Source organism: Arvicola amphibius, chromosome 1 (assembly GCF_903992535.2).
Source record: "Arvicola amphibius chromosome 1, mArvAmp1.2, whole genome shotgun sequence".
NCBI classification, from domain to species: Eukaryota; Metazoa; Chordata; class Mammalia; order Rodentia; family Cricetidae; genus Arvicola; species Arvicola amphibius.
In genome coordinates, this window is record NC_052047.1 from 7,082,057 (window position 1) to 7,154,145 (window position 72,089).

Here is a 72,089-nt window from a genome sequence, read left to right on the forward strand (position 1 = left end):
GACACCTCCATTATTAAAGGCAGATTTACTTTTCTCATTTAATATGTCTGAAATCAGAGGTGTCCTATAATTAATCAAGGGTGTGTCTTAGTTTAACTGGCAGCGTTTTTATTTCTTAATGGAGCATAAAATATCATCGTGACTTGTAATTGATGAAAGTTTTAGATTTGATGGAATGTGGTAAGTGGCAAGAATAGACGTTGCCCGTGAATTCTCAGGTGTTCCATTAGGTGACCTCTGGGTGCCATTTGAGGGTACTGCTGCCACCTCCACAAGACACAGAAGCCACAGAGTTACTCGAGCCACCTGGCATGTGTTTAGTCAACATCCTAGGTCTAAAAGTTGGTGTGGTCTTGGCGATGACAAACAACCGATTAGACACCTGCTCATCAGGAAGAGGGTTATGCGGGACAGCAGCATTGTAAAACAGGAGAGATAATTTCCATGAGAACCACCAGGGATATGTGTTATTAAGTATAAAATAAGAGCCCCGATCTTTTGATATCAGTCTAGTAAACTTAATAGGAATTAATAGACTGCTTAGGTGTCTCTTGACAACTTCCATTACCAAACTCGCCATAAAACTAAATTACACATCTCTAAGAGAATTCAATCAATACCATATCCAGGTCTCACTGTTTTTATGTGACTTCAAGACAGCAATAAATATACTTTGATTTTTTTTGATTTTCTTTAAGTGTTTGAATCCAAGTGAAATATTACAAGCTTAAAAACTAGTGACAGTCTCGTATTTTATTCTTCGAATTTCTCAGGCTTTGAATTCAGCGACTCTAGGATTTTGTTTATTTATCTTTGCTAACTTATTGCTCATTTCAACAATACAAATGACAGAGAAACAGGAACACAGCGATTACTTCTAAGTAAATAAGAAAACAAGCTTTATGTATCTTACAAAGGATTCCTATTTTAAACAAGACTCGAGTAGATTTTATAAGACTGGAACCAATTAGTAAGGGAGCCACTGAACTCACCATATGGTACAACCAAGATGTAGATGAAACAGGAGAGCAGACAGATCTACCTGGGACTCCCAAGCAATTCACAGAAGAGACAATCAGTGGGGGAAAGTTACCAAGTGGGCAGGGCGAGGAAACAGTCACCGGACAGAGGGACCACGGCTTGGGCTTGCAATGACAAGGAGGAGGGACGTCAGAGAGGCAGCTGTAAAGATCCAGCTTTGAGGCTAAGGAAGGAGAAGGCACTGAAGCAGGCGGATCTCTGAGTTCAAGGCCAGCCTGATCTACAAGAGCTAGTTCCAGGACAGGCTCTAGAAACTACAGGGAGCGGATCTCTGTGAGTTCGAGACCAGCCTGGTCTACAAGAGCTAGTTCCAGGATAGGCTTCAAAGCTACAGAGAAACCCTGTCTCGAAAAACAAACAAACAAACAAAAAAAAATAGAATACTCAGCTACAAAAATGAGTTAATAAATATCTTTTATAAAACTAGTGTTAACTTATCCAAAGAGATAAATAGACTCAAAAACATGGGAAAGACACAATCTTTGGTTTTCAAGATTCAAAACCTGATACTTTTTTTCAACATGTATCTCTGTACAGTCAGAGAATCTACTAGGATTACTTGGGAAATTTTTTTTTGCATTAATGCTATTGCCTCGACCCTTGACCTTAGAGTGGTCAGCTTCAAGAGTCTTGGGTCAAAAAATTCTGTCCTTTATAAGCAATATAGTCTCAGGTACAAGATGATCAAATGAACCAAGAGTATATAAAATATAGTGCTCTCCAGTCAAAGAGTACAGATGCATAAATGAGATTAAACTAGAAAATTCTCCAGGGCAGTTGCATCTACAGGGAAGTAGCCACTCCATGGCCCAGCTCTTCTGACTTCAAGGTCATATTGTGCAGACATCTCAGCCAAAGTTAATCTTGGGCAACCAGACAGGGAGATGGTGGCCCCACTAAACACAAGTTGGACATTTGCCTTTTATATGCACAACCTGAGAGCAGAAGAAGGGTTCTTGGGGGTGAAAAGGGGGTGCAGAGACCAGGAATGGGAGGTGAAATATAACACAATAAAATAAATAATAAATGAACATGCCATAATAAAAATCCACTGGTTTTATGCTTGCTTTTAAAATTAGCTTGAAAAGAAATGACAGCTCAAAAAGAAAGACTGTGCAAGTCCAAAGGAACATGCAGCATGGCATCAATTTTTCTCTTCACCTAGTTGCTTCTAGCTGCTCCCAGAAAATATAATTTTAAATGAGAAAGATATTAACTAAACATTAATATTATGTAGCTGTGCCAATACATATATCACAATGTTTGTATACTATTGTGCATTGCAAGAAAAATAAACCATAAATAGAATCGATATGCCAGTTATATGAGTAATAACCAATAACTTCTTAGGTATGTACCAGTCTTACCAGTTCTTTTCTGGGAGTTCTCACCTACCCGACGCCCTGTCCCTCACTGTTTCTGAGGTGCTCTTCATTAATTAAGGTGACTAGCCTGTTACTGAGTCAGGATCTTTTCCCTTAGTCACACAGAGAAAGTTCATCATTAAGTCAAAATTGTTAAAGAATTCTCTTATTCCCTGTCATATTGTATTTTACGTAGTGGAGTGCTGGGGGAACAAAGGTCCTTGTGTCCACAGAGCACTAGAGAAACCAGGAATGTTCAATGCACAGGGGCCTCTCCTCAATGGAGGAGATAAAATACCTGTTGTCTGCCCAGAAGGCTTGGAATGGAATTTTCTATGATCTGGGGATGCTTTTTGCTGTCTGTGGAGACAGACCTCACCCACTCTTTGCCAAGGACGTAGACCTCACCCAAATCCCCCAGAATGGCTATGCCAGATTCCCTCTCCCTAGATGTTACCCATCCTTAGGGGAGATGTCACGTGTACTTCATGGCCTGCTGATTATAGTGATATTTTAATAAATAAAATGATGTTTTAAAGTAAAGTGATGTTTTAACAAATAAAGCTTGCCTGAAGATCAGAGTCTAAAGGAGAAACAGAGTTCACACAACGGTGATCCCAGCAGGTAGGATCCCATGCCTTTAATCCCAGCACTAGGGAGGTGGGGACAGGAGTGATTTGGCTGGGTGGAGAGAGGAATAGAAGGCCAAAGGAGACAGGAGTTCATTGCAGTCTGAGGTTCAATGGAGACAGTTGCAGTCTGAGGTTTAAAAGAGACAGATGAAGTCTGGAGATGCAGTCTGAGGACAGGATTGCCCCTTCCATCTGAACGTTGGTAGAGGTAAAAGAACTCTCTAATGGCTGGCCTTTCTGCTTCTTTGATCTTCAGCATTAACCCCCATATCTGACTTTGGAATTTTATTATTAAGACCAGCTAGAATTCATGCTGTAGCTGACCTCTATGCTAACTCAGTCAGAGGCCACACCAGATCTGAAGCCCTTTAGCTATAGAGCCCACCCTCGTGGTCACGTCTACTTGGTAAAGGAGTTTCTATGTAGTCATGTCTTAAGCTTTGTTGTCATCTGGAATTGGACTGATTGTTGCCTGGAAACTTGGGGTGGGAATGATTGCTGCCTGACAACTTTCTCAAATTGTACTGTGTCTTAAATATGCTGACAATGAATCGTCTGGCACCAAGCTCCCCAGTCTGATTCATAGACAAAGTTAACCCGAATGGGCTTTCATTCTCACCTCTTTGCAGTTTGCTTCCTTGCCTGAACTCCTGCAGGGCCTCCTCAGTGGAGCCATTGATTCTTTCAGGATTTGTGGGGGCAAATGGCGTAAGGGAAAGATTCCCTATTTTCCTTTCCAAATGTTGACCTGTTGCAGCACACAGGCGTCGGGAATCTGTGTTCTCCCTGAGTTTGAGGTGCCCCCACTATCCTGCTTTGTTCTTGCACATGTTTCTGTTTATCAAGACTCCCACTCAGCATTTATCAGTTTGTTTTATTCTCCTTTAGTTAGGTTTTTGCAGTCCAAACACTCTTTGGATAAGAACACCCTGACACATGCGATGGCTACCATACATTCCGCAGTGCTATTTCTGAAAAGTAAAATTCTGAAAACTATTTCACTTTTCCAAACTAACACTTAGGGTTTTTTCTTTTTCTCCTTAGCATTGCTCTTTCTCCCCTCCACACCTCAGAAATCATTTGTTGATGGTTTTATCAGTGGGAATAAGGTAGTTTACAAATGAACTCCTGGAACATTAAGCTCCGTATGATGTTTCCAGACGTAAGATGCTTACCTCAAGACTGCAGCGTATTCCATTCTGTTCTTCATGTTTTCTGTAAAGTTTCTTCTCAATATTCTGTGTCTTCTCACTGTTACAAATAATAGGAGCATTTCCTGTAACAGCCTAGCTGGCTGCTCGTTGCACTTCTCACTATTATATAATAATTTCATGACTCTCCTGCCATAAATTTTAATTAAAATTTAAATTGATTCTCTAAGGCCTCTCATAAATAATGAAGTAACTGTAATACAGAGTCTGCCCACCCCTTTCAGGTGTTTTAATGTTACCATCTTTGCAGTGTTCTATAATTGTTGTTATTATTATCATTACTACTGCTTTATGGTGCAGAGGAAGAAACTTAGAGCCGCGTCCGTGCTGTGGGTGTGATCTTTCACGGAGTTACAACTCCGTCCCTCAACTTTCTATGGCATGTTTCTGTTGTTGACTCTCATTTGTACTTAGAGCACAGTGTTGAAGAAGAAGAATAACAAATGTTTCTCTGTTCTTTAGTAAGAATATTTCCAATGATTTACTAAGCAGTGTTCCTGCTTTGGGGAAATTATGATATAAATGATCAAGAGGAACTTAACAAAATTTAATATACATTCTTGATAAAAATACACAAGGATCAAGCCAGGTAGTGATGGCACATGCCTTTAATCCCAGGCTTTAATTGGAAGAGAGAGGCAGGCAGATCTCTATGAGTTTAAGGCCAGCCTGGCCTACAAAGTGAGTTTCCAGGACAGCAAGAGCTGTTACACAGAGAAACTTTGTCTTGAAGGGAAACAAACCCACAAGGAACAAATAAGTATGTCTTTCATCTATTCCATCACTTTTCTGGGTTCTCGTGAGAGCTCACATTCCCATTAAGTGGGGTGTTCTATTGTTACCAGCCAGGGTATGCTGCATGGTTCTCAATGGTTCTTATGCCTTGTCTACATCTCCGTAAATATCCCTTCAGAAACTCTTTGAGACACCCAAGGCTGACCATGACTTCTGTCCAGTGGGAGCTAAAACTGACACAGGGATTTTTCATTTACACCTATACCCTTTAATCCTACACACCAAAGCTGATCAAAGAGCCTGTCTTCAACAGGATAAGGGTGAACGTGAATGCAAGTCAACGTGCTGCACTCTATCTCAGCTTTAAAGAGAATTTGTGCTCGTTCCCAATCTTGTTCCCGTCTCTACAGTTGTAACGGTGGCTTCAGGCATAGATCAGTTGCTGGTCCCAGGACCACACTTGCAATGAATGGCGCATGTAGGGGACATTGGATTTGCTGGTTGTTAGAGACTGGAAGACGTTTGCTGTTGTTGCATCAGGATTTTGTTCTGAAGAAGCTTACCTGGCTTCCCTCGTGTTCTTCAACAGGCTCCAGTTTGTTCAGTCTCCTTTCTCCTTCAGATTTAGGGTTGGGTTTACTGCATTGTGCTTTTCTTCCCTTGAGCTATAATTTGCATACAATAAATTCACACCACAGGGTTCTGTCTCTGGCTCTTTCACCTGATCTGCTTTGGTATCAGTTTTGATTTCCGTTTGTCCAGAAGTTTTTGCATGTTGTCAGCAGGTATTAAGGTGTATCTGCATGAAGCTGAGCTGCCATTTCTTAGGGCTGTTTTTAATCATTATTTTCTGTGTTCATTTCTTATATCGGCCTTTTCCTCCCCAAAGGTTCTACTCTCCTGCAGCTGCATGCACTCGCTGTCCATCAACAGCTGATGCTCTCCAGATCAGTTATGACCGGGGTATTCCTCAAAGTCCTTCCGTGTCCCTGTGCTTATAAAACAGACTCCAAAGAGCGTACCCCAGCTAACGCTCCCCATGACATGCACCAACTTAACTGCCCTGCGCTGATCCTTAAGACTCAGCTAAGCATTTTATGTACTTCAATTGGCCTTACTTGAAGAGCTTTTGAACCATTGATGACTTACAGAGACAAATTTGACGGTGACACTTTCTTATATGTTTTTCATTGTGTCCTATGTAAATATGAAAATAAAATCTCATGAGAATCCAGGGTTTGTCTTTTTAGTGTGTAATGAGTTCACTTTAATAATCAAATTTCTTTTCCATTTTGGTCTTAATAATTGTGGGTGTCATATTAAAATCTAGACTGTTTGACTCCCTCCATCCTTGTATAATTATTAAACATTTTTATAATTTTCATAGTCTTATCACTCATGTATCTAGTGATTTTATGTATCTAGCTATTTAGGAGAAGCTTGATTTCTTTCCTATGAATGGTCAATATCCATTATGAATGAATGGCTATCCACGAAAATATCAAGTGACCATCAAAATCAGCATCCTTTAAACTTTCTCATTCCTATGCCTTCCTTTCTGATTTATTTTTAACAACTGCAATATTCTTATCTCACCTTCAATGCCTTATTAACTAAAATGCTTTATTATCTTTATTCTAATTATCAAAGTTCTATTCTTCTTTCAATAGTCAATTTGAACTTTGACTTTTACATAACGTTTTCCTCACACACATTATGTTGATGCAACTTGTATAAAAATTACCTTGAAGCCACAGAAGGATCAGTGAGATGGGCTGTTGCCACACCAGGTGCTGTGCTGTGCTGCGACTCAGGTACCATCTCCAGCATGGCGGACATAAGAAGGGCTTCTCTCTCTCTCTCTCTCTCTCTCTCTCTCTCTCTCTCTCTCTCTCTCTCTCTCTCTCTCATCTCCATGCTCTCCCTCTTTCTCCCCCTCCTTCTCATAAGGAGACTTTCGCTTAACGCTGCTCCTCCCAGCTATTCCTGGCCATAGTTGGCTGCCTAACTGCTCATAAATTATGTATATGAGAAAATAACAACATTCCCGGTATTGATTTAAAATAATCAGCTTAAATTCCCTGAAGCTGGATGTGAGATTAGTTCCCATGAAGCCCATAATCATGAGGCAGGTTGTGGAATCCTAAACAAAACCCAAGATCTCTTAGGATGGAAAAGGAAGATGAATTTATATCGGACTAATCAATAGTGAATTCTGTAATTGCGATCTCTCTCCAATAATTCCTACAGCATTTTGGATATATTTGCAGTTGGCTTGCATTCTTGTGCTCAGGTTATCCATATATTTACCCCCTGTCTATTTCCCGCTAGCATCCAGATGACTGAAGACCGAGAGCTATATTGGACACATTAGATTTAAACCCATATTAGTTAAGTTCCTTGTTTTCCTCCCGGACAGCATGGGTATAGAAGTGATGTCTCTTTGAGTTTGTTTCTATAGCAGATACTTTTGCGAAGCTTCATGTTTGACTGTGCCCTTGCCTCCTGCTAATTATGCTCACTGGCTCACACCTGTCAAGAAGATGCTAGAAAGGGGTCCTGTAAGTCCTTAGGCTGCAAATGAATCCCTCATTCATGCTCAGACTCTCTCCCGGTTCCCACTTGTAGAATGACTGGCAGGGGCTAGTGCAAACTGAGGCCAAAGGACAAAGGTTTCCTCTGTAAAAAGGTAACTGGCTCCCACCTGGATCCCGCTTGTAGCCCAGGCCTCATTAGCACCATTTTCTAATCCTGCAGAGAGCTCACAGCCGGACCTCCAAGAGCAGCGAGAACAGCAGGCACTCTGTGCCCAACAGCAGCCAAGCTTTGCCTGGCGGAGCCAGGGAACATCTGGTAAGATTCTGCACCATAGGGTGGTTGCAAAACATTCGATGTTTGAATTAATGAATCCCCCACACTCACCAAATACCACTGGAAGGGAGAAGACTCCTTCGTCAAAGCTGGGTCCCCCCCCCCCGCCTCTACTGTCAGCAGCAGTTAAACTTCAAATGATCCCAGCGGCCCCTTTCCTCCCACAGCATGGGCACAGTCAGAGCACAAGTAGCCCCGTGTTCCCCAGAGCCACGAGACACTCTATTTATTTCGAAGAGAAATCAAGCCAGCCAGCTTTTATGTGAAGATATTCCCTGGAATGCACAAACAGCACTTTCGTTTCCATCGTGGAAGAAAAGATACACTGTCGTTTGGAACACAGGTGAAACAAATAAAAACATTCCAAAATTCCTGAGAAATAAGGCTGACCAATTTTCTGGCAACTGCTCTAAATAGAGACACCATCGACTCCATGTTAAAGACCTAGGATGTCCTTAAAAGTTAAGGTCTGGCCAGTTGGTAGAGGGGTGCTAACTGGTATGACTCCCGCCAAAATGTTTGGACACACATACACACCCACTCCTCCAGATGCCACCCACAAAGCTACTTCCATGCCCAAGTCAGGGTAGCACTATTTCCTTAGGAGTTTGTGTGCATCTTTTCCAGTACTTTGAACACATTCTCCTAAAGCCAAAGGCATCTGCCTTTCTCACACCAGTGCAACTCATGAGCCTAAACAACGGCCTGATAAATGGCTTCAGGGAGCTGCTCTCACCAGCACTAAAGGCATATCAACAACTTATTCTCTTCCTCTGACGCCTTTACATTAAATATTTGTGAGATAGTCTAGTTTCTGAACAAATAGGTAAAGGATTTTTTTTAAATAGGGAATTTGAGGAAAAGGAATCTCTGTTTTTTTTTTTTTTTTAAAGAAAAAAAAACAACGCATTTCTGGAGAGATGGCCCAGTTGCTGGAGGGCTTGTCATGACAGCACAGAGACCTGAGACCATGTCCGTAGTGCCTATATAAGAAAGACGGGAGTAGCAACAGAAATCTGCAATCCCAGAACTGGAGAGGCCAAGACAAGAGCATCCCTGAAGCTCACTGGGCAGCTAATCTAGCCAGATAGCAAGCTCCAGCTTCAATTAGAAATTTAGTCTCTGAAAACAAAATGGTGAGTATTAGATTTAGATACTCAACATGAGCCTCTGTTTACACACACACCATACACACATACATTACATATGCGCACACACTCACACACATTAAACATCTAACACATACACATCACACATGCTCACACACACTCATACATGCACATACACATGCATCACAAAACACAGACCACATGCACGCATACTCACAGTAAAAATATTAATAAAGTTTAGAAGGCATTTCATGAGAGTTCCTGTGTTACAGTAACCAAATGATTAATTAAGTGAAGGAGGACAGTGTGGCTTCTAGTTTTGCAGTCTGATATTAAACGACTTCCTTAGCCCCTCTGAATATGCCTCCTCACTCATACTTTATGGAAAGCAGTAGGTTTCCCCTTTGGAATACAATCAGGATTAAAAGTGACAGTCTACACAGTGAGCATCACCTTCGATACATTGTAACAACTTAAGAAACGTTCACCCTCTACAACAATCCCCAGAGCTCAGCTTCTTCTTGCCATGATGAAAAGACCCTGTGCCTGGGAAAGAGAGGACGCATCTTAATGTAAAAACATGACTTGCAGACAGAGGCACGCTCATGACAAAAGCTATTCTGTGTCAGGTGGCCAGAACAGTAATGCCTGGATAGTGGCCAACCAGGAGGAAAGGGTGAACTACACACAGCCAGATCCATTGCCTGGAGGTCAGAACTGCCTTCTAGATAAAGTGACATCAGCAAGCCATAGTAGACATACTGAAGTGGGGGAGTCTCCCCAAACAGCATTGCTGAACGTCCAGGTGTTCGACCATGGGGAGAGAGAGGTGAGCCCCCTGCCCCCTCCGTTAACTGCGCAGTCTCACTGTAGGCTCACTGTAGGCACCTTAACTGATGTGTGTAAAAGACACATGGTTTCCATTCTTTTCCAAAGTCAACACAGTCATGTGGCATAGAATGACATTTTCGTGGATGACCATAAATGCAAGAAAGCTCCACAGGGGTATAAGGGTGCAAACAATTACATACTGGTTCATATTTTCATCATATTTTCCGTTGTGTTACAACCACCTGCAGCAGTCAGGAGGAGAGCAGACTGTGTAGCTGGCCAGCCACGAGCAACGGTCTGTACAACACAGACCCCATGCACACTGGACTCAGACTACGTGAGTAGGACTCGGATGGTCACTCACGATGAAACCACCTAGGAAGGAACAGATCGCTCAGAACACGCCCTGCTGTCAAGCCACACACAACTATCTTTGAGGAAGAATTCGAACCTTTCTTCCCCATTATCCTCCCCTTGCTTTCTAAAGTTGCTGCTTTTGTAGTCTTATTTATTTTATTTTATTTTTTAAAAAAAAATGTTTATTTTTAATTTCACATACCAACCCCAGCTCCCCCTCCCTCCCCTTCTCCTGCCCTCACTCTGTAGTGAGGAAGCGGCAGGGCTGTGTCCCGCCACCCGGCCGCCGGCTAGCTTTACACCCGAAATAATTACACGGAAACTGTATTCTTTTAAAACACTGCCTGGCCCATAGTTTCAGCCTCTTATTGGCTAATTCTCATATCTTGCTTTAACCCATATTTAGTAATTTATATAGCACCACGAGGTGTGGCTTACCAGGAGAGATCTTAACCTGCGTCCATCTCGGAGAGGAGCAGCATGGAGACTCACTATGGAGACTGCCTGAAGCGTCTCCCCAACTCTGCTTCCTTGTTCCCACAATTCTGTTCTGTCTACTCCGCCTACCTAATTTTCTGTTCTCTTAAAGGGCCAAGGCAGTTTTCTTTATTAGTAATGAAAGTAACACATAGACACTCCTCCATCACCACTCCCTCCCATCCCACCCCCATCTATTCCTCAGAGAGGGTAAGGCCTCCCTTGGAGAGTTAACAAAGCCTGGCATACCAAGTTGAGGCAGGGCCAAGACCCCCCATATCAAGGCTGAGCAAGATATCCCACCATAACAAATGGGCTGCCAAAAACCAGTTCATGTACCCAAAATAAGTGCTGATCCCAACTGCCAGCCTCCCCCTCTCCCCACAGCAGACCAAGCCACATAACTGTCATCCACGTTCAGAGGGTCTTGCTTGGTCCCATGCAGGTTCCCCAGCTGCCAGTCCGAAGTCCATGAACTCTCACTAGCTCAGTTCAGGTGTCTCTGTGGTTTTCCCCATCATGATCTTGACCCCTTTGCCCTTATAACCCCTCCTCCCTCTCTTCAAACGAACTCCAGGAGCTCAGCCGGGTGCTTCGCTGTGGATCACTGCCTCTGCCTCCATCACACACTTCATCCTCAGCACAGGACAAAAGCACACACACTCTGAAAGGAGCTGATGCCTGCATTCTACTTTTCATATGCTAAGCATAATCCAAAATGCCTCATATTTAGAAAACTGAGGTTTCGAAAGATTAATCTCCTTGCCTAGGCTCACAAAGGTCACACATTGCAGAACTACCATCCACATGCAGACAGTCTGGCTCCAGAGCCTGTGATCTCAATATCATCACTTTGTTACATTAACTATGGAGCAAATGTTGCAAATATTCATAGTTCATTCAACAAATATTCATTAAGGTCTATGAAGGTAAGGCACAAAAATAAAATCTTAGACCTCAAAGACCTAAGAGTCTGGCGGATAAAGTAATTGCCTGCATAAATAATTCAAATGCGAAGAAGCGTATGCTAAATACTAATGAGAAGTGGAGGTCTAGGAAAGAGGAAGTGGCTCCTGTATTTGATGAGAAGTTTTCATGGAAAAATCAGAGCTCAAGCTGGGACCTACAGAATGTATTGTGTTACAATCACCTTCATCCAAGCTGATATGAAAATTGTCAGAGTGTATAGTTAGTGTATAGTTTTAATAGTGATGCATGAATTAATATTGATTAAAGATGATGGTGACCGAATGTCCACATACTCATCAGAAAAGCTACAGTAAAAGGACCAATAACACTAACTGTTGGTGAGGATGCAGTTCTACTGGATTTCTCACACGTCACTGATGGTGACAGAAACTGTGCAGCTTCTTAGAGAAATAAACCAGCGTCATCTGTGAAGCTAGACTTACAGTTACCGTAAGACTCCGAAATGCAAACAGGTAGCTATCCATGAGAACACTGTTCAGAACAGCGAAACAGCCCAGCTCACCATCAGTGTGCAGCCCCTGGCCCACCCACATGGTAAAATCCTACTCCGCAACATAAAGGACACAATGTGTACAGTAGCATGAGGAAGTCTCCAGACATCAACCCTTGCTGCTATAGACAGCAAACCTAGGTGACTACACACTTTTGTGTCCTTTAGTATAAAATGTTACACTAGGCAAAACAGTGAGAGCAGATCCACCTTCCCTGTATCCAGCAACCAGAGCAGAAGACACTGTCCTGAGGAACAGAGAAACTGCAAAGAGGTGAACTGGTCTAGAAGAAATTGTAGCAAGCAGACTCACACCTAATTACTAGATGCCAACCTTGATTATGACACTGGCGACAATAACTGTATAAAGTTTACCATTGGTTAAGTGGGCAAATTTTTGTTGTTCATAATTTATGCTTCATTTAACTGATATGCTGCTCCCCAGAACAGTCAATTAGATCAGGGGCTCCAGGGATCTGAACATCAATATTTTTCTAAATTTCCTCAGAAACTCTTATATAACCAGGACAGAGGATTCCATTTTATGGAAAAAAACACTATGAACAATTGTACATATAAATGAATGCATTTTCCTTTACAAATAAAAATGCTAAGAGCAAAACTAAGTGTGTTGAAGGAATAACATGGCTGGATCGCAGCTGCATGGAGAGTAAAGATTAATCTAGAAAGAGAATGTAGGAAAGCCCATAGGTCATACTTTCTCATAGTGAGTGGATGTTCTGGGCCATTCATCAGAAAAGCAATTTGCTCTTTGGAAACGTGGAGAGAAAACATCCTCTGTGCTTTGAAGTGAAATATTTTTAAGGCTCATGTCTCTCAAGTGATATGATTATTGCAATCGGTAATATTCATGTGTTATCATTGTATCAGGGTATTGATGGGGCTGTCCTGTGTCTTGCAAGGGCTATGGGCCGAGAAATTATTATGCCTCTACGTGATCTTAGACAGTCCTCTGTTCCTGACCTCAGTGAATTTCTATTTAGCAATCTGTAAACCTGTGAATTAAGTTGGAGGATTTCTTAGACTCCATCCAGCTTCTGCCCATTCCTTCATACAACAAAGAATTGAACGTAGGGGAAAAATGCCATAGTTGGAATACTGGTTAGGGTGGGATCTCAAGAAAAGGAAAGAGCAAATATCCCAAGACATGCTGTCTATACTGTTTGCTCAGGGGTCAGATGGTGTCTGCCTTGTATCTGTGTGCTCTTTCTCACTCTGCAGGCCCATTGCTCCTGCTAACTTATTTTCCAGTGCTCCAAAAATGGCAGCCCCACAGTCTGTCACTCCAACTTGGATCCCCAAGTGTGTGAAAGAATTTAGTTATTGATAAAGTTGTCCTCTGGTCCATTGTGCATCAATTCCTGATGCAGTCATCTCTTCAGGGGCGTTTTTGAGAGATGCTGGTCGTTAGGGGTATTAAAACCTCAGTACCACTCCTTCCTATGTAAGGCAGGCAATGGAGCTGTCTCTCTAGCATCGTGTGGTCCAGTTGTTGCCTGTGCTGCTGATCTTACCATTCTTGGAAAGTCTATATTTTTATTATCTGACTACAACTTCTTCAGGTATGTTTATTGCATGTGTGTATGCTGCTGTGTATGTGTGCTTGTGTATGTATATGGATATGTGTGTTTATGTGTATGTGTGTTACACTTCAAGTGATAATCTACTGCTTACTGCAATTATTTCTGAAACAATTACCAGCTTATTAAATATTATTCAAGTATAAAAGACTTCTCAAACATTTGTATTCCCTTTTAAAAGTTAATATAGGACAAGAAAAGAAACAATTTGCACATGACTATCTGGCTATATCAGTAATATTTTCTGATTTGTGCAGGAAAAAAATCCCAGTCATTACAGCAAAGATACAACATAAAAATTACAAAAAGTGGAGACAAATTTTTCCAGGGAACAATGTGCTAAGACAGAGAATATTTTCTTTTCAACCAAAACTATCAGTGATGATCAAGAAACAAAGATTGCAGCACTGACATTTTATGAAACCTAACCTAACAGTTATTTTTGCAAGTCATGCACTGAATTAGAATTTCAACTCATGAAGTCCTGATAAGTGCATAGATTGATATAGTAGCAAATCCAAGCAGAAAAGCTTATCCCTATGGAAATGAAGTCATCTAAGACCATGACCTTTGTTCTCAACAGAGACTGGGGGCTTTCTACAATTAGCTTCCAGTACAAAGATACAAGCACAGGTCTAAAGGGAAGACAGACAAGACGGACCCTTCATGGCACACACTTTGTCTCGCTGAGAATAAAGATTCACAACTTGAAACCCAAGCGCAACTTTGCTCCACTGGACTATGTGTGGGATTGATTTCGTGCATTAACAATTGCGTGTGCACACATGCACACACACCGTAGGAACATATAACTATTTACGGTAACGCTGGATTAGTCCGTGTAGATCATTAAGAGTGCACATTAACAATTGCATGTGCACACATGCACACATACCGTAGGAACATATAACTATTTAAGGTAACACTGGATTAGTCCATGTAGATCATTAAGAGTGCACATTTGACTTCTTTTATCTAAGCTCCATTGCTGTCCTTATAAAAATAACTTCTGCCACCAAGAAGACAAGAAAGGGTGCAGTTTCCTGCACATTCTGTCGGCCTGTGTCTGCTTCCTCCTGTCTGTATCTCTCTTCCTCATTTGACAGACTTTAAGAACTGAAAACCATTCCTTGGCATTTCCACACTGACACCATTTGCCCCAGCAGCATTTAAACTTACATTGGACAGAGATTTTGCCCCCATATAAAACTTCTATCAAGTTTGGGGGACTTTTAACCCCTTCTTAGACAATGACACAGCATCGCCAGTTTGAAATGCAAAGTTACTTATTAAAAATCCACAAGAAAATGGCTCTTAACAGACAGGAAGAAAAGGTCTGGCTGGCATCTCTAGACTACATGCCTCTTCACAGCCCAAGCAGCTGCTTCCGTCGGTGGTGGCAGAACAGTAAATCTGGGAGCGCGGTGATTCATCTACAGGATGGCTAAGGGGCCAGAAAAGCACAGAGAAACACTGGGTGAAAAATGAATTGCTGACCAGCTAAGGTTACTAGCCAGCTCCAAAGGCCTCGGCAATATAATCATCCCTGCGTGCTCTACAAGACAAACTCAATATTGCCTTAATTACTTTGCTCTTGCCAGCCACTGTATTCTCAATGCAACACTACCTCTAGCAAGCAAAAAGGTAGTATTTTTATACACAAATTTTTATTATCTAAGGTGTGATGGAGGACTCCCATTGGCTAATAAAGAAACTGCCTGGCCCATTTGATTGGCCAGCCTTTAGGTGGGCGCAGTAGACAGAACAGGAAGAAGGAAGTGAGGTAGATGGCTCAGTCAGATGCTACACCTCTCCTAAGTTAGACAGACTGCCATGCCTCTGCTCAGGGAGAGAGATGCGATGAAGCTCCAGCCCAAGATGGACGCACGCTAGAATCTACCTGGTAAGGCACCACTTTGTGGTGCTACACAGATTATTAGATATGGGTTAGTCAAGATGTGAGTAAGAGCCTGAAAATAATGGGCCAGGCAGTGTTTAAAAGAATACAGTTTCTGTGTAATTATTTTGGGGCATAAGCTAGTCAGGAGGCCGAAAGCAGGGCGGCGGGAATGCAGCCCACAGCTCACTACAAAGGTGTCATACATACCCTGTCCTGTAAATCAAACTGTGAAAGTTAGCACAAGTTTTACATCTAAGTCTCTAAACATCTGGCTTAGGACCCAGGGAGGAGCCACTCTTAAAAGTCCATCTTTCTAGGGGTGGGACTCATGCCCACCTACCCCGTTGATCCTAGAATTTTGTCTTGCTTGTGAGAAGTGGTCACCGTGAATTTGACATCCATGTCCGTTTCTCCCCCAAGGCTCAGCTTATCTCAGAGGCAGAAATGTTGTAAGAGCCAGGGGCCATGGGTGACTATAAGGAAATACTTTCTAGACAAAACAGGAGAGTTTTCCTATGCACTCACGGCAGTTGTGAAAGCACACACAAGATGTGAGCGCAAGCCATCACTAATTATAGCTGCTGGGACCCCGAGCCAGTTTTCTTTAAGCATTGTGGCCCCCAGTAACTTCATCATGCTCCAGACGTCCCCAGACTTGAGTAACGCTTGACCAGTACCTTCCTACAGCAAGTTGAGGAAGAATGGAAGGTTTTATCTTAGCCCATGGTGTGGAAGAATACAGTCCATCATGACATGAAGGGACATGGAAGCCAGGCGTGGCCAGCTGGCCAGACTGCATCCACAGTCAGGAAGCAGAGAGAGACGAGTGGTGGTGTTCATTTGGCTTCCTCCTTTCCCCCTTTTCATTCAGTCTAGATCTCCCTCTCTAGTCCAGCTTCTCTGTAAAACACCTTCACAAACACATCTGTATGTGGCTTCAAATCTAAACAGGTTAACAGTCAAACTTAATGGTCACAAGTCATCATTATGAAGAAAGTAGAGAGTAGAATCAACTAACCTGGACTTACAGGGGCTTACAGAGACTGAACCAAGAACTGGGAAGCCTGCACGGGACTGACCTAGGCCCTCTACGTATGTGTGACAGTTGTGTAGCTTGGTTCTCTTATGGGACTCCTATCCGTGGGAGCAAGGGCTGTCTCCGACTCTTCTGCTGGCTTTTGGAGCCCTATTCCTTACTCCTTATTCCTCGCTTTGCCCAGTCTTAATGCAAGGCGAGATGCTCGGTCTTAGTACAACTTGCTATGCCATGCTTTGTAGATATCCATGGGAGGCCTGCCCTTTTCTAAACAGAAATGGAGGAGGGGCAAAAGGGGGCTGGGAAGGAGAAAGGGAGGAGCTGGGAGGAGGTGGGGGGAACTGTGCTAGGATGAAAAATAAAATTCAAAAACAGTAAGAGTAAACCCAAACACCCAAAAATGTAACCACAGGTTTACTAGATAATTCACGTCGTCCAAAACAATCCATCACAGCGCTAAGCACTCCATCCACATTTCTATCAAACTCGCACAGAACCTGGCACTTCTGAGACCAGCTCCTTCCGCAGTCATATGTTCCCGCTCCCGGTCAAACAGCTTCCAGCGTCCCAAGAATGACATCTGTACCTCCAGATGTTCATGTTTTATCAGGCCCTTCTCAGCCATTTTGATCGGGGTGCGTGTACACAAATCATATCATAAATCTCCCCACACTTCATGCACTATATCAAATATGAGAAACTGCCAAATTTACGCCGAGCTATATTAAGTCTCGGGAACGTAACTTGAGATTTAACACGCTATTTATAAGGATCCGCTATTACTCTAATCCCCCGATTAATACAAGCTAGCACCGCTGTACAGATTTATTATGGACCGTATGCTCTTTAATTATCATTGCCTCCCAAAGATCCCAGGCTGCACATCTGCAGGCGGTGCGAGCTGCTGTCCCCTGCCCCTGCCTCAGCAGGATCTGTTAACTGTTTTTCAGCCAGGCACCTTGGTGAAGAGCCGGCTCCAGCCATGCTTCAGAAGAGAGTCTGAAATAAAAGGGGAGGGAGACTGCTTGGAGCAGATGAGAGCCCTATCCGTGGTGCTGTGCATCTCTTTGTGTCTGCTATTGGCTGAAGAGTCTTAAATTGTAGATAGCTAATGTTTGGTCCCACGCTTCAGCCATTACAAGTGGAACTAATGAGTGCAAATGGACCCGCAGGGTACGGAAAACACTGATAATCTTCTCAAACTAACACATGCCTTCCTTGCTTTACATCTATCAGACCTAACAATTGAGGGAGACATATGTCCGTGGGATTTAGATTACATTTGTAAAGGTTTAAGCTATAATTTTAAATGAAGGGTTTGAGCCAAAAGGCCTTTAGCTGGCCTGTGGCTGGTTGTGGTGGATGGTGGGGCTTCTAGAAGTCATATGGTTTTAAACAAAACTTTAAGTATCAAATGTGAGACATCTTTCTATAAGTTGGCTAGAGATCCTCTAAAAGCTCCCTGAACAATAAAGGCTGTTGCCGTTGCTCTTGGTCGCTCACCAGAACTAAAGGCCAAAGCTCTATTGCCGAAGACACCACACGCTTTTGGTGCAAGGCATGGAGGAAACATCTGGAATTCCCCTGAAAGCTTTCTCCATGTTAGCTAGTGTTTGCAACGCTGGAAGGCGCCATGCAGACCACTGGAGGAGAGAGGTCATCGATGGTCTGATCCAGATGTGCGCTCTGGATGCTACAGTGCTGACCTACAAAGCAAGATCTGCCTATGGGCTGCAATAGTGACAAGTAGGTTAGAGGGAACCAACCATTATCTGATCGGCTTTCAGACCTGCCCAATGGGAGACAAGAAATATTTGGTACTGTAAACCAGGTCATAACCTTGGAGGTTACAGGCTCTATGTGTCGGGGGTGTGGGATTTGCTGCTGCTGTTTTGCTAAACTGTCTTAGGAATATTTGTGTTTACAGCCATAGACAAATTTTGCTCTCAGCCTGGATCAGAGAAACTTTTTTTTCCCTAGGCAATAGTTAATGCAAAGATGCATAGCTGGCCAAGGAGATGAGAGTAAGTAACTGTTGAATATTCGGCCTTAAAGGGGACTTCAATACTACCCCCTCCAAGACCCAGGGAACGTTTCAGTGGAACAGGCAGAAAGGTCATGGAATCTGGAAGATGGAAAGGGATGCTGTGAAGTACCATCTTCTGAATATGATGTAACTGTTTCGTGAACAGCCATGAAGTAACCCAGGAAAGCAGATGCTTGTTGGGTATTTTGCAACTAAACAGAAACAAAGATTGTTTTAATAATTCATTCTAGCACTGAATATTTTATCATAAGAAACAGTTTGAGAGTCAGTCTCTCGCTTTGAAAATTTTCTTTCTACTTCCAAGATTGTCTTCTTAAAAACCCTTCAGAGGCAAAACTTCAGTGAGTAGCGCTACCGAAATACGTAAAGGCAGGACTAGTCTTGGAAAGCTAGAGCTTGATTAAGAACAAAGCTCTAAGTCTTCCTACAAACTTTCAATACTAACTTTAGAGCAAAAGTCCCTTAGACAGCGGCTTCAGTTCAAGGATCTTAGTAAACCAGAGACAGAACTAAAGGCCTAGAAACAAGTCCACATTGTCATGGTCACCTAGTGTAAAGGTGTCGATGCAGCTGGGGCTGGGGTACAGGTCAATAATCCCAGCTGTTAGGGAACCTGAGGCAGTGAAATCACCATTTCAAGGACTACTTGGACTATGTAGAAAGCTCAAGACTCACTTGGGGAACTTAGACCCAGTCTCAAAATAAAAATACTGGAGCCAGCAATAGATTTCAGTGGTAGAATAGTTTTACCATGCGTAAGACCATCAGTTAAACACACAGACAGACAGACAGACAGACAGACAGACAGACAGACAGACAGAAAGATACACACACACACAACCTGGGCACACACCAACATTGTCATCACAACACACACATACATGTACACACATACAACTCTTTTTATACTTTGTTAATTTAGCTAACTCTGTTCCAAATGACTTTGGTACATATCAAAAATGTTAAAGAAAATAGTCCTAAACCTCACCTTTTCATTTCCTATATCAGAAAACACAAAATTTTGTCTCAGGGCTGAAGCTACTCACCTCATATGAGCCTTGCAGCCTCTGTCTCTCCTCCAGAGCTTCTCACAAGCACCATGATCTGACTTAAAATGAGTCACAAGAAACGTGCTGTTTATAAACAAAGCATCAAAGTTTTCATTGGGCAGTTCAGAAAAAAAGAAAACCAAGTGGTCCTTGACTAGTCCTAGTGGGGCAAAGTTGGAAGAAGTCAGTAGACCAGAGGTGGGTTTTACCCTACATGCCTCTAGAGAATGAATCGTACATGTGCCATGAAGTGGTGACATGTCACACAACAGCAAGTCAGTAAGACCTTAAGGCTTTATTTTCCAAGAGTAAATAAATTCATTTCAATGGCATTATCAATCAGCCATGGAGCCAGGAGACTGCAATCACATAGTAAAATGTTAGAGTCACATGCCTGGGTAACTAAAACTCTCAGGTACTAGGAATTGTCTAGCAGGATTTCTGGCTCAGGAACATGGTACTGAAGAACTCCAGAAGTAAAAATACCAATAAGCTTGTGACCGATGGGAATATTGAAGATCTGTACACAGTGATGGCTAATCAGAGTTGTCCACTTGACAACATCCGGAATCAGCTAGAACCTTAGAAGCCGGGCATATCTATGACGGGCTTTCTTGACTGGATCGTCAGAGACTGGAAGATCCACCCTAAGTCTTGGCTAGGCCTTCTGGTGGCAGACCACACAAAGGACATTGAAGAAGGAAGCTTTTGTTCTTCGCCTGCTTGCCCTCACTCTTGCTGGCCAGTCCGTCCCCTACTGCTGGGGCAGTCCTTCGCTGATGTCGGAACCCACTTCCTGTGGACTCCAACACAGACCATCTGAGACCTCCAGACATGTGAATGCAGCAACCACCAGACTCCCATCCCCTTAGTCAGAAGCAGCAATAACTGGACTACTCAGAGCACAGCTTGTAAGCTCCTCTAATAAATCACCTTTTGATATACACAGTTTTATTCTATCAGTTCTGTTCCTCCAGAGAACCCTGACTAATATATACTTTTTTTTCACCAAGAGGCATAAAATGAATAAACAGTCTTTCTGATACTGCCCATACTTTTTAGTGTGTCTTCTATTTTTAGTGTCTTCTTTTTCAAATTCATACATTTCCTACCATAATATTTATTTTACTTTATAACACAGTTGATGGGTGGGAAATTATAGCTAAACACTGAAATATGCTTTTCAAATCCTTCAAAAGGAACATATTTTTGAAAGAGATCATCTTAAATCAGCAAGATATACCAAGTAATATACTTATTTATATAATGTTAGCTGGTTGACTTGGCCAAGGGTATGTGTCATTGAAACAAAGACACTGTACATGTAAAATGACTTCTGTTGAACTAGTCATGATTTTTTTTCAATAACACCTTTGCTTTTATTATTCGATTATTACAATTGAATCTAGAAGATCACAAAGAGATAAAATTCAAAGAACACAAGGCTTTAAATACACCCAAAAGATCACCTTATCCAGTCCTCACTTTATGCATGGATCTATAAGAAAAAAAACTACAACCATCACTATGTAAAGTCCGCACAAGTGATGATGTCAAGGGCACACAGCTCCCAAATGAAGCTCTCAGGTGATGAACATGACCCAACAATGCAGAAAACACCCCTGTTTGATTCTAACTCTCCTGGCCCTAATAGACACCAACTTTAAGAAACAAAGATTATCTGTAAAGGGGGATGTTCCAATGCAAACAAGAGAAGATCTCCCATGCTCATTCCCTTTTCAAGCAAAGCTTAAGCTTCTTGATTTGTTCCTCATAGCTGGAAACAGTTTCCAACAATTTCAAGGCAAACAGAAAACCAAAACGAATATGTCCTCACTGTCTTGACTTCTTAGAACACCTACTCGGTATTATCAAAGAGTCGTCCCATCAATATATTGACATCAATATGTATATTGTTTCCTGGAAGCCAACGACTGAGCTCGAGGATGGAGTCCTCACTCCCCTCACTCCCTATCTGTTCCTCCGTGAGACCTAACTTCTCTGTGCCTTAGTTGGCCCACTCTGTTCAGCTGAGAGAGTAAGAGCACCACATTTTTGCAGACATGTAAATTTATAGAAGAACATCAAGAGCAATGTCTAAGCACACTTGTTGGCCACTGTCATCGTGGTGATGGCAAGACGATGGGTGGCGGCCGTGGTGACGACGGTGACGACGATGGTGATGGTTCCTCGCTAAGCGGGTAATGGGGAGCCAGGAAACAAGTCATTTTTACTCACCCTTAGTTATTAATAAGCTAATTTAATTTCCAAATTTACCTTGGGATTACTTTAAAAGTATTCTTGACCAAAATTCACTCTGCTTATCCCCCTTTTTGTTTAGGAATTCTGAACTCTCCAGGCACCACGCCTTATATATTTATATTGACCATAGGACCTGGCAGCTTGTCTTACGCATACCAGCTACACAGTATGCACCTGCTGAATTAATGAATGGAAGCTTAAAATAAAGCAGGCTAAAGAGAGAGTCACTGCTGCTCTCCCCCCACACCCCTGATGCCCAATTTATTGGAAGCCGCCCAAATCACTGATGAAACATTTGGCTCAAGCCATCAAAATAGTACACAAATAGATAAATGGTCTCTTTTTTTCTTATAGCTTTTAATATCCTGTTCTTTATAAATGACTTTCAGACTCATTTTATATTATGGTTATCTTCTGAAAATGTATTATATCCTAATAGCCAGGCTGCCGTCCCTACCTCCAGCCCTGGCTTTGTGGTTTGCTGCTGATTTTTTACTTTGAGACATTAATTTAAGTATTCTGCTTGTCAGTGGATGAGTGAATGAATTATTCATTTTATTATGAAACATAAATTTTAAAGAACAGCATTATAACTTCTTTTTATATGCCAAAAATAGTAGATCACTCCAGAAGCCATTATGGCACCTTTGTCTCATGGTGGGGACACTTTAGGAGGCCATGCCAAACTAATAGGTTTCAGGACAACTGCAACTGCGAAATATTAAAAGAAGCCGCTCAATTTGCTTTTAGTAGTTTGGTAACAAAAAATATCAGCTATAACCTAAATTTGGTAATGTTAAAATTCTCCAATTATTAAGCAACATTACCCAGAACAATTTTGCTTAAGGCAAAAGTTATGTGTGCGTGCATGTATGTGTGTGTGTGTGTGTGTGTGTGTGTGTGTGGTGTGTGTGGTGTGTGTGTGTGTGTGTGTGTGATGAGATATTTTGGTCCTATTCACAGGTCAAGTGTTCATTCTATTATCAAAATGTTATCTGCATGAATACATGACAGAAAAGAATTAATCTCAATATTAATTGAGAAAGGGGTTAATATCAATATTAATTACAATTTATTCTAACCAATGAGTCCACTTTACTCCACACATCTTTATAAACATGCATGCTAACCTGAAATAAATTCAATAACTGCTAATGAGAGCACAGAACCTGAAGTTTCTGATGTTCTTATCACTGCTGGTATCAATATTTTAAAGCTGCACTGTATTGTAGTAAGTGTAACACGCCTTGGAATAATTACTCTTGCTTCCATAAAACATTACAAAAATGGTTTCAGTATGTGTCTTAGAGTTGCTATTGCTATGATGAAATACCATGACCTAAAGCACCTTGTGGAGGAGAGGGTTTATTTGGCTTATGATTGCAAATCATTGTTCATAATCAAAGGGCATAAGGGCAGGAACTCAACTGGAGCAGGATCCTAGAGACAGGAGCTGATGCAGAGGCCATGGACAGATGCTGCTTACTAGCTTGCTCCTCATGGCTTGCTCAGTCTGCTTTCTTATTGAACCCAGGACCACCAGCCCTGATAGCATTCAAATTGAGTTGGCCCTGCCCCATCAATCACTGATTAAGAGAATGACCTACAAGCTGGCCTATAGCCCAATAATACAGAGGTCATTTCTCAATGAATTTCCTTTTTCTGAGATGACCCTAGTTTATGCCAAGATGATGTAAAAACTATCCAATGCAAGTAACCCCTTGTCAGCATAACCCAGAGACACATCACGGGTAAAGCCATAACAGACCCTTTGTTATCATCCCAAGATCACACATTAATATCAACAGCACAGGATAAAGCATCCCAAGTTTCTAAAGTCCCACTGTCCTTTAAACTTCAAACTCTTAATCTCTCCTTGTCTCTTTAAAAGTTCAAAGTCTCTCAGCTGTGGGCTCCTGGAAAATCAAAAATAAATAAAATACTTCCGTACTCCAAAAGGGAAGAGTCAGAGCACATTCACAAAACAAAACCTTACTTGAACAGTATGAAGCTCACAGACAGACTTCTGGCATTCACTCAGCTCATTGCCTTCCGGCTTCTCTAAGGGCTTACTTACCACGGCACTTGCCTCATAGTCTCAGGCTGGCTCCACTCCATTGCTTTTGTCCTTGGTGGTTGTCCCATGGAACGGGTACCTTCAAAATCCTGGGATGTAGTGAGGCAAATGGGCTACCCTTTAGCTAATAACCCCTCCTGGGTGCTCTTCACAGTTCCAGGCCTCAACTCTCTGCCCAACCCCTTAGATCCTGGGGTTCAATGGCCACTAAAGCTGTACCTAAACCAGTGGCTTCTTTCTGGCCTCTCAGAGCGCCAAGCCGATGTTGCTCTCCGTGACCTCTTCAAGACTTCAAAGCCAGATCCCCCTGGAAGACTCATACACATGACCAAATTCAGCTGTCAGTATGAGGTACGAGTTTGGTCACCTTTGAACACAGCTTCTGTGTGCTAACCCTAAGGAAATACTTCTCAGAACATTTCACCTCAACAACGCTGGTCTCTTCTTAAGCAAAGATAACTTCTCAGCTCCAGGCGGCCAGCATCAGCTGTCTCAGCAAAGCAAAGGTTTTACTTTAGTGGTTTTGATATCTTGTTAATTACAGCTGATTCTTCCTTCCCCAACTGACCAGAACCACAGATTCTTAATTTAAAATAGCATATGGTACCAATAGGGTCATTAAAGAAATCAGGATCGCCCGAGCCAGGCCTCCATCATCTGAACTGCGTTTAAACTCCCACAAACGGCTCACTGAGCTCTCAACACTCGATGGCTTTTCCAGCCCAAAGTTCCAGAGCCCGTCCACCATCCTCCTGGAAAGAAGATGCTTCTGTCAGTTACAGTGAATCCCCACAATCGCAGGTCTAGTTTCTGGCTTAGTCAGGGTTACCACTTCTGTGATGAAACACCGTGAACAAAAGCAATTTGGGGAGGGAAGGGTTTATTTGGACTGCACTTCCACATTCCTCACCAAAGACAGTCAGGGCAGGAACTCAAACAGGGAAGGAAGCTAGAGGCAGGAGCTGATGCAGAGGCCAAGGAGGGGTGCTGCTGGTGACTTATTCCTTGTGTCTTTCTTAGCCTACTTTTTTTTTAACCTCCCAGGACCACCAGCCCAGGGGTGGCACCACCCACATTGAGTTGGGCCCGCCCACACCATTCACTAATTAAGAAAACGGCCTCAAGGCTTGCCTGTAGTCCAGTCTTACAGAGGTAATTTCTCAATGGAGGTTCTGTTCTATCAGATGACTCCAGCTTGTGTCAATCTGATGTAAAAACTGGCCAGCACAGTGTGTTATTATTATACATCCTTGTCTCCATCCTCCCTTTCCTCAATCAGCCTCTTCAATTAGGAGAGCTGGACGTCTGGCTGACCGACCTCTTGTTAGACTCAACAGATGTCGTGCAGACAACTCTTCACCCCGTCTTTGTTTTTAAACATTAATAAAAAAGGGGCCACGAAGGCAATCGTCACCTGCTAAGAAACAGTCATTACAGAGAGAGGCACATTTACCTAAGAGAGCACTGGATGAATTCAAGCAGGGAAGCCTAGGCAGGGGCATGAAACACGGCACTGACTCTTTTAATTTCCTGAACTCGTCAGTGATCTGGAAGGCTCTTTAAGACTTCATACGCCATCACATTTGTCTGCGGCTATTATCTTGTCTGAAGCTCCTGCTCACCGGCATGTTACCCAGGAAGACTGTTAGCGTCAAGCTGGCACAATTTAATCAGAGTTTATTGCTTGAGATAAAAACACTGCCACATTTTTTATCTTTTTATTAAATTTACAAACTTGAGCAGGCGTATGAGGGATCAAAAGGTGACTGCCTATTCTGTCTACTGGAATGCCATGTTGTACTTCTCATATCACAAAAAGCCCTTTCCTGTGATTCGGCAAAGAGGAATGAAGCTTTTCCGTTTTGGAGCAGAGCCCGGAATTTTCCTGGAGATTCATATTTATGGATTAGAATTACTTTAACAACAATAACCAAAAGGTGAATGTGATCACCTGGCCTCTGCTTGTGGATACAGAATGAAATAAAAGAATCACAGGATAGGCCTCAGATGCAGCAACAACAGCAATGATTCAGAAGGCCAATGTTAAGAAAATTTGAAAATGTCCACACAAGCATCAACTCAATACCCAGAAACACATCTTCCAACTAAGGCATCGTTATAGCCCATTAAACCCTTAAGGAAAGCACTACAGGAAATATTGCCACCTTGGAGCAAGTGCCCATGCTGTTTTCCAACTTGCTAGATTGCTGAGGATGTTTTTGAACTCCTGAACCTCCTGCTTCTACTTCCCTAGTGCTGGAATAACTGTCACAAGACACCACGCCCAGTTGACACGCTGCTGGAGGTGGGAAGCTGGTCATTGTGTAACACAAACAATGGTTTTACCAACTGAACTACTGTCTCAGCCGTCACTCTTGAGGCTAGACCATTCCATGTTCTAGTTTTGAAACTCACAAATTCTAAGACTTTTGATATCATTCTTCAGTCCAGCTCCTTTACATCAAACACCATGGGCAATGCTGATGAAGAGGCACTCGTGTTCACTAAAGTACATTGCATCATCCACCAAAACTAGCAAACAGCCGGGCGGTTGCACCAATGAATTCAAAGCAGTTGTGACAACAACTTACATCAGACCTTCTCAAGCTCAAGCCATACACAAGCCCAGCATGAAGGATAGGAAGTGGGTATGAAAGAGTTCTGTGGGACAACGGTCTTGTACCCTGTAAAGATGTGTTACCTGTACTCTAATAAAACGCTGATTGGCCAGTAGCCAGGCAGGAAGTATAGGTGGGGTGACCAGAACAGGAGAATTCTGGGGAGAGGAAAGGCTCAGTCTGCAGTTGTCTTTCAGACACAGAGGAAGCAAGATGAGAATGCCTCATTGATAAAAGGTACCAAGCCCCGTGGCTAACACAGGCAAGAATTATGGGTTAATGTAAGATATAAGAGTTAATAAGAAGCCTGAGTTAATAGGCCAATCAGTTTATAATTAATGTAAGCCTCTGTGTGTTTCTTTGGGACTGAACAGCTGTGGGACCAGGTGGGACCTCTGTCAACAAAGGGGCCCCTCCCCAGCTAAGGAGCTGTTGGTGATTGGTAGTTGCCCAGAGAGTTGGTTTTCCTTAAGGATGTGGCCCATGGCAGGTAGACAGCTGTAGGCTATGCACTCGAGAGTATATAGGCAGCATAAATGGGACTTGATGGGTTTAAAAGAAAGATATAAAGGAGGGTATGTATAGAATAGGGAGTAGGTCTAGGGGGAGTTGGAAAAGAGAGGTGAATGTGATCAAAATATAGCATGTTTAGTAGTAGTCATCATTATTCTTAATTATCAAAGATACTTCCTTTTCTGCCATTTTATGACAACTATGTATTATTCATTAGACACCAAGACATCAGCCCTGTTTCATACAGTAGCCAAATATGGCATTTCATATAACACACCCCACATACACACACATGCACACACGCACACACGCACACGCATAGAACTAGGAGAGAAATTGTAGGATGTTATAATTACTTTACAGTAAATAAAATTCAGCTTAGGTCCCTCCAGCTCCAGTGTCCATCATTTCGGTTTTGTCGTTTGCTTACAACGTATCAAATATTAGTTCGGCCCAAGACAGCTTTTTAAAGCTGGCTGACTGTCTCACTATTGGATAACTCAACAATGTCCTACCAAAAGCTTGCACAAACTCCGGTCATATTTTTTAAAGTAATAAAATATTCTATAGATAAATTCAGATATTGTGGCACATCCTTCCTCTGACAGTGGTACGCCCAGGTCACCTGTCGGTCCATAGAGAATACAAAAGAACACAGGAGCACAAATGTTTCCCTTTACAAGCTGCTGCACATACACACACATCAGGCTACAAAAGAGAGACCCTGAGTCTGCACTCACTTTGGGGCTTTATTTTACTGTCCTTTAACACCCCGTGAGATACATGGTTAACGTACTAAAGTATATGTATTCAAATGATTGTTGCATCGCAATCTCTGCCTTGTATACCGCTGATATGTAGAAGCCATCTTTGGCTTTAGATCTGGTTAAGCACAGATCCACCTCATTGACTTCACCATCAGAACTATCTGGGGGCAGCAGCAGCTTTGTTTCTCCAAACAGCGTTGCTCTGTCTTGTTTAGTAAGCCTGGGTTTTACATGCTTCTAGTTGATTTCATGAAGTAATGCTAGGGCTGGAGAGATGACTCCGCAGCTAAGATCATTTGTCACTCTTGCCAAGGATCTGGGTTCGATTCCCAGCCCCTCCATGACGGTCCATAAACATGTGTAACTTCAGTTCCAGAGGATCTGATGTAGCCTCCTGGCCTCCATGGGCACCAGTTACACACATGGTACAAAGGCATATATATAGAAAAACACTCGTTCACAGAAAATAAAAATTCTAAAGGTTACAAAGGAAATGAATTTACCCTACACAAATGGCAATACTCAATCATTCATGCTATTTTAGAGAACATGTGACAGCAAATTTCAAAATGTAGACTGTCTCCCCCAAATAAAACTGTCATGCAATCCAGAACAATCAGAAGAATGTCCTTTGAGAGGCTAAGGCCATGTTCACAGGACGCCACTTCAAAGGGACTGCCTCTGAGGAAACGTGAAGGGATGCGTCGAACAGTGTTGAAAGAGTTCCACTCCCTTTCACCTCAGCCCGCCTACAGGATTTAGCCAGGGAAACTGAACAGTTTGATCTCATCTTCCAAACAGGTAGGAGAAGAGGAAATCATCTAGTCATTTCCAAATCAGGTATGAGATAAATTCTCATTGATCTCTATGTAGCCCACCACTCCCTGATTAACACAATAGGCCTCTCATGCTCTTGTTTATCTATTCGAGTTCCAAATTTAATAAATTCAAAATTAGATAAATAGATGATAGAGAGAACATATATATATATACACACACACACATATATACATATATATACATATATACAATATAATATACATACACTTTACTGCCGAGGAATCAAAAGACATTTATGAAATGTTTCCCTTTAAAATGATATTTTCTTGTGCCAAGACTCAGTCTTGAAAGAACATTTAAGTTTTTAAGAGAATTTCAGAATAAGAAATGTGCCAATCTTTTAATATTTTCATTGTTGGCAGCTATTTCTATTTCTTTGCATTGTAAGGGGTACTAGAACACATCAAGATAGTCCAATTCATAGAACAAGGTAAGGGTAACTAATCTCCAAAATCATGATCAAAACAAACTCTCTAGGCAGCTGGGAATGCAGACACACCTAAATGAGGCCACGACACTCTTCTTCCTAAAAGAGACATTCTTCTACGTTCAGTTCTGGAGGCAACAGAAGTGAGGAGAAACCTACAGACCTTGAAGGTTGATATGAGTTGTCCTCATGCATTATGTTTCCACTTAGGTCCAACCAGGGAACAACTACACAGCCACCTCAGGAGCTGTGTCTTCCCTGAGGACATCCAATGAGTACAGTTGAGGGTGGAGAAAGGACCCATAAGTTGGGAGGCCTGAGTCAAAGTCCAGGAGCAGAGGTGGAGCAAAATAAAAGTCCCTGCAAAATCGTCACTGGTTTAGTAAGACCAGAAAGGATTGAGTGATCTACAAAATACAGGGAGGGGTGGGTTCTGTGAAAAGCACCTACAGAAAAACAGGGCCCAATATACACACACATGTACACACACACACACATACACACAAACACACACACTCACACATTTTCACGTACATATTCTCACACACTCATACACATACACTCACAGACACATATGTATGCACACACACTCTCACACACATATTCTCATACACACACACTCAAACACACACACACTCACACACAGGCACACACACTCTCATATATATTTTCTCACACACACATACACTCACAGACACACACACTCTCACACACATATTCTCTCATACACATACACATAGACACATTTAAGTCAGCAGAGAAGAAAAGATTAAGTAAAAATGCACCTCATACACTTCCTAAACTTGATAAGAGTAAAAGAAAATTATATTTCCAGACAAACAGACAAAAAGAACTTTAAATACTTCATGGCAGCCAAATAAAATACCTGCCAAAGTTTTAAAACTTTCTCCTAACTAAACCAAACACTGGCCGCAATCCCCTATAGTTTGTGGCCAGTTCCATCACAAATTGATTATAGACGATTCAGCTTTAAGTTAGCATTGTCATCTCCAAATGAGATCATCTGGAGTCAAGACAGCTGTGGTAGGTCTCTAGAGAGTCAGGACAGCCATGCTGGGTCTCTAGGGAGTCAAGACAGCATGGTGGGTCTCTAGAGAATCAAGACAGCCGTGGTGGGTCTCTAGAGAGTCAGGACAGCCATGGTGAGTCCCTAGAGCTGACACAGAGAAGGATTAGACAGGTGCCTTTAAAAGGTAAGGCCAAAATTCCTTTGTTCCTTACACTTCCAATATGTTATGTACAGAAGTCCTAAACAAGCACTTACTCACCAAAGTATATAGCATGATTTTCTCGGGGACAAACAACGTTAACAAAATATTTTCTTGAGTGAGTTCAATTGCTCTTGCTTTGTTCATTTCTGCTTTTAAACACAGAGAAAAATGGCAAAAGAGAACACAATTCCAGAAGTTACAATGTCAGCTGGACACAGTATCACATCTTATTGATTTAGACATCATTATCAGACCTTAGGGAGGCATGAACTACAGCCATTTCATCACTTTTGGAAGTTTAGGTAAAATTTCCCTGCATTGGCCTCTAAAAAATTTACAAGCATAATGTCTATTGACAGAATTAGACTCTGAAACATTGGAAATACATTCTTAGCTAAGAAAAGATCCAACATATTCTAGAACATGGCAGAGAATAAGAAAGCTAAACATGACTCACTAAGGGTCTCTTTGAAGCAGCTGCCATCCAGCAATTTATGTCAGACAAGCGGAAAATAGCCCAGATACATTATGGGATGGTAAATCCTTTAAAGCACATGATGTATAATCACCAGTGCAGAAATGGCCATGCCTGCACAAATGAGATAAGATCTCATTCATTCCTGAGTCTAGAGCTCAGTTGTCAGACTTTTCATGAATGGAGTTCTACCAAAGGTTCCAAGAAACAGCTACAACTATAAATTGTGGATTGTATAAAAATTAGTCAAATTAAGGGGTTTTGCCAATGACATTTAAAATCTAGCTTTGTTGACAGCATTAAAGTCTGCATGGTCTAATTTAGTGCAGAATGTAATGAAAGCCTTCCAAATGCTGTCCAAAGATTTTGTCATGAGTTAAGCATCAAGATTTCTACACTTTACTTTAAAAATCATGGGAACCAAGACCGAAGTGTCATTATGAATGCAACATTGGTTAATCTTCTGAAAAAAAATGGATCTCTTATAATCCTCAAGGAATACAGCACAATAAAAATCAATGCCAAGACTTGTCATTACAAAATGTCCAATATTTTAAAAGTTCTTCTAGGCGAAAAAGAGAAGCATACATTTTTATTAGGTAGAGTCGGTCTCTAATTGGAAACAAATCAGAGCAAATCAACCTGAGCACTGGATGCCTCATGGGGACAGAAGCATCGTACTGAAGGAGACACCAGCATCTCACGACACACAGCAAAGCCCCCTCCCTCTTAGAATGATGAGGCCCTGCAGTTCTGAGCTGTGTTGATGTCTTTTCTGAAGTTTCAGAAGGAAAATCAAGCATGGTGTCTACAAGGACCACTCTGGCATTTACAAGTTGTGAATTTGGCCAAGTACATTACCTTCTCTGTGCCTCAGTTTCTCCATCTGTGAACTGGTAATAATAAATGTCATAGGTTGAAGGTGTAAATCATAAACAATCACACACCAGTTTGGAATTATGATTAATAGAGTGGTTATTTATTTAAAGGGGAAAAACTTACAGATCACTGTCCCAGACAACAGCCCTCTGGGCAATCAGAAAGGGAGCCTAGTTGCCAGAAGCAGAACCGGAAGCCAGAGAGTGAGCAGAGGGAAGTGGCCGCTTTTTTAAAGAGCTAGAGACCACGCCCCAATGGGTTGGTATCTCAGCGGCTATTGGCTGAAGGAGCGGAAGGAGCTCCCACAACACCTCCCCCTTTAGTTTGAGTAAGAGAGTTCTAAACCTACTATGAAATTATATACAATAAGTACAAATATCCTATTCCAACTAGCTTAAGTCTTATATAATAAATAACTTGGCCAAGTCATGAGAGGAAAATAACTACATTTATATAGTCTTCAACCCCATCGAAGATCTGAGAAGGGAAATAATGTTACCTGAGTAATTAGGAAGTACAGTTAAACAACTTCCAAAACATGCAACAAATCACAGAGACAACTAGCTACCTGGGCAATCATTCAAAGTCAAGTTTGCAGCATTGAAGCAACCAACTTTGGCTAAGGCCTAACATAACTGACATACCATTTTCAAAGGCAAGAAACTTTTCAAAACTATCTTACCCTGTCTTGGCAGGATATGTCAGCCCTGTTTTATCCATTTATGGATACTCTGTATCTCTGTCAGTGGTTGAGATACGGGCATTTCTTTGCCCAAAGGCCAGTTCTGCCAAGAAGAAAGGCTCCAGGTGGAGTGTCTTTGGTGCTCAACATTCTCTCGGGAATAGATCGGTATTGCCAGGATCAATTGTGTCTCACTACCATGGAACTCTGAGTTAAATTAAAGGCCATTTTCTACAGCTCTTTGAGGAGGTTTAAGATTATCTATCTATACTGAGTATAATCTCTATGTATCTAACGAACCTGATTAATCTAATTATAAATGACATAGATGACTATTGATTTATATAATTCTCAATACCTATCTAACTTAAAGACTAAATAAACAACTGTGCAATAAATGAGGACAATATGACCTCCAAATATAAACAATGTACAAATATACAATGCAATATGGTAAATATATATCAATACATAAACAATATATCTTAATCAGAGTATCAAAGTATCTTAATCAGAGGTAGAAATGTACACTGCAATATGGTAAATATACATATATCAATACAATATATATCAATACATAACAAATGTTTTAAACAGAGGTAGAAGCATGCATACATACAATAGTCAATATAACTTTGTATTAATATACAAGAATCGATATCAATATATTTGTCTAAAAACAGTAACTCACAATTACAAATCTATTATCCCATCATCCAATTATCTCTCTTTTTTTCCAAAAAGATCCTTTTAAAATTCCTCCCCCAACTCCCCAGCCCTCTACCGTATACTAATTATAATCAACCCTTAAATAATGTTCCTAAACCCAAGGACAAACTTTACTGGGAGAGGGGACGTCGTCCTCTAGAATTACTTCCAGCTGTCATGGGGGCGACGTTCTTTCTGGGGAAATCCTGTGAAAGTAAAAGGATGGTTAAGTTTCAAGATCAATGTCTTTTAAAATTGCAAATAGTCTCTGAGCATTTTGTGCAGGTCTGGCTAGAATGTTGTACAAGATGTGCATCATTTCAGCTAACCAAGTTGGAACCATCTTGTGTGTGCAGCTGGTACCCAAAACGGGTCTTGTAGTAGCGCTATCAGTATCATGACATCATATCAGCCAGGTGGAGTTGTTGTCATGGGGCCCCATCTTCTTCCTGGAAACTTCAAATGTCACTGCAACAATAGGTGCTGCTCCCTATGAGCCTATGGAGGCCATTTTCATTCAAACCACCGCAAGTTCTAAGTGCAAATGATTCCTCTTAGTATTTTTAAAGACACATTCCGATAGTGATGTCATAGTCATAGGCTAGCGCTGAGTCACATACCAAGCCTTATCATGACCATATTGCAAAGAAAATTAGTGCCCGTGTCTTTGTCAGTTCTCCATCATCATGGCTGTGCTTGAGACAGTCGGTTCATGAGAAAAGGTTTATTCAGTCACACAGTTCTAGAGGTTTTGTGTATTTTATGTATTCACCCCATCACCCTTGGTTTGTGACATCATGGAGCGTGCAGAGAAGTAGTCATGGCATCAGGGGAAGGGAACAACATTCCTCTTCAAATGCATGCCCCTGTCACAAGAGCTCTTCGGGTTCTTCCACCTCCCTGTTGAACAGTGAGCTGGGAACCAAGCTTGGATCGTTCAGGGACATTCTTGCTTCCAACCCTAACAATCAGCTCTTTCCTAGAAAGCCATTTCAATGCAAGAAAGCATGCAGAGAGCGCTTCAGAGAAAGATAAAGAGCAGGAAGAGCAAATTAAAGCCTCCAAAGACAAGCTTCATTTTCTTCCTCCTTCACCTCTTGCCCCAGCTAGCTAAAGGGCCTCATAAATTATGATGAATTATAGGACCGCTTCTTCACAGACTCCCACATAACAAAACCACAGACTTTCTTCATTGTACAGTTCACTTTGCATGCAAGGCAGGGTGTGTTGGCTGCTTGAGGCTGTTCCCCACTCTAAGCCTCTCCCAAGAGCTACGGTAGACCTTTCCAGTCCTAGGGGCTTGTTGGCTAGCTGTGTAGCACAGTTGCATGAACTTCTTTCAATTTTGTAACAAAATTTGAAACTCAACTTAGAAACTGAGTTTTTAAGTGTTGCTTCTGTGTGTCTTAAGCAGGGTTTACACGCAATCATCACCTGGTCCCAAGAAGGAAGAAACAAAAGAAGCAGAAAGGCAATTTGGGAGTGTGTTTTGAGCTGTTCCTTGCTGTTAGTAACAAGGACTGAATTTTAATGCAAAGCTCTATAAAATGGACAGAACAAAAAAAATGGTCATTTCCCTGATCTCATCTCTCATGGACTGAAGCATTTTCTTTGGAACATAACGCCCTTGCATGCAATAAGGAGGCTGGGCCCATGTGTACAGGCACTCTGTCCTGACACCCTCCAGTCCCACCTTTCCCCATAGTGCTTCAGCTCGAGTGTCTTGTCATACTGAAACAGATTTCTAAATGTATTATGATACATTGACAGTATATCATAAAGATGAAAACTTAGAAAAAAAAGGATGACCCACCAATCATTAAAGATAGCATCTGTTAGATTCTTTAATGTGTGTTTTGAAGCTATTTGTTTATTTCTTATTTATTCATTTGTTCATTCATTCACACAAATATTGATTGATTGATTGATGATTGAGGCATAGTCTACTATGTAGGTCCACCTAGCCTAGAACTCACTATGTAGACCAGGCTGGCCTCAAATTGATGGAGATTCTCCTGGCTCTGTCTTCCTAGTGCTGAAGTTTATATGTGAGCTATCACGACTAGCTAATGTAACATGTTTCAGACCTACATAAAATTACATTTATTATAATCTGGGCTCAGGAAGCTTCACTACAGCTTTCATTTCAAGGATATCTGTGCCTCTCTTTGGGGGTAAGACATGATCTGTAACTAGAGATCTAAACTAGAACAAGAACGCTGTGTCTGTACAGCATCCATAGTTAAGGCCAGGTCAGTCATCCCTAAATAATCTGAGAAATATTTTTCTTAATTTAGTTTTAGATTCAAGGCTACCCGAGAGTACTGAGCACCAAGCACTAAGCAAGTGTGTGCAGCATTGAGGAAGGCCTGGAACGGGACTCATGCTGCATGACTTCTCTGAATGAAATCTAGAAAAAAGAGGGATCAGGCTGGATTGTCTCAAATGCCTTTTTTATTTTAAGTCTGAGTTACTGGTAATTCACACATATCTGCCCTGTTCTGTCAATTTAAAATAATTAACTATGTTTGAATTGATTCTTGCCCGGTGCTAGGTTGGACTCTGTTTTCAGTCACGTGTCTCTGCTCCATCAGCTTGATTGGCCCATGAAGGTTGATGGAGGCAGGTCTTCTATCTATCTGATGATTTCATTGGTTAATTAATAAAGAAACTGCTTGGCCTGATAGGTTAGAACATAGGTGGGTGGAGGAGACAGAACAGGATGCTGGGAGTGAGGCAGATGGCTCAGACAATCATCATGCCTCTCCTCTCTGGATCAGATGCGATGAAGCTCTGGCCCAAGATGGACATACATTAGAATCTTCCCGGTAAGCCACCACCTCGTGGTGCTACATAGATTATTAGATATGGGTTAAAGCAAGATATGTGAGAATTAGCTAATAAGAGGCTGAAACTAATGGGCCAGGCAGTGTTTAAAAGAATACAGTTTGTGTGTTGTTATTTCGGGGCATAAGATAGCCAGGCGGCTGAAAGCCGAGCGGCAGGAAGCAGCCCGTAGCTCTCACTACAGAAGGTAAGTTGTCTTTTTGGAAACACTGGAGGTGCCCAATTGCTTATTTCTCATGGTGGGTTCTATTTCCTGCTGTACCTTTTGGTTTTTATCCTGCCAAAGTGTTTTTCTTCTTCTCTGATGTGAGTGTCAACTAGCAACATCACAGACACTTGGCACAGCGGGCTTTGTTTGTCAAGGATCTTCTCCATGAGCTGGCAGCCACTTCGCATTCTTAGAAAGGATCTCTATTCAAGGCTCAGGACAGACCCACATTCTCCCCAAAGCCCAAGGCGCTGGGGAGAGTAATGGAAACACTATAAACTTGACCTTTGCTGGTGAAACTCTAAGAGCCATGGTAGTACCCAGACTGTGCTGCATTTCTACAACTTCATGGAGCAAAAGCTTCAAGTATTGAATTTAGAGTGAGAGAATTTGGTCTCCTTTGACATGGTGGATGCATCCATTTGGTGGATGTATGTTTTCTTCAATTTCTCAACAAATCCCGCCATGTGTTTCAGAAGGCTTCCAAATATAGTCCTGCTTTTCAATTAAAAGGATGTAGAAACATCTAGCATTGAGTGTAATATATACACACACACACACATATACCACCTGATATAGGTCTTCAGAATAGCACTAACGATCATCTACATCATATTTGCTGTATTGCCCATTTGTTGATCCATTCTACAATGGCCTCTTTGAATACCAACCAGGGGTCAGGTCCTACATGAGGAACTAGGGATACAAAGACCAAAGACAATCTCCAACTCTAAAGAGTCATCACTTGATGAGAAGCCTCATGGGTGAGGAGACAGTGGATATAGAGGGTAGACCCATGTAAATCTTGTCTATTAACTGAAACTTGCCACCCGTTTTATGGGCTTAGGAGTAAAAGGGCTCTGAACTGAAGGGAGCCAGTGAAAGACCCCCGAAGACACTGTGCTGCTATTGATTAGCTCCTATTTGTCATACACATTAATGATGAAAGGCAACATGTAAGTGCTAAGTATGAGTGTTTCCACCACCCAGTTAATAACTTAATGGTGACATTTGGGTTATGTGACAAGCTTCAGGCAACATCCAAGCTATCACTAAAATGCAGCAGCGTGGTGTCATCAAATAGAGTGATCCAAAGGTGATAAAATTTTATGTGTTTTTATGCATTTCCTATGTACAAGTCAGCAAATCTGTGTGAGCAATTTGTAATAGACATAAATTGATATTAATATAATGACGTATATTTAATGTAACTGTCCACTTTGTCTCATAGTGCATAGAGTCTGGGATAACCATGAGATGCAGATGGTTTTCCCATGGGAGCCATTGACTTGAGTCCAGAGAAGAAGCCAACTTGTGGCAATTTAGCAGGGAAAGACTTAGAAGAAGAAATATGCCCTTGGCCCTGCCTGCATTCCTTCTGCAGCCAATCAGCACCCATTGGCTAAACACAACTAGAAGACAGATAGATCGGGAACCTACTGATGCCATCCACACCATCAGGTATTTCTGGCACATGAGAGGGTTGGGAAAGAACAAGCAGGAAACCCCTAGTAGCGCAGTAGTAACAATACAGAAAACTGTAGGCTGGAAGCTTCCAGAGACAAAAGGCTTTTCCCTATATTTAATCCTAAACTCCAGGCTGTAGATTTTAACATTGAAACAAGGAGGGTTATTAGTGCCACTCACAAAGCTAGAAAGATAATTAGTTATGTTCAAGATGCAAGAAGGATGCAAGGAATGCTCATCAGTTAGAAAGAAAGGTTAAAATCACAAAACTTGAGAGGAAATAGTAAACTTCGCCTGATATAAAATTATTAAATACAACGGCCTGGAAACAGTGACAGCCTGAAGGCTCTAATTCACAAGAAGTGCAGGTCAAGAGTGTGCAGTTTCAGCCAATGAATAGAATCAGAAGGAGGTCCTGGATGTGCTGAGCAGAAGCTGTGCGTTCAGAGAGTGGGGCCTGATCACCACAGTGAGGATCACCCTGGCATCCCTCAGACAACACCGCTCCCCACTCTGAGATGAGCTCTGCTGGATGTTCTTGCCTCTACTGGAGGTACTCTGTGAGAGCCGTGTGCTGATAATTAAGAGGAGTCATCAGTCATTCTGTTTGCATGAATAATTTCTTTATGAAAATTTAATATTCCTCAGGTGAACTTTTTGAGACATTCACTGAATTGGCAATATCCCAGTAATTTTCCATTTAAATCATATGCATAAAAAGTATTTGACACAATTCATTTGTCTCTTCAATTAAGATTCATGTCAAAGCAGAAAATGACATGAAAAATGTTATCAGATCCTATGAGTATATGAGAGAGAACCCAACAAGTTTCAAGCATTTGTTATTGACTAAACACATATACTCACATACATAATTATGAACACGCCATAAAAATGTTAACACTGCTATTCCATTTATTGTTAAAAATCTTGGCTTGGTGTGAGTAAATAATTTAACCTATCTGAAAACAGTAGCATGCAAGCCCAGGCTGAACAAACTTCTCTTTGTTTTGACTTGGGTACTTCAAATGTTAATCGTCTTTGTAGGTCACCATTATAATTTTGCTCTAATTAAACTGCATGGACTATAATTGAGGGCTGAGACACAGGAGACATCCAGACATGCGCAGTGGGGCAATGATCGATGACAGAGAGCAGCCGTGCAAAGTTCCTAAAACTTCCAGCTCAACACAGCCCTCACCAAGCCCAGACTTGTCTGCCAAGCTGCTCTGCTTCTCCGCATCTATGGCTTTAATTTGGGTATTTCTGTAACTAGCTAGGAGATGGTACTATCCCATCTCAAACCAAATATTTCCAACCATGCACACAGAATATGCTGAAGTGCTTGGGGATTGCTCAGCAAAATATGAGATAGTACTCCATGTAGGCCATACTAACCATCATTGACACAAAAGAGCACACACGTGGTTTGAGCATATTTGAAAAATAGGCAGCTTTTTGGACAAAGTATTTGGACAACATCAAAAATTGAAAAACCTTTTTCAAATTTCCCATCTTAAATAAGTAAAATCAATTATTTAGGAACCCTACCCGGCAATGCTCTGGTAGTCAAATTTTTCAAAGACACAGCTCAATGGCTGGCATCAGGTCAGAGTGCTGGGACTTCAACCAGTATGCCTTTAAAGCCTCAAGAATCCGCACATGGATTTACTGAGACCCATTTAGATTTCTCTGACTCCCTGATCCAGACATGAAAGCAGTCTTGCTGTCCAGGAGGGCAAATTCACTCCCTAAGGGCACCAAAGTGTTTTCTCCAGAGCCAGCATTTATTTGGCTGGATGGCTCCCTGGCTTGTTTTCGATCATCAGGAGACAATGTTTAGTTGCTCTATTGTTGTGGACCTTTGGGAGAGAATTATGGTCTGCCTTCCAACCACATGACCCAGAGCCTCGGTCCCAAAGCTGCTAACGCTGACCAGATGCCAAATCAGGAAAGCATCCTGTTAAAAGCCTTCCAGGGATCTACTCAGAAAACGAAGCCAAAGGGGAGACGACAGATGAGCAGCGAGAGGTCCCACCTCCATCTTCCCTAGCCACTCACACTCTCCGCCGGTGTGTGGGCAGCGGCCCTCAAGCACTTAAGATTGTCATGACGAGGGAGATACTCATGGTGTTTGACTTTATTACAGCCGAGCCAAATCAAATGCACAGCCACTGCTTCCTTAGATGTCTATATTTCACTTAAACTGGGATAAAGCAAAGAAACTGGAATATTGTCTCATCATGCATTCTAAATCAGTCAGGGTAGAAAATAATGGGGAGTTAATCAGATCACTGAGACTCTAATTCACTTGCTATTGATCGGGCAGATTCCTAATGGGATGGCAGACCAATTTCAAATTACAGTAAGCTGACTTGTCCTGGAATACCAATGACCAAGCAGGAGATGCGCCCAAAGGACCAGGAGCCCGGCTCTCCTGGTGCTACTGTCAGCCCACAGACCCGGCTCTACAATCCAATGCGGCATTTAGCTAATTAATAAGGGGCTGATGAAAGGTTCGGTTTTGAAAGCAGCCGTCTCACTTGGATAAACGTGGGAGCAGAGCCCCAAGGGGATGGCTGGCACGATCCCTGGGAGGTAGGTATACAATATAAGCTGGTGGAGAGCAATGCAATTAACTCAGGCTTTTAATTATATTAATCAGTGACTTCATAGGCACCCACTGCAGGATTCACTCCTTACCTCTGCCAGCTCCATGTTTCTATTCCCATCTGAGGCTCTCTGAGTGCTCAGCTGAGGTCAGGGCAGGCACGCTAGCTTGAGTTCATTTTTTGCTGTTGGCGAGAAGGAGAAAGAGGGTAAAAGAGAAGAGAGAGGCAGTGGGCAGCAGCGATGAACTAAGGGCTGCCTTTGTCAGCAAGAGTAATGGCTAGTCTTTCTAACCTCAGTGTGTGAACACATGACCTGTGTATTCACATGGGTTGGGAGCCCCCCCCCCAAAAGACCTGGGCTCACATTTTAAAGAGAACCAACCAAATAAGTAAGACCCTAAAATGGGTCCGATCTCACTCACAGTCACCTCCTGGCTTACATCCCGTTTGGAGCCATCTTTCCTTCCTTACTGTATATGTCTGAGCAGTGTGTGTATGTGTGTGTGTGTGTGTGTGTGTGTGTGTGTGTGTGTGTACTAGACAGGCATGCGGGTAGTACACATTAGTGTGTCTGTGTCTGCACAGTGGGTGTACATGTGTGCCGTGTCTGAGTGTGTGACTCTGTATGTCACATGAGCCCACCTGTACCCTGAATGCCCTTTCTCCAGAAGTCACAGCTTCAGCCTGGCATCACCGAGAGAGGCCCTAAAGTGAGCTGCTCCCTGCAAGTCACAGGCTTAGCTTCATGCAAACAGAGGAGCCAAGTCATTGTTTCCATAGGGTTCTTTTCGTCTGAATTGTACTCACTGAATATGTACTTTGGGTGGCTCCGTAGGAAAGCTGACATTTGCATACTGAGGCTGACTGGAGTCAGTGCTGAACCAGAGGGACCATGTTCTACTAAGGATTTCTCCAGGTATGAACCGGGTGAAAGAATATCTCTATTTTCCAGAAGACAGTAGCAAGGAGGATAATGAGTTTGCTCTTTATCTCAGAGCTCATGCCTCTAGGAAGCTAAGGATACGGTATTCTCATCGGCTCTGAAGTCGGTGAAGGTGCGCATCTGTATGCCCAGCACTTGGGAGGCTGAGACTGACGGAGTTTGGGAGCTCAAGACCAGCCTGGGCTACAGATCTCGTCTCTGACAAACAAACATCCGGATCCCTCACAACTGTGCCAGCCTGGGCTGTGGACTGGGCACTGAGAGTGGCGAGAGCCAAGAAAGGTGAAGTTACTACAGTGGACGGTGAAAGCAGAAATGGCACCGTTTGGAAGCAAAGGATTGATCGCATGTTCTTGCCTCACGCTAAAGCCACTTAGTCAGCTTTAGTCCTTGATTGCAACATGAATGTCATGTATGGAGCTACTCCTAAAATAAAATACAGCATAAAACAACAATCACGATTCCCTGAGAAAATGTCCGAGCAAACCGTAGCATAAGAATAGTATGTGACGTTAATTGTTATGTAAACAAGGTCACGTGATTATGTGGACGGTGACACCAAGTGAAAGAAAGTAGGATTTCTGCCTCTGTCCCAGGGGACTGGCCCCGCGGGAGGCACTAGATAAGACTCATTACCTGGATGCAGTGAATGGGTAAAGCAACATACATCATTATATTAAATGAAAATGTAGAGATTAAAAAATATATACATCTATTGATTAAACCCTGAAGGTATTTTCTTTAGCAAAGAGTTGAGGAGGTCAGGGACATTATCATAAAGTAGGTGCCTTTGATGTGAATTTTCAATAAAACATGATCAAAACATTTAGTTGTTTGATTATTCTCTTAACCTTTCATTTTAAAATGTAAAGTTTTAAACTACAAATGCACCAGGCGTGTAATATAAATGTGTCACAGCTAGGTTATAGAACCTAAGAAACTCTGGGATATGTGTACAATTCAACAAAATTTCAATAGCCAGAAGAGTCACCGTCCAAACAATCAGCGAGAACTACCTGTAGTCGGCAGAAATAAACAGAAAACAGAAGACAGGGTACAAATTAAGGTCACACTGTAAATCACGGTTGTTTTTCAAATGCTTATCTTTTAGGACCTGCAGAAGAATCTATATCATATATTAAATTGTTTACTTTTGCATGTTATATAATCACACATATAAAGTCGAAGACTAACACAACAGATACATGCAACTCACTCTACTGTTGTAATTAACATGTTATCACATATGAAAGTATAATGTTTTAAACCACTTACCTGTAAACAACACTGTACGATTTGTTATGTCAATAGTGTTAACTCACCACATGATGAAGAGTATTATAACTTTTCTGTATATAAAATATACATGTATAAATGAACAACAATTTAATAGGAATGTGCATTCAATACTAAAATAAAGGATCATTTTTGCTTGCATATCACAAATTATTTCATCTCTGTTCCTTTGGGTCATAAGCTGGGAGAATATAACTGAGAGAGGACAAACAAGGGCTCCTCTCTTCCTTAGCGGGAACAACATCTAATGAAGTCTAACTCGTCTACACTGGTATCTATGGGGAACTATGTCTAATGTATTCTAACTCGTCTACACTGGCTTCTCAGTGGGAACTATGTCTAATGAACTCTTAACTCGTCTACACTGGCTTCTATGTACCCTCTGTGCCCAGTTGAAAGGAATAAGAACCTTGAAATCAACAACTAGGAAAGATTGTTTAGATCAAAGTCAAGCCAGTGACCCCAAGAATTCAGCCCTGCACTGATTGCATCAGAATCACCTGGACAATGGTTACAGTTTGACACCTGTGCATCACCTCATTATCCTAGGTGATTCTGATGAAGGAACAAGTCTTCTAGAAGCATGGCAGGAATGGAGGCTCTGAAACTGTGTGTGTGTATGTGTGTGTGTGTGTGTGTGCATGTGTGTTTGTGTGTGTGTGCAAGCACTACCATAGCACACAAGTATAGATCAGGGGACTGTGTTTGGTCCTCGACTTCTACTTTATTTGATGTAGGCTCGAAGTTGCTGCTGTTGTTGCCATTTGCTGCTGCACACCCAGACTATGTGGTCCAGGAGGATTCTGGGGACTTTTCTGTCTCTATAGCAACACCTGAATCACAGACATGTGGTCTTTCTTCAACCGGATCAAACAGTAGCTGATGGACACAGAGAGACTTTGAGCATCAGATGACCTGAGAATTCATCAACAAGGTTAGCCTCAGGACTACAGATGGGGGTAAACACTGTAACCACCCCAGAGGGACTCACGATGCTCCTCTTTGTCCATGCTTGTGAATTTGTCATCTCTCTGTATTTCTGCATAGTGATTAAGAAGTAAATCCCTGAAATGACAAACACCAATAAACTTCTTGTGAAGTCTGGTAAAGAGAAAGATGAGAGATTCCAGTTAGTAATTGTTACAAGTGTATCATGCCATAGTGTAAATGCGGCCCAACCGCTGGAATAGCATCAGCAGGAAGCATGAGCAGAAGCCAGACCCTAGAGGGGTGGTGGCATTAACATGTCCCAGTTTCTCATTTCAAAATCCTTCAAAAAAGGAAGAAACGCATGTGTTCTCCATCTTTGTCGTGGGGTAGAGACAGAGACCATCCCTTTTACTCTCTCTTGTTATCCGATAACAGCTTCAACTTTTACAGGAAGGCGGAGTCTTAATCGTCATGGGCCTTCGTAGTCAATAAGTACTCAGTGGGTCACCCCGAGTGAGAAAGAGGCTCCCTGGAAAAACGTTTTCCTGCACCCATCCATCCTTCTATGTGTGAATAGGGAACAGAATGGTCAGGGTAGTCGCATGTCACCATGAGCAGCATCAACCACAGAGCCACTCTCACCTGCTACCCAGTCTTCGTTTCCAGGGGAACAAACTCAGAGCACATTTCCTGGGTACCAATCAATGAATTCTTCCACCAAATTTCCCATGAGCTACTACTGCTTGGGCTTTGTCAAGTCTCCTCTTTAGCTTCACGCTCAAAAGTCTTCTTCCAAAGCCAATTCTTTGAAAATGTGTGTCTGTTGATCGGTAGGACCACGAGGCTTGGCCTCAGCTCGGGAGAGCTCACCCGGCGGCACAGTTAGTGTTGTCAGTCCTGGAATGAGAAATGCTCTGACCGCGTCAGCAGGGTCACGACTGGGAGACCATTTCTTGGGTTTGTTTGCTGCCTTTTCTTTTGTTTGGTGACAGTGTTTCACTCCGCAGCACAGGCTGGCCTCAGACTCACAGCAGTGCTCGTGCCTGAGTTTCTCAGATGCTGAGATTATAGGGATGAGCCAGCATGCCCAGTTCAGTATCATTTATTTGGTAAGAAAATCCCCTTGGGTTAAAAGATATAATACAAAACAGTAAATGATTTGAAGTTAAAATGCAAAATGTCAAAACATAGCAAACCCATGGTGATATGAAGATTTGTAAAATGTTGGTGCTGGAGGGATGGGTCAAAAGATCAGAGTGTTTGCTATGCAAGCTTGAGGAACTGATCTGAAATGCCCCAGAACTCATAAAAATTCCAGACATGGCTGCATATGCCTGTAAACCCAGTATGGGGAGGCAGACCCTGAGCACTGACTAGCCAGATAGCCTAGTCAAAAGGGAAACCGAAGCTGAAACGGTAGAAGTAATAGAATAGAAGACGCTTGACATCTTGTTCTGGCCTCCACATGCAACATACACACATCACACACACACATGCACACACAAACACACACATATATAAACACACACCACACATGCACACACATACACATATCACACACACATCACACAGATTTACAAAATGAATAAACTATAAGGAAACAACACACGTGAGACTTCAATTTGAGTTTTAGCCAGTCAATGAATTTTGTATTCTGTCATATATATATATATATATATATATATATATATATATATATATATACTGTGCATTACAGGAACATTACACTCATATTGTACATTTCGGTCTGAGAGTCAAAGATGTTTGAATTCAACTCCTTTGATTCAGCAGAGATACCTACACACCCACGCTTACTGTGACACTATTCACAGCAGCCAAGATAGGAAACCAGCCTACATGTTCACCAGCAGGTCAACAGATCAGGAAAATGTGATGTGGACACATAAGCCAGGTGTATTCAGCCATGAAGAGGAACAAAACTGTCATTTGCAGGAAAACAGATTTAGCTAGAAACCAACATGCTGAGCAATGCAACACCACTCAGAGAGACTCAACTGCACATTTTCTGTCATACACAGAACCTAGAGTTAAACATATACATATGGTATTAAGTGGAAAATAGGCTATTGGGGGACTGAGAAGGATGATGAATATTGTACTAAAACCAGACCTTTCAAACCCCAACATGGCAATACAATTCTGTATTCCCGACACTCAGGAGGCTGAGCCAGGAGGATCTAGTGTTCAAGACAAGGCTGGGCTGCGAACTGATTTCAAGGCCAGCTTAGGCTAAACAGTGACATTTTTTTCGAAAAATTAAAAAAAAAATGATGACGATGATAACAATGATTTTAAAATAAAGGAAATCAGACCCAGGGTCCCTCACTCTGCTATGCAAGGACTCTGAAACCAAGCTATAGCTCTATGTTTGAATTAGCTGTGGCCCTCTCCAGTAATGGATGGAGCAGCAGACCACTGACAGCCCACGGGACCAGCTGCAATGCCAACCCTTTCCCCAGGAGTTGTTATAACCTCTTTTTGTAGGGAAAAGAAAGATGGCCAAGGGAGAGGATTGTCCCTAGCACTGGGCAAGCATGATAGTTGCTGGAGCTTTGTACTGGGGCATCATAGAATCGACAGGGAAATTATTGAACCACTACGATAGCAAAGGACGTGGGTACCACAGAGCAACCCTGCACTTCCTTCCACTAGGAGGAAGTCACGTGACGCAGGGGCCCCCCCACTTTAACTGAAGATCATCCTGTGACTCTTAGCTAGCCTTTCAAAGCCTCTTTCCCGGAATCTCCAGGGAAACCATGCTCTTCTCTGAGTGGCATCGTCAGTCTCCACGAGATCTTGTCCCGTTGGAAGGGATCCCCTTCCTCCAAAGGCTCAACAAACATTTCCTGACTGCATGCTTTGACAAGGCCAAATATCAAGGCCAACACGTGAGAGTCAGAACCACAGTGGGGTGGCCCCAGGCAACATTACAGTAAAGAGAACTTCGCCTTCTCTTCTGACCAACGGTGCAGGTCCCTTCTCTTCCTAAAGAAAACTCTCCACTCTTGGCCTTTTCCTGACGAAATCCTGCTTGAGACACCCTGCCAGAGCTCCTCTGGTGTGTGCTTCCAAAAGTATTCTCTGCCGTGACGGATGTGCTCCACAACTGCGCCACAGTTTATACTGGTCCATACTGGTTCGCATTGGTCCCTACTGGTTTATACTGGAGTGAAAGGCTCTGTGTGGCTGCCAGCTTTTGAAGTGCTGCTAATGAAACTAAGAGACTGAGTTTTTAATTTTGCTTTAATTTCCATTCATTCAAATTTACACAGATCCAGAAAGCTAGTGAATACTCCCTTTCTTTTTTTTTTCTCATTTTTTTATTCAAAATTTCCATCTCCTCCCCTTCTCCTCCCCCTTCCCTCCACTCCCTTCCACCCATACCCCCACTCCACCCCTCTCCAAAGACAAAGAACCATCAGGGTTCCCTTCACTATGTTTAGTCCAAGGTCCTCCCAGCTCCCCCTAAGTCCAGGAAGGTGAGCAACCAAACTGACAAGGCTCTCAGTGAGCCTGTCCATGCTGTAGAGTTCATGTTCATTGCCATTGTCCTTGGTTTCTCAGTCCTCCTCCACCGTCAGCCACATTCAGAGAGTCCGGTTTGGTCCCTTGTTCCATCAGTCCCATTCCGACTGGACTTGGTGGTCTCCCGTTAGATCTGTCCCACCGTCTCAATGGGTAAAAGCACTCCTCGTGGTCCTGGCTTCCTTGCTCATGATCTCCCTCCTTTTGCTCCTCATCAGGACCTTGAGAGCTCAGTCTGGTGCTCCTATGTGGGGCTCTGTCATTTTCTCCATCCAATGCCAGGTTATCCTCCTGGATATTGGAAGTAGACAAGATTGCCCGACAAAAAATGGGAATATGGGGGTGGGGTGGGATGGGGGGATGGGGGGATGGGGAGAGAAAAGTGTGAAGTGGAGGATGGGAAGAGCTTGGGGGAATAGGATGGTTGGGATATAGGAAGGGTGGATATGGGAACAAGGAATTATGTATCTTAGTTTAGGGAGCCATTCTAGGGTTGGCAGAGACTTGACTCTAGAGGGGTTCCAAGGTGTCCAGGAAGACGCCCCCAGCTAGTTCCTTGGGCAGCTGAGGAGAGGGTGCCAGAAAGGTCCAGATCCTATTGTCATACTCATGAATATCTTGCATATCACCATAGAACCTTCACCTGGCATTGGGTGAATACTCCCTTTCTATATTATTTATTTATTTATTCACTCATTTAGTCATTTTTGTCTTTGGTGTTTGTTTTCATTCTTGAGACAAGGTCTTACTCTGTAGCCCTGGCTGACCTGTAACTCCCTCTGTAGACCAGGTTAATCTCAAACCCACAGAGTTCTACCTGCCCGTCTCAAGTGTCGGAGTTAAAGGCATATACCTCCACACCCAGCTTATCTCCCTACTCCTGTTCCCCAGTGCTTCCCTCATCTATTTCTCTCTTTTAGGTGACAACAGTAGTATAGTCACCTGATGCACCAAGGAACATCTCTTTGAAAGACCGCAGTACTCCTAGGGAGCTTAGTGCATTGGGTTCACCGGTATCCCATCAGAGCTAAGAGCTCCCCTGACATCAGATCTGCAAGTAGGCTCACTGAAGATATAAACAGTCAAGATGGGGCTATGTGAGAGTGGATAGATCGTGTGTCGTTACAAGGGGTGAGGAGAAATTGCCTCATGGCATCAGATATCAAAATTGGAATGATAGGTTTATAAGTCAAGGAGTAATGAGACTACCAACACTCAAAATATGCATAGCCAAAACCACATGTATAAATAGGATATGAATGCACACACAGCAGTGTGCTATATAGGAAGTTTGGTAAATGATGAACCACATATATAATGGTGGTTCCATAAGATGACATGGCCTAATGATGCTATAACTTGTCTTAATTTGTATCCGCACACTTCAGTGTTCAGGAAATGGTGAAATCACTTGAGCATGCATTTCTAAGGATCTGTCCCTTGAGTGACTCACAACTCCGCACTGCATGAGTCTATCATGGATATGAAATCTATTTTCCCTGAGTGACTGGGAAGTCCTTCAGAGAGGCAGGAACCCTGTCCCCAACTCCTCTAGAGCAAGCCACAGCCCCGACTTTCAAAGAGGCGGTTCATGTTTGGTTAAAAGCTATTTATCTCAGCATTAAGGACCCAATCAAGATGATCTAGAGCTGAGATGAAAGTCAGTCAAAAGCTCTATGACCTACAGTTCTTCACCTGGGGGAGAGTTGAAAACTAGAGCCAACGCATGTTCAGAGACCTGGTCTACCACGCACAGAGCTTTGGACTGTCTGCGTAGGAGTCCTGTCATAATGCACACTCAGGCTTCTTGCAGGTTTCAAACATGCAGGCATGTGAAATATTTTCTGAACAAATTTTGCTTTGCTGTTTTCACATCAAGGAGATCTCAAGACCTGCAAATCTATTAAAACTCCCTTGAGCAAACAAGTCCAATGAGGGAAACCAGGGGTGCTTACCTGATCCCCAAGAAACAATGATGCTTGTGGATGCATCTCTCAGAGATCCACACTTATGATAGAACACCACACCTGAGAGAGGCAGGGGCTGAACGACAGGCTTTTCCTGTGGCAGAAGGACCTCGTTAGACCATAATTGATGGGATCCAAGAAAGGTTGGGGATAATGCGACTGCATCTCGGAGGATTTTCTGGCATTCTCATAAATTTCACTGATGACATTGATCCCAGGTTAGAATTAAGCCTTTGTGGGGGTTGCATTGTTAGGCTCCAGTGGGTTCTGGCTCTTTTTCCATAGAGCTATCTATCAGCTATAAATTGTTATTGATAAATGTTGGGACCCAGTTCAGCTGTTTGCAGAGCTTTGAGCGACCTGAGGAGATGCACGCATGGCACAGAATGCAGAGGGACAGACATGCTGAGAGGTCTCAAACACCCGCCAGCACTGTGACTAGAGGCGGGCGTATCAGCAGGAGCATGTCTGACAATCCTTCACCTGAAATAGACATCCATGAAGCCGTTGTTGATTGGCTACTTTGGACGGGCTTCGGAAGTTTGGGGGTTCAGAGCTATAAGTTTTTGTTCTTATTGGAATCCTATTTCTGATGTAACTCTGCCCTGAAAAAAGATTGTTCAGCTGGTGAGTTGAATGGTTTGAGACAGAGTCTCACTGTATGATCTAGGCCAGCTTCACAGCTTCACTGTTTCTTGTGTGTAGAATACAGAAGTGAGCTACCCTCAGTTAAAAGTGATTTTTAAGAGAACAACTACACAAAAGATTAAGAAACACCAAAATGCAAATCAAAGCTATTTTGAGATTTTATCTTACACCTGTAAGAAGGGCCAAGACCAGTAAACCAAATGGCAGCTCATGCTGGTGAGGATACAGAGTAAGGGAAACACTTGCTCATTGCTGGCAGAACTGCAAACTTGTATAACTACTATGAAACTAGGTGTGGCAGTTCCCTGGGAATCTGGAAATAGATAAGTCCCAAGATTCAGCTATATCATTCTTGGGCACACACCCAAAGGACACCACATCCTACTACAGAGACACTTACTCAGCCATGTTTATTGCTGCTCTGCTTAAAACATCCAGGAATTAGAAGTAGCCTAGGCGCCTGTCGATGAATGAATGGATAAAGAAAAGGTGGTACATTTACAAAATGGAATATTAATTGGTAGTTAAAAATGAAACCATGAAATTTGTAGGCAAATTGATGGTGTCAGGGGAAAAAAATCATCCCAAATGAGATAACCCAGACCCAGAAAGACAATATAGTATGTATTTATTTATATGTGGATGTTATCTGCTAAGTCTGTAAAGCAAACTATAACCCATATAACTACAGAGGTTAAGTATAAAGTAAAGGAATAGGGGAAGGAATAAATCTCCCTAGGAAGGGGAAATAGAGAAGATAGTTCCAGATGGACAATGTGGGGCAGGAAGGGGAGGATTAAACAGAGCGGGGAACAAATGGAAGGCAAGGGAGAAAATAAAAGTTCAGTTGAAATGAAGGGCTATTTGAGGTGGTCATACGGAAACTAGTCCAGTAGAAAGCTTCCTAAAATATATACATGTATTAAGGCAAACTGAATTAAATGGCCACATAATGGTGGAAAAGGGAGGCAGAGCCCTAACTGGACATCCCTTGTCACCAAATGAAGCTCCCAGTACTGGAATTGCATAACATCTAATGGATTTATTGGCCAAAAAGTTCCCATGAAAACCCCCAAACAACCCAGGCTATTGACCCGCCTATTTGTTACTCACTGCAAACTGACAGTAAGACCCTGTTGCTAAAGATAACGCCTACCCCACTCACTGGACATGGATAAGTTGAGCCATTGCCTGCCCAGAGAATTCACCCTGACAGTCTAGTGCTCATGACACTTGGAAGTAATCTGCATACTTCCAGAAAAACACCAACCAGCTACAAACTCTTCAGTCTACCATGATGACCTGCTTGCAAGATGTGCTAGTGATACAAATGCAGTGGGAGGAAACAGCCAATAAATGATGGGATTAAACCATCCCAGACACTGCTCCAGTGTCCGAGACCAGACACTAGATATGCCACGGGCCTAGGGAAAAACAAAATACTACTGTTCCTCTAAAAAAATTACCATAAAAAGATTCCTAACAACATTCTGCAATATCCAAAATCAGTTTTTGCTCAGCCATAATCAGAGAATCTTCTGTCTATAGTAGATTGGTGTGAGAGGTCCTTCTGGATATGTGTTGCTTTAATTGGTTAATGATTAAAGCTGTTTGGGCTAATGGCTTAGCAGAGTAAAGACAGGTGGGAAATTCAAACAGATTTATATAGAGAGCGTAGGTGGAGTCAAAGCCATGCCATGTAGCTGCTGAAGGAGACAGATACCAGATGGAATCTTGCCAGTAGGCCACAGCCTTGTGGCAATTATATAGACTAAAAGAAATGGGATAACTCAAGATGTAAGAGCTGGCAAGGAATATGACTAAGCTTTTGGCCAAATAGCATTGTAATTGATATAGTTTCTGTGTGATTATTTGGGTCTGAGCATCCAGGAAATGAACAAGCAATGTCCAACAAAAATGGCAACCATACATTTGGGGCCAACCCATGATGCCAGTCATACACTTTGGGTCTGGATTCTTGTATGACCACTTGGGGTTAGGAGAAAAGTAGAGGAGAGCATGCCTGCCAGTCAGCACCCCCACCTGGGCAAGCAGTTGGATAGGGTATGACAGGTGTGCACTGGCAGAAAAACATGGTGGATTCCTGCCACCATATACAGAGACATTTCCAGGCCACACATCATGCTGCATGGCAGATTTAGCTTTTACTCAGACAAAAAAGGTTTATGTGCTTCACGATGCTTCCCTGAGTTGAGGTGGTGAGGATGGCTCCCAACCAGCAATCCCACAGCTGGTGGTAAACGTACCTCCACCATATAGAAAGGACAAGAGAGGTAGAGCCAGCATCCAGGGCTGCTGCAAACATACTGTTTACCATTTTTAAAAGTTCTTTGTCAGAAAGGGATTTCAGATACACAATAGGACAGATTCAGACATAAAAGATCTCTAAACAAGACACCGTGTGTTTAAAAATATAGGTAGGGTTGGGAGAGAGATGAAAAAGAGTATAGACAGTTATAAAAATATAAAAAGAAGTAAAGTCTTTAAAGAGACAGTAAAAGTAATATAAAAGGGTACAGACAGTTTTAGATTAAAGGAGTAAAGTTATGTAAAGATGGAAAATACACAAAGAGTCTGAATTATGTATATTATTGTGTTGTCTTTGAATTTTTGACTATGAATGAGCTAAGTACAGAGAGACATTTCATTGTATGGGCTGCTAAACTAATTCAACATGTATGTTTAGGTGGAAGCTATTAGTTTGTTCCCAGCTGCTCAGACAGGAAGTTGTGAATCTCTGTTCATTGCTGTCTACTTTAAGAATACGCCTTGAAGATAAGGACTGGAAGATGTATCAGTCTATGGGATGACAATGAATCATTAGGAGCCACATTCATCTTATGTGCATGTAGCAGAGTAATTGTAATAGGTTCTTTTACAGGGACTATGATCTACATAGTACATACAGGTACTTGGCCCCCATGATGGTGCCAGGGATGGGCTTCATCATCCAATTAGAAATTAGTTGGTTATTTCCATAACAACCTGTGCCCTATTGCACCGATGCCTTTCCACATCAGTCTTTGTAGTTCACGGGGTTTGGAGCTAAGTAACACAGATGAGCATCCTTCTCCTCTGGTAGTATACACAGAACCTCCCAACACCACAAAAGCTAACCAGTGGGGATGAAGCATTAGTGCCCACCTCGTTTCTTCATGTTTTATGATTCAGGTATGTGGTGTCTTACTTTCAAATTCTGGGGGAACCCAAATCAATGGGGATAGTCTGTAATATTTGTGGACTCCATGGGATTTCCATAGGCCAACAACTCAAGACTCTTGCTCCTGGGTTTTAAATTTGTTAGCATATGATGTATAGTTAGGGTATTGTTCCCTTCATTATAAGGTAACTCCATTTAAGCTTTTTTTATATTGTAGATGTACATATAATTTAAGAAGCTTCTATAGTAGTAGGTTTCCATATGGCTCTTTCCAAAGGCCTTTAAAGAAAAAAAGTGTTATATAAGAGAATATAAGATAGAGTTTTATATTCCTTGGAAGATCCTATTATTTTTTAGGAGACATTGTGTATAGTGATTCTCGACATAAGGAAAAGCCGCTTGTTCGTTTCCCGGCCACCCAGACTCCCAAAATAACCACACAGAAACTGTATTAATTAAATCACTCTTTGGCCTATTAGCTCTAATTTCTTATTGGCTAGCTTTTACATCTTAATTTAACCCAATTTCATTAATTTGTGTATTTCCATGTGGTTGTGGCTTACGGGCAAAGTTTGGTGTCTGTCTCCAGTGGGGCTACATGGTTTCTCCCTGACTCCACCCACTTTCTTCCAGCATTCAGTTTAGTTTCCCCGAAATTCTGCTCTATGCAGGCCCAAGACAGTTTCTTTATTAACCAATGGTATTCACAGCATACAGAGGGGAATCCCACATCAGATTCTCTTTAAAGTCAGAACAAGTTTTCCTTTATTGTGTATGATGAAGATATACCAGGCTGTTTTGATGCTAGTTTGAAATTATAACTGCCTTCCCCAAGGGCAATGGATATGCTCCCAATGGGCAGAATCAGGGACGGGACTCTGCTGGGTGTGAGGCTTCTCTCTGGTGGTGCCCAGGGCAGAATCAGGGAGAGGGGCTCTGCTCTGTGTGGTGCTTCTCTCTGTTGGTGCCCAGGAAATACTTTGTTTTAACACTTTATTTCATCTATGGAGGCTTTGGCTGTGAATTGAGCTTTTGGCTAATGAATCTCTAATCTACACAAAATATATTCTGATGTCTCCAATCCACACAAGGATACAGCTCTGAAAAAGTTAGCAAATTCATAAGTTCTCTATTTCCATTACTTGGATTTTTTTTTCAAGTATCACTATTCTTAAAAACCTTTTAGCTTCTCTCATTTGAAAACTTAGATCAAGGATTATAAAATGATGGAATTAAATAGCATATTCACAGGCAAGCTAGTTTAGCATTCAGATGTAGAATATAGTGCACGTCCAATATATTTCAATGTTATGTTCAAGCATATTTGTTTAAATACTGAACTCTGGCTTCCCATTAGATGAAATCTCAGCTGTGGGGCTATGCGTGACACTGGAATGAGAGGCTCGCTATTCCTGTTTCTAGAGGAAAACATCACAATCATTCATTTTGTTCCTTTAAAGATGTGATTGTTTGAACTTGGAATTTGACTTCCATATTTTAATATGTCATATAATATTCTATTAGTCTTAGCTGAGCATGACATTTTGAAAGTTAATGGTATATGCACGGCCTTCCTAATAAGCATCTCATTTATTAAGATTAATGGAGAGGCGTGCATAGTTTTGCAATTACTTACTCTACCTAAATTTATGATTGCATCAGATTTGAAGGCAGAGTCATCACAAGTCAAGCACCACTATTTAAAAGTGCCAGCATGTGTATTAACTAACAATTGATCACACAAGTATGGGATCAGACCAAAAACTTTGAAATAACTGAATCCAAGCCCCGTTCTATCTCCCAGATCCCATGTGGAGAAGCCTCATTTTTCTAAACCATAAAATGGGGCTGACATTTCCCATACATAGTTGGGATATTTTTTTATAACTTCTATTGAATTTGATCTTTGGTGACTTCATCATATTGTTTTATGAGAATCAAATAAAATAACTCATTAAATAGGTTTGCTGTAGGTAGTGTCCACCTCATGGAAAATAGTAAATAATACTTGGTAGCTATTAATCTGTACTAATAGTTTTTTTAAAAAAACTAATGGTTTTAAAATGTAACATAGAAAGACTGTCACGAGATCTAAAGATTAGAGAGATCTCAAAGCCTGAAAGATGATAATAAAACAAGCAGCTTCCTAAGTCTGTGAAGAATGAGCAATCACAGTGTTGGTCATACAAACTGGATCAGTAAGAGAGGTGTGGCTAAAGTAATGGTCGGTGGAGGACCACGTTCATTTCCAAACTTTGGTTCCTCAAAGCCCTTTGTCTTTCGTGAAAAAGAAAACACTTTCAGAATTTATTGTTTGCATTGCAGTTGTCAAATAAAATGCATCACTATTTCTTAACCAATTCCTTATTTAATCCTTTAGAACTTTGTCTTATTTTAGATTTTGAGAATTTCATACATGAGTACAACAGTTACATAATTTCCATCCCACCATCTCCCACTCCAACTTGCCCCGTGTCTTCCCATTGCCAAATCTATGTCTCTTCTTCTTTGACTATTATTGTTACAAAGAATATGAATAAATATTTATCCATGTGTTGTTGTTCATATTATATATGCTTAGGGATGATAACATAGGATTGGATGGTCTACCAGGGGGATTTTCCTTGGAGACTAATTTTCCCTTCCCCATTAGCCAATAATTGGCTGTAACTTATTATCTAGGGGTATAGCCTTCTAAGATTTCTCTCTTGTGGGTCAGCATCTCATCTGGTGTTGTCCTTGTGTCCATCTTGTTTAGAAGATGTTATTGTTAATATTTCATGTCATAGATATCCTGGTCATCCAGCTCTACAGCCTTTCTTCCCCAACTTTGTCAATGATCCTTGAGCCTTATGTGTAGGAGTTGTGCTGTCAATGCATCAACATAATGTTCCTCGATCTTATAGATCAAGCATGCCTCCATTGGTCCCTCTCCCAAAAGTACACTTACTTTTAGAGATGCTAAGAAATAAATATGAATAAAAATATCTTAGCTAAATGTGGATTGATATTCAAATAGGAGTCACTTTGATAAAAAAAATTATGGTTGCATATAACTGTCAAATTTTAAGCATGACTAAAACAGCCTTATTACTGAGCCACATAACCTAACCTGCTCATATTGTTACATTCATCCATCCACATGAATGGTTCTCATCTAGGGATTCAACCAGAATGGACTGAAAATATTTGAGGAAAAAAATTGCTTCTGAATTGAGCATGCACAGCACCCTTCTTGTTGTTGTTCTCAAAATATTGCAATATAACAATTATTTACATAATGTCTCTATTACACAGGTATTGCTAATATAAAGAATATAGGAAGTGTACAAAGTTATTAGAGATTCGATAGGACCTTCTAGAGGCAATCTTCCATTCCTTTCGAGGAGCAGCGAGTCCTGCACCTTCTGTGGCCAGTTCATCAATGCAGCTTCACCTCTCTACGGTTCTCAGTGGACACTGATCCTGCAGCGCTGCTACCCACCCAACTCTGCTTCCTGAGTCCTCTAGAAACCACTGCAACCTCGTGGCCATTCTTTCTCAAGCTTTTGTCTTTGCCTTCATCTCATAACCAATCCTCTGTCAGGAATGTCTTAACTGTCCTAATCCCTCTAACATAGCAAAAGTCCAAAGAGCTGCAGTGTGAGAGCACTTTGCCTGGCCTTTAAATACACACTTCAGGTTTTCTTTAGTCCTCTGGAGCTAGCATTCTGTCCACATCATGAGGGAAGTGTTCCCCTGCTATTGCTTAGAGTAAGATTACTGTTGTAGAATTAAACTCGGAAGAATCCATAGCCGCATCAAACAAGCAGCCACGTATGAGACAAGTCTTTAAGACAAGAAAGCAGAATCCAGAGGAAGATTCATTCTGAAATGTTCCCTGGTTCCTATCAGACAAAAGGCAGTGCCCCTGAGTGCTGCTGGTTCTTGGGCGGCCCCCCTTTGGGGCCTGGCAGGTGGAGGTGCATCGGTAGCTGCAGATGGAGATGCTAAGAAAGTGTTGAGCATCTTTGCCATCTACACTTAGAAGTGGCTGTCTGAGAATGCAGGGTATATGTGCCGATGCACAAGCCTTAGGCTTCAGAACAAATTACCTAGGACAAATTTAAAATGCCATTCTTAACAGAAATTTCCCCATCCGCATGTCCACTACAGAGATATCTGCTCTTCCATGCGCCCTGCTGCTCTGTTCACGATAGCGAGGAAATAGAATTAACCTAGACGCCCATTAACTTGCGAATGGATGATGAAAATATGGCATGCGCACACACAACAGAACCTTATTCAGCTATAACAAGAACAAAATTATAAAATTTTCAGGAAAATGTGGGGAACTGGGAAATATTATGTTCAGCAGTATAGCAGAGACCCAGAAAAGTAAATCTCTCATAATAAAGTTTCTAGCTGTGAATTTTTAGATTTCTGTATTCAATTTTGAGTGCTGGAGAGGCCAGGAGCTAGAAAGGGCCAATTGGGTGGAGAGGAGGAAGATATAGGGAAGGGGATAGTAGAACACATGGTACAGAAGTAGAGGTGGGCGAACACTGGCGTGGCGAGGCTTGGTGAGGACGGGAGTGGGGGGCGAACGCAGGTGTGGCAGGCTTGGATGAGGACAGGAGTGGGGGGTCGGGGAGATGAGGAGCTGGAGGACTAACAAAAATAAGAGTATACTTTTTGAAAGCTATATGGAAATCATTACTTTCTAATTTAATTAAAATATCTAATTTTTTTTAAAACTAGAGTTTTGATGGAGGTAGCCTGCATGGGCAGATAATGCTGTTACAATAAGTCATATATTATTAAACAAAATGACAAAATTTTCAGTGTTCTGAGTTGGTTATAAAGGCTACAGAACATTACTCTTGATTGGCCACTAGAAATGGATGCTAAGACCATGCTGATGAAGACACAACACACATTGTTTGTAAGACAGGGAACTCAAACTGACATAGAAGCTTTTCACCTGCTTGCCAACTTGTGATACCTAAAGATGCTATACAAGCCACCGAGAGAGAAAAGTCACCAATGGTCAATGGCCTCACCCAACACTAGCCTCTGTGTGCTACAATGTTCTCAAACTGCCTTCTAAGTACTTAGATTTATACTTAACAATTCATGCTGCTCTCAGCCTTGATTAAAGAAAGATCTTTCTGCAACAGACAATCTAATGAAGAAACTCAAACTTCGTCTTAGTGCTAAAAATAAGTAACTCCTAACTGTGACGACATAAAGTGGGTATCTATATAACACATAAAACACACACATCAGCCGGGCGGTGGTGGCGCACGCCTTTAATCCCAGCACTCGGGAGGCAGAGGCAGGCGGATCTCTGTGAGTTTGAGGCCAGCCTGGTCTACAAGAGCTAGTTCCAGGACAGGCTCTAAAAAAGCTGCAGAGAAACCCTGTCTCGAAAAACCGTAAAAAAAAAAAAAACAAAAAAAAAAAAAAAAAAAAAAAAAAAAAACAAACACATGGACGAGGACACACACACACACCACACCACACCACACCTGCCAGGACTCAGGGAATATCTCAGAAGAATATAAGAATGTATGAGCTGAAGGATGGGGAGGAGTTCTCTAAAATTCTGTCTTCCAGAGATAGCAGGATCATTGCACTCATGCTGCGGTTGCTGGAACAAGACCTAGACAAGACTGAACCCATTAACATTCCAGCCTGGATGGGGAGAGACTCAGGAGGTTCCACCTTCCCCTGAAGAACTATGGGCAGCTAGTGACTTCTGGAGAAAGGAGATCTGTCTTCCTTCAGTGACGTCAGTGTAAACTGTCCATAGTCCAGTAAACAATCTCTCATGTGCGTATATGCAAGCAGCCATAGTTAAACTCTGAGGGTCATTTTTAAGAGATGTTAAAGTAGGGGAAGATTTTGGTGAGAAGAAGAGATGCGGAGGGGTTGGGGGCTATGAGGGGACACTGGGGGCAAATGTGGCAAACTGTGGGGCAAATGTGGTACACCTATATGAAATTTTCAAAGGATAAATTTTAAGACATCGCTTTAAAGTCAATCTCTCATATCTACTTCTGTTTTTTTCTATAATGGCTATAATAGTAACCCTAATTTTCAAAACTACAATTTCATCTTAGTTTTAGGTAATCCATGAAAATTGGGTTCTTTTTATTTAAGTAGAGATTAATGAGACCCCTAGTCTGGAAGAGCAGAGAGATTGAATCCACACAAACCCTATGAGGAGATAAAGTCGGGTCTGGAAGGCCGGGGAATATAAAAAGTCAGAATAGAACCCAGTTAGAGCCATTTTGTGTGCAGCCACCCTATGACTGAGAAGGCACTTCCTATCCATGTATCTGCTGAAGCTCAGAGGATACTGGGTCCAGATTCTACTAAGGAGTCTATTGTTTTACACCATAATTTAATAAATATAAAAAGAATATTACTTGTTGCCACCCAGTGCTATATCCTAAGTCCACATCTGTGTCTCCCATCTTTGGTAATACTGTTAAGGAGTGTCTGTTTCCCCCTTTGAAAACAATCTTTGACCCATCTCCTTCTTGGGAATGTTTGAGTCACACAGAAGGCCTTAATCCACGCTCTCGTGGTCATATCACTCCAGCATTTTCACGACCAACCCTCAGCTTCACACTCACGCTGAAGTTATGTAAGGGTCCTAACATGTCCCAGCATCGTTTGGCCTTCTTCTCCCACTGCATGGAGCACTCAACACCATTTTCATTCTCTTTGCACATATTCTGTCTTCATGGGTTTCATTCCATTCTAAATTCATACAGCAGAAAAGCACATTCTTTCCCTAAAATATGAAATTCTAACCATGAACTGTAGATGGGGAAGCAAGAGAATTCCCAAGTTTGAGCTTGGCCTTGAGACTCTGTTGCACGAAGACAAAACAGATATTTCTCCAGGGATGTGTGTGTGTGCGCGCGTGCACGCACATGTGCCTGCTCACAGGTCTTTTGAACAACATGGTCCATGGTGGCTTTCATCACTACATCACTCACCACTCTCTTAATCACTCAAAATTTTTGAAATTCCATAACATCTCTTTATTTGTGCCTTTATGGATCACATACATTTAATTTCCTAAATAGTCATGAAGAGAAAGTTAGGATTCCTGAGAATCATCCCTTGGACCATAGGGAGATGACTTAAAAACAAAAGACAACTGCAATTTTTGGTCACAATTACAACTAATTAATCTTTGTATGTTTGTATGTGTGTTTATGATACCATATAAAACATGAAAATGAGCAAACGAGCTGGGTTGAAATCTTAAAGGAGAACCCAGCAAGTACAGGAAGTTCCTTTGTGTCCTCAGAACCTTTAAATCTGCTCTATGTTCAGGGTCTCAGACACACACAGACAGTATTGATTTCCAGAATTTCTCTATGGAATGCCAAAAACAATAAACAAAAAATAAATCAAAAGCAACAGGCTCCTTCCATTGTGTGTTAAATATCTTCTCCATGAAGTTAGGACAAACAGAGATGTATAGAGAGAGCAGTGAAGACATAAATCTACTGTCGTAGCAATCGATTTCTGCCTTGTTCCTTTATTTCTTGTAAATAATGATGTTCCAGTCTTACGTGGTGGCTCTAGTGAAAGGCAGCCCCAGGAATCCAGGTTGTTTTATCCCCGAGACAGGCAACTCTGAAGCCTCCTCCCCAAAGCCATCTCTCTTTAGTGTTTGGTTGTTGAGTGAAAACGCTTACTGAAATCAGAGGAAATTAACAAAGGATGCTGGTGCCGAAACCCTTCTGCCTAGTTGTGTCTATGGTCAACAGAGCCTTGTTATATCACCCTACATCAAAACAAGAGTTTCCCTAGAAATTGTGGTCCCATTCGGTCACTAAAAATAAAAATAACATGCCAATATTGATGACTAGATAACAATAAAAAGTCTTAACTATTAACTGGGTCTGAGTAAAACAGAGATTTTACCCAAACAGAAACTTTTCAGGTTATGAGATTAAAAAGAGAAGTAATTCAGTCCGTGTAAACATGTGGATTCTGTAAGAAAAGCCCACCACGTAGTTCTATCTAGACCTTCACATTCCTTCCCTTTGCTCATTTCTCAGATGATTCATGATCCAACCAGATCATTAGATCTTAGAGCACTAGGAAGATGCCAATATATTTATAAGATAAGCGATTGAGTTTGAATTCTGAATCTGGCAGCTAATTATCTATATGCCTTGGGAAAAAAATCATGTAACCTTTCTATATAATGAGGTAGCATGGAGGTATCCAGGAAAAGCAATAGATAACTGTCACGCATCAGTTTAAACTCTGGGGGGTTATATCTTAGTTTGAAACCGAGATGCTTTCTAGGGGTATGGAGAAAGAATTTCAAAAAGAATAGAACAGAAACCGGGGAAAGGTAAAGGCTTGATCCAGGGTAAAGTCTAAAAGCACAACACATACCTAACTTGAGCTTTTTCTTTCTTTTATTAATGTTAATATTATCTTGTTGTGGTGTGACTGTTGCCGTCATCATGCCCATCCTCAGTGGCAGAACCATATACATCTGAATAAGTCCAGTTACGACCCCAAGTCAGTCTAAGTAGGGTCCATGCCTTGCCCCAGTCACCCACTGAAGGGTATGTGCACGTATCTTATCTAAAAGACTGTGTTTCTCTTACACAGAGATGCATGGTCCAGGTTTTCATGGTACTTTGTGAGTGGATGTCAAAAAAATGCTGAATGAGTGTTATGAAGAGATCAATTTTGCCAAGCACAGATTTTCTGGGTCAGTAGGTTGGATGTAATAGGCACAGTGACAGATGCTGAAGATTGTGACTCTTGTAGTCACCAATCAAGCCAGTCAAAGGCACAGTGTGGAAGAGAAACTGATACCTGACAACCAAAGAGGTGAGAGGAAACCATGTTCTTCACGTGCTAGATTCAATCCATGATGCCATCAAGGAAGAATCCGTCACATTCTTCCTCCCTGTGAAATTACCTCAGGTAATTCAACTTACAGCTTCAAGAAGCTCAGGCCTCAGTCACAGATCAACACCACTTGCTAATTCTCTGGCTGCTGATCTACAATTCTTTTTACAAATGTTTTAGTATCTGTGCCTAACCCCCCTCCCCCCCCCCGGACACACACCTTTGACCCAACAATAGTCAGGTAAAAGCTGAGTCCCCAGTGACAATTCAATTTTCTCTTGCAAGAATTTGAAAATGCAGGCATCGTCAACTGGGAGTGCTTGTGTCCTTTATGCAACTCCTACATTAAGAAGAAGTGAGGTCTATTGGATTAGTATCGTAGAGGCAAGAAGAACAAAACGAAAAATGACATGTTGGCTAATCATTACTTTGATGGTAATTGTCACGAACAGATCTTCTTTATAGATTTTGGATGTAGCCTTTGAAGCAAAAAAGATTCAGATGCCATGTTGGCCTGAGCTAAAAGGATTTTTAAAAAATTTAATCTTTAAGAGAAGCTCCCAAGATACAGGCTAAAAGAGTTTCTAAAGGTCATAAAAAAATTAACTTATCTTGCTGACTGCAGCTTTTTAATACACTCTAAGTTACAAAGGAATTGCATCTGGAGCCTTTAGGCCAATGGTCTACTATATTTTTCTCTCATTAGTAAGGACAGCAAAAATCTGCATTTGGATTTTTAGCACCGTAATCATCTCTGATTCATTAGTCTTTGTGATTGAATATGGAGAGAGCAAGGAGTCAGTAGCACAGCGATATTCTGTACTTACTTGTCTGGCTCGCACAGGAGAGCTCCACAGCCACTGGAATCCACCTGGCCTGATCTGAGCCGAGCTACGAAGAGGCAGACTGGCTTCCAGGCCGACCCTAGAGAAAATATGCAAGAGAAGCTGTTTAAGGCAAGAGGTATTGCTTAAATGGTGTAATACGTATGCTCCTGACTTTAAGCTTCAAATTTTAGCTTCAAAAGCAAACTGTGGGAAGGTTCTTTCAGATATCACTATGCTGTCTAGAGCTGGTCCCAAGGAGACTAGAGGTGAGAGAACCTGTAGCTTGCAAGACACTAGCATCCCACATCACAATCTGGAGATGTTTGCTCACCAGTAAATCGAGGATAATAATCAACTGGCTCTTCCGGCCTCACAGTGTTCATCATTATAAATTAACGTATCTTTGAGTGATGATCGCTATATAGACTGTTTGGTAATTATTATTGCCGTATTGATTATCACAAACTTAGAAGACAGGCAATGTTGTGTAATACTGAGAGATTATTTCAAATGGTCCAGAAAGCAATTCATACATTTGTACTGAAGGCCTTGCCTTTCCAAAACAGAACATGGCTTTGGCTTAGCAATTCTGTGGCTGGATTTAAAAGAAAAGTAAAGAGGATTATGTATAAGTCTGTCAAAGGTTCCTCATAAAAATGGAAATGTTAGAAACAAATTTAGTGTCTATCAGAGGGTAGTCTAGTACAACAAAAGGTAAGTAAATAAAATATTTTGCATAGTTTAATGTAGTGGTTCACTCCCACAATCTCAGCAGAAGGGCTTGCAAACTTGATGGTAGCCTAGGCTATATAACAAGACCCTGTCATTGTCTTACCCTTACTATGATGGAGGAGAGTTATCTGTCTATGCTACTTTCATTGGTTAATTAATAAAGAAAACTGCCTTGGCCCTTTAAGAGACAGAAAATTAGGTAGGCGGAGTAGACAGAACAGAATTGTGGGAAAAAGGAAGCAGAGTTGGGGAGATGCTTCAGGCAGTCGCCATAGTGAGTCTCCATGCTTCTCCTCTCCAAGATGGACGCAGGTTAAGATCTCTCCTGGTAACGCACCCCTTGTGGTGCTATATAAATTACTAAATATGGGTTAAAGCAAGATATGAGAATTAGCCAATAAGAGGCTGAAACTATGGGCCAGGCAGTGTTTTAAAAGAATACAGTTTCCGTGTAAAGCTAGCCAGCGGCCGGGTGGCGGGACCCAGCCCGCCCTTCCTTCTACATTACTCTAACATTGTTCCCAAGAGTTTTGTACATAATTGGGACAGATTTTTTTTAACTTAGCAGGAAGGCAGAGAGCAGCTGATCTTGTTGCTAGGTAGATCAAGCAGCAAAGATAGTGTTATCTCAATTTCTTAAAGCAAATGAAGGTAATTGGAACTATACTAGAGTTCCAACTGTGGAAAAGAATCATGATGAACAATTTAATTGTCCCTCTCCTGCTACTATGTATTACCTGGTAATACATAGTGTTCCCTTTACAAGTGACTACAGTATAGAAGCTGTTTCTGTTTCAAACAAATAATCCTAAGAGATCACATCATGAAGCAAAAGTTGTGATTAGTTAGCATGCTATGACCCTGTCAGCACACTGTTCATTCTGCAAGGGCAAGGATATGAGTTCAAGTCCCAGAACCAACATTAAAGCAAGAAAGGAGTACTGAGAATCTCAACCCTGGGAAGGAAGAAGCAAGTACATCCCTGGAGCCCCACAGCCAGTGGCCATCACTTACTTGATGAGTTCCAGACCAGGTTAATGCTAGGTCCGAAGAAGAAGGAGGAGGAGGAGGAGGAGGAGGAGGAGGAGGAGGAGGAAGAGGAGGAGGAGGAGGAGGAGGAGGAAAGGAATGAAGGAAGGAAGGAAGGAAGAAAGAAAGAAAGAAGGAAGGAAGGAAGGAAGGAAGGAAAAAGAGGTGGATGGACAGTACGTGAAGAACACCCAAAGTTGCCCTCTGGCTTTGAGAAGCATACACATTCATACATGAAAACACATGCAGGCATATACACACAACACATACACTATGGTGGTGGAGGGTCATCTGCCTATGTGTTACTTTCATTGGTTAATAAAGAAACTGCCTTGGCCCTTTGATAGGACAGAAAATTGGGTAAGCAGAGTAAACAGAACAGAATGCTGGGAAGAAGGCAATGAGGCAGTCGCCATGATTCTCCTCTCTGAGACAGACGCAGGCTAGAATCTTCCCGGTAAACCACCACTTTATGGTGGTACACAGATTATTAGAAATGGGTTAATCAAGATGAGAGAATTAGCCAATAAGAGGCTAGAACTAATGGGCCAGGCAGTGTTTAAAAGAATACAGTTTCTGTATAATTATTCTGGGGCTAAGCTAGCCATGCCGGAGCCAGGCGGGGATGCAGCCCACCACTCCTTCTACAATACTACATGCACATACACACACATACACATACAACCCTCACACCACACGCACACACTGGAACCATGATGACCATGGCAATCCAAGAAAGCACATGTATCAATACAGTATTTATTGACACAGTCAATGAGAGTTTGCCTGATCTGAAAGAATATATCTGATCATTGACATCCTTGTCATCAAGCATGTTAGATACTGAACTGTTTTTAATGGATGGGAGAAAATTATTTAATATAATTTTAAGAAGTTTTTATGTAAAAAAAGTCTTGCCCACAATTAAATAAGATTTGAGTTTTTAAATTATTCTGCACATGCTGTATTTAGAAAGAAAGCATTGATGAATCCGTGAGAGAATAGGAAGGACAGCCTGCCTCAGTTTGAGGTCAGACATACCACATTAGTCAAGACATGTTATTCAATCTTCTTCCTCCTAAAACCAAGCAAGGCAATAACAGCAGCAAACCTGGTTGTTGTTGGGAGTAGAAGAAGGTGTAATATAGGGGGATTAATACATGCCTGAGTTGATGTAGATTTTTAATAAAAGTTGTGACTAATGCTTTTAATTTTTTTATCCTTATTTTTTATCCTTATTATTGATGTTCAGTTTACTGCTGCAAAAAATATGTGGGTTTCGGCAGTGAGATGATGGGGGGAGGGTTTCAGCAGTGGGGAGATGGAGGGTTTCAGCAGTGAGATGATGCGGGGAGGGTTTCAGCAGTGGGGTGGTGGGGGAGGGTTTCAGCAGTGGGGAGATGGAGGGTTTCAGCAGTGGGGTGGTGGGGGAGGGTTTCAGCAGTGGGGTGGTGGGGGAGGGTTTTAGCAGTGGGGAGATGGAGGGTTTCAGCAGTGGGGTGGTGGGAAGAGGGTTTCAGCAGTGGGGTGGTAGGAGGAGGGTTTCAGCAGTGGAGTGGTGGGGGAGGGTTTTAGCAGTGGGGAGATGGAGGATTTCAGCAGTGGGGTGGTGGGGGAGGGTTTCAGCAGTGGGGTGGTGGGGGGAGGGTTTCAGCAGTGGGGTGGTGGGGGAGGGTTTTAGCAGTGGGGAGTGGAGGGTTTCAGCAGTGGGGTGGTGGGGGGAGGGTTTCAGCAGCGGGTGGGGGAGGGAAAGTTTCAGTAGTGGGGAGATGAAGGGAGCATTTCAGCAGTGGGGTGATGGGGGGATTCAGACAAACCAGTGAATAAATCAGCTAAACTAGCTGCTTGATATTATAGCACCATGCTTGGAAGCTCTCCAGATGAAAACCTGGCTTGAATGGCTATCATCCAGCCCATTCCTGAGATAGACAAGTAGAGAGCCATGGGCATAGAGGAGGCCTTCTTTGTAAATGCTTGAGATTTGCTAACCCTGCAGTACTGCTGAGTTAGGCCCATCCCCTTACGCCAAAGCCATGTCTTGGCCAGAGTTTTGAATGGACTGCCTCCCTTTAACCTAAATTATTTTTCAGATTTAGCAACTTCCAATAAGCCAATCTTAGCAGGAAGGTCGTGTGCTTCCCTGAAGTCAATGGAATTCCTCTCATTTGTATTCATGGCGAGATGCCCTGACAAGAGCCAGACAGCAGGAAGTGATTTTTATTAATAAGAAAACTCAGCATCGTTTACTAAACAACATTTTTGGTGAGAGGTCTTGCTAGGTTTTTATCCATTTTGGCTAAACCCTGTGATTGGAGCGGAGGTTCATGGCACTTGGGTTGTTTATGACAACTTGCTCCACATAGGGGTCACTCTCTTGTACCCTTTTTAATCATGACGATGACAGTTGAGAACTGACATTGTGCACTGCTGTGTACCGTCAAATGCATAACAAGCGCCTTAATCAGGCTTAAATAGCTCAACAACCGCAACATGTATTGCAAGTCAGAAGCGAATTCCTAGGGAGAGAAAGCGGAGATGAAGGGACATTGATTCAATATGTCCTGTCCTAAATGATATCCCTTAATTTGATCGAACCATTGCCATATTTTATATGATACCATGTCTCTTACACAGTAGCAATAACCTGGGTCAAGTAATTGAAGCAGAGATAGTAACTAGAATCAACAACCAGGCCTGTGAGCGATTTTGTTGCTTTAATAAATTCACAAAGTCAGAAACAAATTAGATATAGTACATTTCCCTCGTTAGCTGAGGGATTTTAAGATAAAGCAATTCTTTTTGTTTGGTTGTTTAGTGATGAATAGATTCTCTTCTTCCTGATTTTTAAGAGCAAGAAAGAAACTCCCAAAGTGACATCTGCATCCCTTCCTTCCAGGGTTGCTACCCACCTCCAAGGTACATAGCGCCTCTCCCCAAACAGAAAGCACCCACCCTCTTTAAATGTAATAAATTCTAAGTCTTAGGGGGGAAAAAAGGATCTCGCGAAAATAGAGCTGTTTTTCCTACTATGGGGCAGATCGGATTAAGGACTTGGAGGCGCTGTTTCAGGACTATAGACCTGCTGCCCTTTAACGCTTAAGCCAAATTCTCTGTGTCTGCTCTAAATTTGCCAGGATGGGAGGGGATTTATTTCCACAGCAGGAGGCCTGAGCCAGCACACCCTCCCCTCCTGCCACAGTCGCATTTCTTGTCCTAAATGACCGATGCACAGTTAATCGCTTGGCCTGCAGGAGGGTGCCTGCAGGCACTGGCTCTCTCTGTGTGGGTATTGACAGGCTGGCTTAGAGATCAGCCAGCCTGCTGTTTCAGTCGATTAGAGAATACCTTGTCCATGAAGTGAATGGACTGGACTTTCAAAATAAACTTGAGTTGGGCTAGAAGCTCTTCTATTTCAATACGAACCTTCAAAACACGATCAACAAAGTCAATGTACCTGAAATGAGTCATTTCCTCTACTTGAGACCAGCTAAACTCTGTCTGTCTTTAAGAATTTCTAAAAGCATTAACAGGATAAGAAGACTGACACATTCCAAGGACTTCTTATTCTGATTGTAGAACGATGGCAACAACCCTTGGCAAATGTTTTATTTCTCTTCCTTTCCTCTAGTCCAGAACTTGAGGCTCCTTCTTGTCTATTCCCACTGCTATTCTTCTGCTTTGTTTTCCTTTCTCTGGGACTGCACCGGCCTCTATTCTTTAATCTATTTTATGGACTCAGACTGTATTCATCTGCTAGAAGAACAGATTAGATTAAGTCACTTCCTAACCTCCAGACACTTGATGACGTGCACTGCTTGCTTTCCACTGTCTAAACGGTCTGGTCTGGAACTCGTTGGTGATCCCCAGCTCCGAACACCTGTCCACTCTCGTGTCTCTACCTGCCCGTTACTCGCCAGCTCAGTCTGTGGATTTAGTCATTATTCACTGCCTGTGCATCGAATGTCTGGGTGCAAGTGTTTGCCCACCTCTTCCCCATCCCTGTTCTACCCTTTCCTCTCCCAATTTGACATGGCCAAGGCCCGCCCACTCAAGCTTCCTGTCCAACTAGAAATAATATAACCTTTTGTGTCCATGTACCTTCTAATGCTTACATTTTGAACAATAATTACCTATATTTCATATACTTTAATTTTTTTTAGTAAATTCTCTAAAGGTAGAATCTAGTTCTAAGTCATATTTATAGTCCCCATACTACTTAGCAGAGTGACTGCAAATTGTAAACACTTAATAAATATTTATGGGCACATTCCATCAACAAATGAATGAATGAATCCTTAATACATCATCAATTTATTTTCTCAGACACTTGCTTTCACCTATTCAGATAGTCAAGCCTGCCAAAATCTAACAGATGTTTGGGGACAGCTGGGAGAAATGAAACTGCAGACACCCAATCATCAGGCCAGCTCTCAGGATCACATCTTCACCTGGTTATATGCTTCGGACATCTGTGCCTTCTTGGCAATGCACTTGGCTCCAGGAGAAAGCTCTGTTTGTAACACTTCTACAGCATTCTAGAATAAACATGACAGGCTTTGACGTGAAGTAGGATACACGCAAGTTCATGATCTATTTATGTGCTTCTGAGATTTAGGGCTGACTCGTTCTGCATTTGTAAAGACGTCTCTTGTCTCAAAGCCCCACACGGTTTCAGATCACAGTGATTTTAACTGTAGCACAATGGGCCAGATACTCTGTGATGAGAAAATATAAATGTGGGGGGGGGGGGACTCCAACATATGTTGGAGGCCAGAAACAAGACCAAATGATGCATGTTTAGGCTGCCTTTTCCCAAGCCTGCCACATGCTCTGCATCTAAATGTACATTAACTTTGGCAACCAAGTGAATTTTTAAACTCATCTGTTCTGCAATGGTTCTTAGCAGACTCCTGGGACTGCTGTTGGAGGAAGGACACTAGTGAATGTCCCTGTCACCTAACCTCCTGGGCCTGTTGTAGTCCGTGCCTTTGGTTTGTTTCTTCCCACTAGATCTCTCTCTCTCCTCTCTCTCTCTCTCTCTCTCTCACACACACACACACACACACACACACACACACAACTTTTTATACCCTAGGCAGGCTGGGAGTGGAGAGAGAGAAGAAAATACCCATGCCTGGGGTGTCACGAGTAGACACCAGTTTATCAATAGTACTGGTTTGACTCTGCACTGGTTTTCTGAATGCAGGAAGGTCAAGGAAAACATTTTCTTCTGAAATGAAAAAAGGAGGTTAAAACAAGAGTTTTAATAACAGCTGGACACAGAGCGGCGTAACACCAGCATGAATTACACTTGGTAGCAGACTTGATTGGAAGTCCTAGATTGCTTTGTCCCTGTCCCTGACATAATATTCAGACTTGGGTTTATATTTGTCCAGAACAGAGCTGCCTGCTACAGTCCATGCAAATCAAATGCCCTGATTTATGCACCGAGCGGCAGGAGGGTGTAACATTAAATTTAATTTTGTGAGGAAAGCCTGAGGTACGTCTGTGCCTGGGCCTGACATGGTGAACTAGGTAGAAAGGTGCACGAGAATTCATTACTGCTTCCAATATGCGAATGCAGCATTTGAATGAAACATTTGTCTCTTGTCAAAAAAGCGCCCTGTCTATTCTTAGTAAAAATATTCCCGCCCCGCCCTCAAGACACACACCAGCACACTGCTTTTTGGCCTTCATCACAGATCTTGACAAAAACTGAGTGACTATAGGCATGAGGGGGACCAAGGAGACATTAAAAATATGGCTAATTAATAAATATCAGTAGCATCAATGACCATCTTCACCTTTTTGGCTGAACGTTGCCACAGAAAGTTGGTATGATGGTGTTAATTGGCTGTAGGATAAATCTGCAACCTTTTCATCCTCAGTTAGATGCTACTTGTCAATCATTTTGATGGGCTCTCTTTTTTCTCCCTTAGAGTAAGTCTTAAACCTAACTACACTGTTCCCAGTTCCTTACATCTTTGCCGAATCCTTGAACTTGATAGAAACCCTTCCATCATACCTCAGGAAACTTAGGGGCAACAGGAATCCACGCCATGAGCTTTCCTTTTATGTCTTTCACATTTGTCTGTAAACACTGGGACTCCCGTTGCTTGTGGAAGAGATGCCGCACCCTTTAACCTGATGGTAAACCTTACAGTCAGTCGCTCTGCCTTCCCTCCCTCCCCCACCCCCCCCCCCCGGTCTTCCTGCCTCCTCATCTATTGGTCCCCCTGAGTCTTCTAAGATGGGCCCCTGTTTCCTTCCATAGCCCAGCACAAAAATCTGCCCTCTGTGTTGTGCTTCTGGCAAGACTTGAGTCTTCACCATCTATAACATTAAAGTTAAAAAAAAAATTACAGTCCTGAATTCAGTTACACTGGCCAGCTATGCTCCCCATTGTAAGGACACCTTATTTAATTGTGAATCATCTAGTCCATAGCATAAGCTAGCCGGCGATCAGGAGCAGGGCGGCAGGAACACAGCCCGCAGCTCCTTACTACAGAATGCAATAAACAGTTTCAGAATTGAATTGACTAAATGGTCATTATAATAGGAGAATACAAATTAATTTAGGTCAACAATAGACCCAAACTTTTAAGGAAATCTAGCTATGAGACCCAGTAATGGCTTCAATGACCTGTTTTTCAGAACTTTTTAATGATTACATTTGTTCTAATACAGAAAAATATACAGACATACAGAATCTTAAGTATGTTTTAATTTTCCAATGCTTTAAAGTTTAGAATTTGTTTTATGAAAATCTCCCTGAAGAATATTTTCTCTAAAACCATGTCTACATTGGCTACAAAATCAGAACCTCTGATGTCTATTTTTGAAACATTTAATTAATGTAGGCTCAAAAAGGACAACAGAGGCTCTGTTATGTCAATGATAAAAATTATTTTTAAACGACTTCACCCCATTAGGGGAGGGAAGTGCCACCTGTGAGTACAAAATGGAGGTGAGTGGAACAGAAAGTTTGCCCAGCATCCATGGCTAGTGTGGGCTACCCAGGCTTCTGATACCCTCTGTCCAAAAACTATAAACAAAGCAACTAGTGGAGAATACTTCAGTCCATTAAATGTCATGTTTATCAAAATCCCACTAAACATATTGATTTCCATTTTACCTAGCCTGTAAGCATGATATGTGGAAGCAAGCAGCAAAAACATGCTAGCTTCCCGTTCTCTCTCCACTCAACAAAAAGCAGGTGAGAGAGAGGACAAAGTTTTTGACTTGGAATATGCCAGCCAGAAGCAAATAAAATCAGTATTTCAAATTGTGTGAACCCTGGTCAAGAGGGATGGAAGAGATCTTGGGAACCCTATGGTCTGAAGGGACCAGGCAATATAGAGACTTATCAGAATGTGATAGCTCAAATAGTCATTCAATGCAAAATGACTCACGAGTTAAAATATTCTCCTGTTCCGTAGCCTCATTCCCCAACCTGACCCCCTAGTGTATGCACACACGCACACCCCAATTTGAATCTCATTGAAACCTACTCTTCTGAGCATCTTCAGTGTTTTGTTCTCTACCACCTATCAGAAGTGAGGTAAAACACAGGTATGTGGTACAAAAGCACCCATGAAAGAGGAGAAATGAGCTACTTCCCCATTCTGAATGCAAACCACAACTGCTACTGAAATAATAGCAAAAAGCAAGAAGTCAAAACAGGGTCAGCTGAAATTTGGAATCAACCTACTTAAGTTCTTCGAGGCTATTTCTTAGTCATATTAGGGTGAG